Source organism: Zea mays, chromosome 8 (genome assembly GCF_902167145.1).
Source record: "Zea mays cultivar B73 chromosome 8, Zm-B73-REFERENCE-NAM-5.0, whole genome shotgun sequence".
Taxonomy (NCBI): Eukaryota; Viridiplantae; Streptophyta; class Magnoliopsida; order Poales; family Poaceae; genus Zea; species Zea mays.
Window position 1 is genome coordinate 97,694,224 of NC_050103.1, and position 72,089 is coordinate 97,766,312.

The 72,089-nt window shown below is 44.6% G+C and overlaps 1 protein-coding gene across 1 annotated transcript; it reads left to right on the forward strand.

The window, feature by feature from the left end:
• Nucleotides 1–32,214: 32,214 nt before the first annotated feature.
• LOC100192973 (uncharacterized) lies at nucleotides 32,215–35,271 on the forward strand. Its single transcript, NM_001138147.1, is given in 6 exon segments — nucleotides 32,215–32,488; nucleotides 32,747–32,825; nucleotides 32,978–33,138; nucleotides 33,222–33,273; nucleotides 33,354–33,405; nucleotides 34,892–35,271. Coding segments are annotated over 5 exon segments (411 nt in total). The 5' UTR covers nucleotides 32,215–32,386; the 3' UTR covers nucleotides 33,371–33,405; nucleotides 34,892–35,271.
• Nucleotides 35,272–72,089: the final 36,818 nt, after the last annotated feature.

The following is a 72,089-nucleotide window of genomic DNA, read 5'->3' on the forward strand; positions in this document are numbered from 1 at the left end:
AATAAAATAATTGGAACATGGATATAATGAAATATTAACCCGAAACCATATAAAGCAATAGCATAACTACCCAAGTGAATCAGGGGTAAACAAGGTAAACATGATAAACAGACTAGGGTGACCTATTGGGTCCCATCAAAATTAAACCTATGCATTGAATAGTGATAACAAAGAATATTATTGGGTGAAAGGGAATTAGGGTCAAACCTTTTCCTAATTGATTTTGGTGGTTGAATTGCCCAACACAAATAATTGGATTAACTAGTTTGCTCTAGATTATACACTCTACAGGTGTCAAAGGTTCAACACAAACCAATCAAAAAAACAAGTTAGGCTTCAAAAGATAGGAGCAAAAAGGAAACCGAAGGCTGCCCTGGTCTGGCGCACCGGACAGTGTTCGGTGCACCAGGGTGAATCAGCTCAAACTCTTCACCCTCGAATTTCCCAGGCGCACCTCCGCTATAATTCATCGGACTGTCCGGTGTGCCACCGGACTGTCCGGTGCATCAACGGAGCAACGACTATCTGCGCGCAACGGTCGACTCTGACAGGAACAGTGCGGAACAGTGATCGCGGCAGAAGTCAGAGCAGCGGTCAGAGGGGGCACCGAACTGTCCGGTGTGACACTGGACTGTCCGGTGCCACATGAGGACGTAGCCTCCAACGGTCGACCTGCTTCAGGGCCTAACGGCAGGATGACGTGGCGGCGCACCGGACTGTCCGGTGGCGCACCGGACTGTCCGGTGCGCCCATCGCCAGCAGCCCTCTCCAACGGCTACAATTTGGTTGGTGGCTATAAATACCACCCCAACCGACCACTTCAAGGTGTGGGAGCCCAAGCAACATTCCAAGTCATCTAGTTGACATACTCAAGCCCTCCCAATCACATATATTCATTGATCCATCCTATACACAAGATTTAGACCACTACAACCAACACAAGTGCCACAAAAGAGAAAGCAAGCAAGAGAGAGCTACTCATTTGAGTTTAGCACTAGTGCCTTGTGAGATTCATTGAGAGATAGTGTGCTACATCTTTGTGTTCATTTGTGCGTGGAGTTTTGACTCCCATTGAACATCCTCCAAAGTTTTGGAGGCTTGTAAAAGCTAGCAAGAGACACCAAAGAGTGTGGTGGTCCTTGCTGGGTCTTAAGTGATCCTTGAGAAGAAGAAGAGCTCGCCGGTCTTTGGTGATCGGTGGAGAGAGGGAAAGGGTTGAAAAAGACCCGTCCTTAGTGGACTCCTCAACGGGGACTAGGCCTTCGAGGGCCGAACCTCAGTAAAACAAATCACCCGTGTCTCGTGTGCTTATTGCTTGTGATTTGTTTGTTCTTTCCCTTTCCAAGTTTTTCTTGCACTATTCTTTGCTCATACTATTTGGTGTTGTTTTAAGTTAAATTCTCATTTAGTGAAGCAACACCTTGCAAGGAAGAACTTATGCTATTGCTCTTTTTATCTAAACCCTCGTGAGTTATTCTCATAGACTCATTAGTAGTATTGATTTATCAATTCCGCATTATTTGAAAGCAATACTCTTTACAAGCAAGGACTTAGTTTTTATACTCCGATAATTGTATATCTTGTTCTAACCATTAATCAAGGGATCTAGTTGGGGGATAAAGTTTTAATTTTCAGGTTTCGCCTATCCACCCCCCCCTCTAGGCGACTTTCATTGGGTAACAAAAGTGGATCAAGGGCACAACTTGCTTGACACTTGAGATTCCAGGTACCAACTTGCTTTTCAACTGACATGTGTCCTCACACTAGTCATAGCAATACAAACAAATATGGTATATACAAAATTAACATTACACCAAACATGAGAACAAATTGAATAATAATGATCTACGCGAAGCTACGAGATCGCGGGATCGAGAACTACTAAGATCGGAGTCATGGTTAAGGAGTTATGATTTCATAGAGGATTCATGTGATTAAAATATTAAAGTATATCATAAATTGGTTAATATAAATCATATGAGAGGTTATTCCACAAATACTTATCTCAACTTCATTCTAAGTCATTATTTGATTAAAGATCATTTAGTCAAATTATAACCATAAGATCATAGGTTAATCCAATAGACATAGGATAAATAAATATCTAATAAAAGTATGAGACATGGTATAATCAATGTTGTTATTGCGTAGTAAATAGTTATACGAAGCTAACGCGACTTGAACAGATCAAATCGGAGTTACGGATTGTGAGTTATGAATTTCCGAAGGTTTTATGTGTTTGGTACGGAAATAATTAAGGGGTCAAGTTTAATATAGTTTTCATACTAAAACGGAGTCATTAAGTGATTGTTGGGACCATGCTTCGGCGCCGAAGGTCCTACAGGAAGAAGCAGCTTCAGATGAAGTTGTCCGTACGCGTTGCCGAAGGGTGCCGTTCATGAAGCTTCGGAGTTACAAACCGACTTAAAGATAGAATGACCTTGTAGTCCATAAGGGTTTGAGTCGTTGTTGTAAACTTTTATAATGGGCATGAATGTAATTTTACATGGGCTGCGTCCCACGCCTATAAATAGATGAACAGTACTCCCGTACTGTTCACGGGGACTGGATATTTACTTTTGGCGTCACGCTTGTACTTTTGTTGTCCTTCAAGCCGAAGGTACATTTGTAATCTACAATCATTTCTATTTTTCTATATCAATAAAGTAGAAATGATCTAATAATAATGTTGAAAGGGATTTAGGCTTACACCTAGTTCCTATATAATTTTGGTGGTTGAATTGCCCAACACAAATCTTTGGACTAACTTGTTTGCCCAAGTGTATAGATGATACAGGTGTAAAAGGTTCACACTCAGCCAATAAAAAGACCAAGTTTTGGATTCAACAAAGGAGCAAAGGGGCAACCGAGGCACCCCTGGTCTGGCGCACCGGACTGTCCGGTGTGCCACCGGACATGTCCGGTGCACCAGGGGACTCAGACTCGAACTCGCCACCTTCGGGAATTTCCGGAGGCGACTCGGCTATAATTCACCGGACTGTCCGGTGTACACCGGACAGTGTCCGGTGCGCCAAAGGAAGTCGGCCTCAGGAACTCGTCTGCTTCGGGAAAAGCCAACGGCTCGTCCACTATAATTCACCGGACTGTCCGGTGTGCACCGGACTGTCCGGTGCGACTCCAGAGCAACGGCTATCTTCGCGCCAACGGCTCTCTGCCGCGCATTTAATGCGGGCTCTGCGTGCGCAGATGGCAGGCACGCCCATGCTGGCACACCGGACAGCAAACAGTACCTGTCCGGTGTGCACCGGACACCCAGGCGGGCCCACAAGTCAGAAGCTCCAACGGTCAGAATCCAATGGCAGTGTTGACGTGGCAGGGGGCACCGGACTGTCCGGTGCGCCATCGAACAGACAGCCTCCACCAACGGTCAAGTTGGTGGTTGGGGCTATAAATACCCCAACCACCCCACCATTCATTGCATCCAAGTTTCTACACTTCAACACCTTACAAGAGCTCTAGCATTCATTCCATAGCACACAAAAGAGATCAAATCCTCTCCAACTCCACATCAAGCCTTAGTGATTAGAGAGAGTGATTTGCCGTGTTCATTCGAGCTCTTGCGCTTGGATCGCTTTCTTTCTTTCTCATTTGTTCTTGTGATCAACATTCATTCACTTGTAATTGAAGCAAGAGACACCAATTGTGTGGTGGTCCTTGCGGGGACTTTGTGTCCCAAGTGATTGAGAAGAAGAAATCTCACTCGATCGGTGGATCGTTTGAGAGAGGGTAAAGGGTTGAAAGAGACCCGGCCTTTGTGGCCTCCTCAACGGGGAGTAGGTTTGCAAGAACCGAACCTCGGTAAAACAAATCATTGTGTCTCACCTGTTCATTCGCTTGCGATTTGTTTTGCGCCCTCTCTCGCGGACTCGAGTTTATTTCTAACGCTAACCCGGCTTGTAGTTGTGTTGATATTTGTAAAATTTCAGTTTCGCCCTATTCACCCCCCCTCTAGGCGACTATCAATTGGTATCAGAGCCCGGTGCTTCATTAGAGCCTAACCGCTCGAAGTGATGTCGGGAGATCACGCCAAGAGGGAAATGGAGACCGGCGACAAGCCCACTACAAGCCGCGGGTCAACCTCATCGAAAGAGTCCCGCAACAAAGGGAAGGGGAAGGAGAAGAAGTCTTCTTCCCACAAGTCGCATCGGAGTAGCGGCAAACACAAGAAGATGAGGAAGGTCGTCTACTATGAGACCGACACTTCATCACCATCTACCTCCGGCTCCGACGCGCCGTCCGTCACTTCTAAGCGCCATGAGCGCAAGAAGTATAGTAAGATTCCCCTACGCTATCCCCGTATTTCAAGGCATACACCTCTACTTTCCGTCCCACTAGGCAAACCACCAACCTTTGATGGTGAAGATTATGCAAGGTGGAGTGACTTAATGAAATTTCATCTAACCTCACTCCACAAAAGTATATGGGATGTAGTTGAGTTTGGTGTGCAGGTACCATCCGTAGGGGATGCGGATTATGATGCGGACGAAGTGGCCCAAATCGAGCACTTCAACTCCCAAGCATCAACCATCCTCCTCGCCTCTCTAAGTAGAGAGGAATACAACAAGGTGCAAGGGTTGAAGAACGCAAAGGAGATTTGGGATCTACTCAAAACCGCGCACGAAGGAGATGAGCTCACCAAGATCACCAAACGGGAAACGATCGAGGGGGAGCTCGGTCGGTTCCGGCTTCGCAAAGGGGAAGAGCCACAACACATGTACAACCGGCTCAAGACTTTGGTGAACCAAGTACGCAACCTCGGGAGCGTCAAGTGGGACGACCACGAAATGGTTAAGGTTATTCTAAGATCTCTCATTTTCCTTAACCCCACTCAAGTTCAACTAATTCGTGGTAATCCTAGATATACTAAAATGACTCCCGAGGAAGTTATCGGGAATTTTGTGAGCTTTGAATGCATGATTGAAGGATCGAAGAAGATCAATGAGCTTGATGAACCCTCCACATCCGAAGCTCAACCCGTGGCATTCAAGGCAATGGAGGAGAAGAAGGAGGAGTCTACACCAAGTAGACAACCAATTGACGCCTCCAAGCTTGACAACGAGGAGATGGCTTTAATCATCAAAAGCTTTCGCCAAATCCTCAAGCAACGGAAGGGGAAGGATTACAAACCCCGTTCCAAGAAGGTTTGCTACAAGTGTGGTAAGCCCGGTCACTTCATAGCTAAATGTCCATTATCAAGTGACAGTGACAGGGATAACGACAAGAGAGGCAAGAGGAGAGAGAAGAAGAAGTACTACAAGAAGAGGGGCGGCGATGCCCACGTGTGCCGCGAATGGGACTCCGACGAGAGCTCCACCGACTCCTCCGACGACGAGGACGCCGCCAACATCGCCGTCACCAAGGGACTCCTCTTCCCCAACGTCGGCCACAAGTGCCTCATGGCCAAGGACGGCAAAAGGAAGAAGGTAAAATCAAGATCCTCCACCAAATATGAAACATCTAGTGATGAGGATAATGATAGAAATGAGGAAGACAATTTGCGTATTCTTTTTGCCAACCTTAACATGGAACAAAAAGAAAAGCTAAATGAATTAGTTAGTGCTATTCATGAGAAGGATGACCTCTTGGATTCCCAAGAGGACTTCCTAATCAAGGAAAATAAAAAACATGTTAAGGTTAAGAATGCTTACGCTCTAGAGGTTGAAAAATGTGAAAAATTAACTAGTGAGCTAAGCATATGCCATGACACTATTGCCAACCTTAGAAATGATAATGCTAGATTAATTGCTAAGGTTGATTCACATGTTTGTGATGTTTCAATTTCCAATCTTAGAAATGATGATAGTGATTTGCATGCTAAGATTAAGGAATTGAATGATTCTCTTGCTAGCCTTAGGATTGAGAATGAGAAGTTAATTGCTAAGGCTAAAGATTTTGATGTTTGCAATGTTACAATTTCCGATCTTAAAGATAAAAATGATATATTACATGCTAAGATTGTTGAACTTAATTCTTGCAAACCCTCTACATCTACCGTTGAGCATATTTCTATTTGTACTAGATGTAGAGATATTAATGTTGATGCTATCTATGATCACCTAGCCTTAATCAAGAAACAAAATGATCACATAGCTCAACTTAATGCCAAAATTAGTGAGCATAACTTAGAAAACGAAAAGTTTAAATTTGCTAGAAGTATGCTCTATAATGGGAGACGCCCGAGCATTAAGGATGGCATTGGCTTCCAAAGGGGAGACAATATCAAAATTAATGCCCCTCCTAAGAAACTATCTAACTTTGTTAAGGGCAAGGCTCCCATGCCTCAAGATAACGAGGGTTACATTTTATACCCTGCCGGTTATCCTGAGAGCAAGATTAGGAGAATTCATTCCAGGAAGTCTCACTCTGGCCCAAATTATGCTTTTATGTATAAGGGTGAGACATCTAGCTCTAGGCAACCAACCCGTGCTAAGTTGCCTAAGAAGAAAACTCCTAATGCATCAAATGATAATAGCATTTCATTCAAAACTTTTGATGCATCATATGTTTTAACTAACAAATCCGGCAAGGTAGTTGCCAAAATTGTTGGGGGCAAACACAAGGGATCCAAGACTTGTATTTGGGTACCCAAAGTTCTTGTTTCTAATGCCAAAGGACCCAAAACCGTTTGGGTACCTAAAGTCAAGAACTAAAATTGTTTTGTAGGTTTATGCATCCGGGGGCTCAAGTTGGATACTCGACAGCGGGTGCACAAACCACATGACAGGGGAGAAAAAGATGTTCTCCTCCTATGAGAAAAACCAAGATCCCCAACGAGCGATCACATTCGGGGATGGAAACCAAGGTTTGGTCAAAGGTTTGGGTAAAATTGCTATATCCCCTGACCATTCCATTTCTAATGTTTTTCTTGTAGATTCTTTAGATTACAATTTGCTTTCCGTATCTCAATTATGCAAAATGGGCTACAACTGTCTATTCACTGATGTAGGTGTCACTGTCTTTAGAAGACGTGATGATTCAATAGCATTTAAGGGTGTGTTAGAGGGTCAGCTATACTTAGTAGATTTTGATAGAGCTGAACTCGACACATGCTTAATTGCTAAGACTAACATGGGTTGGCTCTGGCATCGCCGACTAGCACATGTTGGGATGAAGAATCTTCACAAGCTTCTAAAGGGAGAACACATTTTAGGACTAACAAATGTTCATTTTGAGAAAGACAGGATTTGTAGCGCATGCCAGGCAGGAAAGCAAGTTGGTGCCCATCATCCACATAAGAACATCATGACGACCGACAGGCCACTTGAGTTACTCCACATGGACCTATTCGGCCCGATCGCTTACATAAGCATCGGCGGGAGTAAGTACTGTCTAGTTATTGTGGATGATTATTCTCGCTTCACTTGGGTATTCTTTTTACAGGAAAAATCTCAAACCCAAGAGACCTTAAAGGGATTCTTGAGACGAGCTCAAAATGAGTTCGGCTTAAGGATCAAGAAAATAAGAAGCGACAACGGGACGGAGTTCAAGAACTCTCAAATCGAAGGTTTCCTTGAGGAGGAGGGCATCAAGCATGAGTTCTCTTCTCCCTACACGCCACAACAAAATGGTGTAGTGGAGAGGAAGAATCGAACTCTATTGGACATGGCTAGAACCATGCTTGATGAATACAAGACTTCGGATCGGTTTTGGGCGGAGGCGGTCAACACCGCTTGCTACGCCATCAACCGGTTATATCTTCACCGAATCCTCAAGAAGACATCCTATGAACTCCTAACCGGTAAAAAGCCCAACATTTCATATTTTAGAGTTTTTGGTAGCAAATGCTTTATTCTTGTTAAAAGAGGTAGAAAATCTAAATTTGCTCCTAAGACTGTAGAAGGCTTTTTACTTGGTTATGACTCAAACACAAGGGCATATAGGGTCTTTAACAAGTCCACTGGACAAGTTGAAGTTTCTTGTGACGTTGTGTTTGATGAGACTAACGGCTCTCAAGTAGAGCAAGTTGATCTTGATGAGATAGGTGAAGAACAGGCTCCATGCATAGCACTAAGGAACATGTCCATTGGGGATGTGTGTCCTAAGGAATCCGAAGAGCCTCCACAAGCACAAGATCAACCATCCTCCTCCACGCAAGCATCTTCACCAACTCAAATTGAGGATGAGGCTCAAGATGTTGAACGAGAAGATCAAAAAGATGAGTCACCTCAAGATGACGGCAATGATCAAGGGGGAGATGGAAATGATGAAGACAAGGAGGATGAACAATCAAGACCGCCACACCCAAGAGTCCACCAAGCAATCCAACGAGATCACCCCGTCGACACCATCCTCGGCGACATTCATAAGGGGGTAACTACTAGGTCTCGGGTTGCACATTTTTGTGAGCATTACTCTTTTGTTTCCTCTATTGAGCCACACAGGGTAGAGGAAGCGCTCCAAGATTCGGATTGGGTGGTGGCGATGCAAGAGGAGCTCAACAACTTCACTAGGAATGAGGTATGGCATTTAGTTCCACGTCCTAATCAAAATGTTGTAGGAACCAAATGGGTCTTCCGCAACAAGCAAGATGAGCATGGTGTGGTGACAAGGAACAAAGCTCGACTTGTGGCCAAGGGATACTCCCAAGTCGAAGGTTTGGATTTCGGTGAAACCTATGCACCCGTAGCTAGGCTTGAGTCAATTCGCATATTATTGGCCTATGCTACTTACCATGGCTTTAAGCTTTATCAAATGGACGTGAAAAGTGCCTTCCTCAATGGACCAATCAAGGAAGAGGTCTATGTTGAGCAACCTCCCGGCTTTGAAGACAGTAAGTATCCTAACCATGTTTATAGGCTCTCTAAGGCGCTTTATGGGCTCAAACAAGCCCCAAGAGCATGGTATGAATGTCTTAGAGATTTCCTTATTGCAAATGGCTTCAAAGTCGGTAAGGCCGATCCTACTTTGTTCACTAAAACTCTTAACAATGATTTGTTCGTATGCCAAATTTATGTTGATGATATTATATTTGGGTCTACTAACGAATCTACATGTGAAGAATTTAGTAGGATCATGACAAAGAAATTCGAGATATCTATGATGGGGGAGTTGAAGTATTTTCTAGGATTCCAAGTCAAGCAACTCCAAGAGGGCACTTTCATTAGCCAAACAAAGTATACTCAAGATATTCTAAGCAAGTTTGGAATGAAGGATGCCAAGCCCATCAAGACACCCATGGGAACAAATGGGCATCTCGACCTCGACACGGGAGGTAAGTCCGTGGATCAAAAGGTATACCGGTCAATGATTGGTTCGTTACTCTATTTATGTGCATCTCGACCAGACATTATGCTTTCCGTTTGCATGTGTGCAAGATTCCAATCCGACCCTAAGGAATCTCACCTTACGGCCGTAAAACGAATCTTGAGATATTTAGCTTATACACCTAAGTTTGGGCTTTGGTATCCTAGGGGATCCACTTTTGATTTAATTGGTTATTCGGATGCCGATTGGGCGGGGTGTAAAATCAATAGGAAGAGCACATCGGGGACTTGCCAGTTCTTGGGAAGGTCCTTGGTGTCTTGGGCTTCAAAGAAGCAAAATTCGGTTGCTCTTTCCACCGCCGAAGCCGAGTACATTGCCGCAGGCCACTGTTGCGCGCAATTGCTGTGGATGAGGCAAACCCTGCGGGACTACGGTTACAAATTAACCAAAGTCCCTTTGCTATGTGATAATGAGAGTGCAATCAAAATGGCCGACAATCCCGTCGAGCATAGCCGCACTAAACACATAGCCATTCGGTATCATTTTCTTAGGGATCACCAACAAAAGGGAGATATCGAGATTTCTTACATTAATACTAAAGATCAATTAGCCGATATCTTTACCAAGCCACTTGATGAACAATCTTTTACCAGACTTAGGCATGAGCTCAATATCCTTGATTCTAGAAATTTCTTTTGCTAGTTTGCACACATAGCACACAAGTATACCTTTGATCGTATCTCTTTTCTATATGCTATGACTAATGTGTTTTCAAGATTATTTCAAACCAAGTCATAGGTATATTGAAAGGGAATTGGAGTCTTCGGCGAAGACAAAGGCTTCCACTCCGTAACTCATACTTCGCCATCACTCCAAGCAACTCTCTACTCTTTGGGGAGAAATGAGCATCAAAGAAAAGGACCGGACTTCGCCTTTGGTATAATCTTAACTCATTTATTTATGACCAAAGGAGAAGAAAGCACTTAGAGGGCTCTAATGATTCCGTTTTTGGCGATTCATGCCAAAAAGGGGGAGAAATGAGCCCAAAGCAAAAGGACCACACCACCACCAATTTCAAAAACTTCGTGTTCTCCAAAGATTTTTATCAAATTGGTATCCTATTGTGTTCAAAAGGGGGGAGAAAAGTACCATTTCAAAAGAATATATCAAAACCCTCTTGAACACTAAGAGGTGGATCTCTTTTAGGAGGAGTTTTGTTTAGTCAAAGGAAAAGCATTTGAAATAGGGGGAGAAAATTTCAAATCTTGAAAATGCTTTGCAAAATCTTATTCATTTACCTTTGACTATTTGCAAAAGAACCTTGAAAAGGATTTACAAAAGAATTTGCAAAAACAAAACATGTGGTGCAAGCGTGGTCCAAAATGTTAAAAACAAAGAAACGATCCATGCATATCTTGTAAGTATTAATATTGGCTCAATTCCAAGCAACCTTTACACTTACATTATGCAAACTAGTTCAATTATGCACTTCTATATTTGCTTTGGTTTGTGTTGGCATCAATCACCAAAAAGGGGGAGATTGAAAGGGATTTAGGCTTACACCTAGTTCCTATATAATTTTGGTGGTTGAATTGCCCAACACAAATCTTTGGACTAACTTGTTTGCCCAAGTGTATAGATGATACAGGTGTAAAAGGTTCACACTCAGCCAATAAAAAGACCAAGTTTTGGATTCAACAAAGGAGCAAAGGGGCAACCGAGGCACCCCTGGTCTGGCGCACCGGACTGTCCGGTGTGCCACCGGACATGTCCGGTGCACCAGGGGGACTCAGACTCGAACTCGCCACCTTCGGGAATTTCCGGAGGCGACTCGGCTATAATTCACCGGACTGTCCGGTGTACACCGGACAGTGTCTGGTGCGCCAAAGGAAGTCGGCCTCAGGAACTCGTCTGCTTCGGGAAAAGCCAACGGCTCGTCCACTATAATTCACCGGACTGTCCGGTGTGCACCGGACTGTCCGGTGCGACTCCAGAGCAACGGCTATCTTCGCGCCAACGGCTCTCTGCCGCGCATTTAATGCGGGCTCTGAGTGCGCAGATGGCAGGCACGCCCATGCTGGCACACCGGACAGCAAACAGTACCTGTCCGGTGTGCACCGGACACCCAGGCGGGCCCACAAGTCAGAAGCTCCAACGGTCAGAATCCAACGGCAGTGTTGACGTGGCAGGGGGCACCGGACTGTCCGGTGTGCACCGGACTGTCCGGTGCGCCATCGAACAGACAGCCTCCACCAACGGTCAAGTTGGTGGTTGGGGCTATAAATACCCCAACCACCCCACCATTCATTGCATCCAAGTTTCTACACTTCAACACCTTACAAGAGCTCTAGCATTCATTCCATAGCACACAAAAGAGATCAAATCCTCTCCAACTCCACATCAAGCCTTAGTGATTAGAGAGAGTGATTTGCCGTGTTCATTCGAGCTCTTGCGCTTGGATCGCTTTCTTTCTTTCTCATTTGTTCTTGTGATCAACATTCATTCACTTGTAATTGAAGCAAGAGACACCAATTGTGTGGTGGTCCTTGCGGGGACTTTGTGTCCCAAGTGATTGAGAAGAAGAAAGCTCACTCGATCGGTGGATCGTTTGAGAGAGGGTAAAGGGTTGAAAGAGACCCGGCCTTTGTGGCCTCCTCAACGGGGAGTAGGTTTGCAAGAACCGAACCTCGGTAAAACAAATCATTGTGTCTCACCTGTTCATTCGCTTGCGATTTGTTTTGCGCCCTCTCTCGCGGACTCGAGTTTATTTCTAACGCTAACCCGGCTTGTAGTTGTGTTGATATTTGTAAAATTTCAGTTTCGCCCTATTCACCCCCCCTCTAGGCGACTATCAAATGTTTGTATTAAGCTTTATATTCTGTATGAATTCTGCATTATTATCTCTTGTGCTTACGAAGGTATGCCCTTCATGACCTTCGTCCGAAGTTCGTTAAATCCTTGAGGAAATAATGCTTCGGCGGACGAAGGGCATTAACATTTAACATTTTATGTTGCCTTGTTCTTAATTCATAGTATTTGAGAACAAGTCCCCAACATTGGCGCCCACCTCCGGTCAACTCACTTCCACTTTTTTGAGCTGATGGCTTCGTTCAACGATCAAGCTGGAGCTGCTTCGTCCCCGAAGCTGGTGCTCCCGATAACAGGTGGTTCATGCTCAGAGCCAGCCAACAAAAAACAGAAGAAAGAAGCGCAGGGAAGGGTACAACATGTTGGAGTGCAAGGGCCCTTCATCAAGTCAAGATGGTCTCACATTCCGATCACCTTCTCCCAAGAGGATCTTCAACTCAAAGATTTCCCTCACAATGATGCTATGGTTATTTCTTGTGTTATCAAAGGGTTTCTGGTCCACAATGTTTTGGTTGATACAGGCAGTGCAGCTGATATTATATTTGCTAAGGCCTTCAGACAAATGCAAGAGCGAGAAGACAAGATTCATGATGCTACACACCCTCTCTGCGGCTTCGGAGGAAGACAGATTGTAGCACTGGGCAAGATCACCATGCCAGTGACCTTCGGATTTATTAACAACACCAGAACTGAGCAAGTTGTGTTTGACATTGTTGACATGGAGTACCCTTACAATGCAATCATTGGTCGTGGTACTCTCAATGCTTTCGAAGCAATTCTTCATCCTGCTTATCTTTGCATGAAGATACCTTCGGATCAAGGACCCATTGCTATTCATGGAAGTCAGGAAGCTGCCAGAAGGACCGAAGGAAACTGGACTAACTCAAAAGCAATCCATAACATAGATGGAGCTGAAGCTTGTGAACAGTACAAATTCAGAAGGGAGAAAGCAGCTTCGGCAGATCAGCCGAAGCCCATGCTCTTATGCGAGGACATAGCAGAGCAGAAGGTGTTGTTGGGCTCCCAACTATCCGAAGAACAGGAGAAAACCTTGATAAGGTTTTTGTTCAACAACAAAGATGTTTTTGCATGGTCAACTAATGATCTCTGCGGAGTTAACAGGGATGTTATTGAACACTCACTTAATGTTGATCCATCCTTCAGACCCAGAAAGCAGAGGCTTCGGAAGATGTCTGATGACAAGGCCGAAGGTGCTCGGAATGAAGTCAAAAGACTCCTCAGTGCAGGAGTTATCAGAGAAGTAAAATACCCAGAATGGCTAGCTAACACTGTTATGGTAAAAAAGGCCAATGGCAAATGGAGAATGTGTATCGATTTTACAGATCTCAACAAGGCATGTCCGAAGGACGAATTTCCATTGCCAAGGATAGATTCCTTAGTTGATGTAGCAGCTTCATCAGAACTTATGAGTCTGCTAGATTGTTATTCAGGCTATCATCAGATTTGGATGAAGAAGGAGGATGAGCCGAAGACCAGCTTCATAACCCCTTGTGGAACATATTGTTACCTTCGGATGCCTGAGGGGCTCAAGAATGCTGGAGGAAGCTTCAGCAGAATGACAGCGAAGGTTCTTCATCTCAGATAGGCAGAAATGTGCTAACTTATGTTGATGACATCATTGTAAAAAGCACGAAGTAAGAAAATCACATTGCTGATCTGCAGGAAACCTTCGCTAATTTTAGACAGGCTGGTCTAAAGCTGAATCCAGAAAAATGTGTCTTCGGAGTAAAGAAGGGGAAATTTCTTGATTGCCTGGTTTCAACAAAGGGAATTGAGGCTAATCCAAGTAAAATTGAAGCCATACTTTGAATGGAACCACCAAGTACAAAAAAGGGGGCCCAAGGATTGACGGGAAGGCTGGCATCTCTCAACAGATTCATATCTAGATCAGCAGAGAGAAATTTACCATTCTTCGAAGTGCTGAAGTCATCCGAAGTCTTTCAATGGGGACCAATTCAACAGAAAGCTTTCGAAGAGTTGAAGCAATATTTGATAGATCTAACAACATTAACTCCACCAACGCCAGGGGCTCCTTTGTTATTATATGTGGCAGCTTCGCACTCAGCGGTAAGTGCAGCACTTGTCCAGGAGAAGCTTGAGGGCCAAGTTAAGAAGCAGACCCCAATATATTTTGTATCCGAAGTTCTTGGTCTATCAAAGAAAAATTACACAGAATTGGAGAAGGTACTGTATGCTGTTTTGATGGCCTCCAGGAAGCTTCGGCATTATTTTCAAGCTTACAACATCATTGTTCCTTCTTCACAACCGCTGAAGGATATTATGAGAAATAGAGAAGCTACTAGACGGATTGGAAAATGGGCTGCGGAGCTCAATGAATTTTGCATTGATTACGTGCATAGATCTTCGATCCAGTCTCAAGCGTTGGCAGACTTCATTGCTGATTGGACGCCAGGGGCTCAGGATGAAGAAACAAATAAAGATGCCGAAGCATGGACAGTGTTTTGCGATGGGTCTTGGGGAACCTTCGGAGCAGGAGCAACTGCTGTGTTGGTTTCACCTTCCAAAGTTAAAACTTGTTATGCGGCAAGACTCGATTTCAGTTACACAAACAATATTACTGAGTACGAAGCTCTGCTTTTGGGTCTTCGGAAGTTAAAAGCAATGGGAATCAGAAGGGCCATTCTTAAAACTGATTCCCAGGTTGTTTCGGGTCATATCGACAAGAGTTGTAAGGCTAGAGACCCGAAGCTTGAAAAATATCTAGACACGGTCCGAAGGATTGAAGCTTCCTTCGAAGGATTTTCTGTCAAGAATATTCCTCGAGGAGAAAATGAGCATGCTGATTTGCTAGCCAAGTCAGCAGCACAGGGGCTGTCCCTACCTTCGGATGTATTTTTCGAAACAATAAAAGCACCTTCGGTGGAACTTCTTGAAAGAGCAGTCCTCAATATATCTCCTGTTTATAGTGAAGACTGGAGAACTGAGATTATCTCTTACCTTCAAGGTAACTTTCTTTTAGATGACGAAACTTATAACAGGAGGATAGAGGCAAGAGCTCGTCCATATGTCATAATAGAAGGGGAGCTGTACAAGCATGGAGTCTGTGCTCCATTACTCAAGTGTTTATCCAGAGCCGAAGGCATAGAATTAATGAAGGAAATACATGCAGGCATGCGTGGATCTCATATTGGATCTAGGCCGTTGCTTGGAAAAGTTTTTCGTCAAGGGTTTTATTGGCCGAAGGCGGCTTCGGATGCAGCGGAATTAGTTCAAAAGTGCGAAGGTTGTCAGAAATGTGCAAGAGATCAAAAACAACCTTTGTCTTTGACTCAGCTGATACAACCCACTTGGCCATTGCAAAGGTGGGGCCTTGATTTGTTAGGTCCGTTACCACCAGCCCAAGGAAACTTAAGATATGTTGTAGTGGCAGTGGAATATTTTTCTAAATGGATTGAGGCAAAGCCTTTAGCCACAATAACTTCGGCCACCATTCAAAAGTTTTTCTGGCAGAACATTGTTTGTCGTTTCGGAGTGCCAAAGGCTATCACTGTAGATAATGGGACACAGTTCGACTCCGAAGCTTTCAGAGAATTTTGTGATCAAATTGGCACGAGGATCCATTTTGCATCAGTTAGACATCCGGAGTCAAATGGACTTGTTGAAAGAGCCAATGGCATCATAATGACAGGAATAATGAAGTTAATCTTCAATCAACCCAGGGGAAAGTGGCCAGATCAATTAATCAAAGTGGTGTTGAGCCACAACACAACAACATCAAGGTCAACAGGCTTTACCCCATTCAAATTATTATTTGGTGACGAAGCAATAACTCCAGAAGAAGCTAAAACTGGGTCAATAAGAGTAGTAGCTTCGGCAGAATCAGAATCTGAAGCTGATTACTCTGTGGAAAAAGATGCTATAGAAGGGATCAGGCTTCAAGCCGTGGAAAACATCAATAAATATCAAGCCGAAACAATAAAATGGCGTGATAGAAAGGTCCAGCTAAAGAATATTGAGCCAGGACATTTGGTGCTTCGGAGAGTGGCTAATCTAGATATAGTGGGCAAATTGCAGCTGAAATGGGAGGGACCTTTTTTGGTAGTATCTTCGTCAAGACCCGGTTCATACAGATTGAAGGATATGGACGGCAACGACATTCCTAGATCTTGGAATGCGGATGAGCTTCGGCGATATTATGTATAGCTTGATGTAATTTTTTCATATTTTATTTTATTTTATTTTTATGGCACCCTTTTCCTTTCTGAAGGGGCAGAAAGGTTTTTAATGGGGCCATAGCATGTAATTTCTCTTTTTTATTTCAGCTCTATAAGAGCGAAATCCCCAAAGATGTAAATGTAAAAAACTGAGAATGCACCATCGAGTGCCAAAAGAAAAAGAAAACAGGGGAGAAGCTCGAAAGCCGTCCTTAAGGGGATGCAGAGCACGACGAAGCTACCAAAGAAGTCGTTCCAAAGGGAGCGCAGTGTAAGTTTTCTGCTCAAAAGTCGTTCCAAAGGGAATGCAGAGCTTACAGCGAAAAATTAACGCTGATACCACCGAAAGTAAAAGGCGAAGAAGCTCCTAAGGGAGGCTTACAGCGAAAAATAAACGCTGATACCGCCGAAAGTAAAAGGCGAAGAAGCTCCTAAGGGAGGCTTACAGCGAAAAGTCAGCGCTGATATGTGATTATTTCTAAGGAACTAACAGTTGTGGTTATGGCTTCGGATATGTGTTTGGTCATTCATTCGCACACCACATTACATCATAACATTTGCATTCATAAACATTCATTCAGGCATATGTAGGATAACCATCATCATAGCATAAATGGTTGCTTCGGTATGAAAAGAAAGGCTTCGGCAAAAAGAAAAAGTTGTCTTTTATGCTTCGTTGTGTACGAAAAGAAGGGAAGGTGTTTTTTCGCCTTCGGCTCAAAATGCTAATTTCGTCCACACCAAAGCACCTCATACATTGATGGAAGGGTAAGAATATATTACAAGGTATGAGCAAAATTCATTAAGAGCAGTTTAGCTATATTTACAAAACTTATTACAAAAGTCTCTTGAGTTTTTCTACAGTCTACCCCTACTGATCTTCATGGGGCCTCAGCTTCGGCGTCATACTCCTTAAGCATCGGTCTCGGCTTCGTCATCCTATACGAATTAAGGTGTTGTGAGTAAAAATCAAGTTTGAAGGAAAAGGTAAGCACAAGGTATGATTCCTTACTGGTTCAAGATGACTTCGAGCTTCGTCTCCAACTTTTTCTCGCCCGCCTTTTGTCCATATCATCTTTATAAATCTATTAGAAATGCTTCGGGCGAGGTCAGGAATATCATCTAAAATTGATGGTGATAGAGTGAAATTGGGCCTATTAATAATTCTTCCATGGTCGCAGCCAGCTTTCAGAAATGCTGCAGCAGTGCCCCGAGAAGCTACCCAGGCACAGAAGTCACCATGCCCGGCTATAACTTCGTCAAGCTCATCAATTTCACCTTCAATATGTTCGAAGGTCTTTGGTAAATCTTCAGCTGACGGGGTGAATTTCCCACTGCTGGCCCCGACCGAGTGGAAGATCTTTTTTAGTCGTTGAATACATTTATTGCTAAACTCCAAGCATTTGTCTTGAAGGCTTGCCAATAATCTTTTCAAATCTGAATTTTGTTGGACTTCGGCCTCAAGTTTTGCATTAAGTTCTTGCTTTTCTTGTTCAAAGTATTCTGATTGGCAGAGAAGCTTCGTATTCAATTCTGCAATTTTAGCTTCGGCTTCTGCCAATAAGCCTTCAGTTGTCTGAAGCTCGAAGTCTTTCTTTTCAATAGTAGCTGATTGCTCTTTTATTTTGCTCTCTAAATTTTCAATTATAACCTCGTGTTTTTTATCTTCCAGATCCTGCTGCATTTTCAAAGCTTTACTCAACAGCATACTCTGCACATAAACAACATTCGTTAGAAATATCTTCATTATTAAAGGCAATAAAAGTCAAGGAAAAGTTGTTCACCTTGAAATTGGAATAAAATAAACTACCAACGATATGTTGTCGTCGGTAGCGGCTGATATCCGTTTCCAGCTTCGGAAAACCGATACTCTTTGATAGAGTACCGATAATCTTAGCTCCAGTTTGATCCCGGATACAGTCTAATTTTTCATCGTCAATACCCCCGAAGAGGAGTGCTCCTGGCTTATATCCGCAAGATTGGCATATTCTTTAAGCTCTTCTATTTCGGTTCTTGTCAGTTCTTGTCCAATTAAATTTTGAAATATGAAAGCTTCGTCTTCCGAAGTATCCTCGGCTATTTCCTTTCCTTTTCCCGGCACTGTGGCCATGGTCTCTTCGGCAGCTGTAGTAGCTTCTTCTGAGGTCATGTCTTGTAGTATTTTGTCAATGTGTTCAATTGTGGTTTCCATGTTGAAATCTTCAGCCAACGTAGCTTCGGTAGCCGCGACCTCCGAAGGTGCGACTTCAACATTTGTTATTTCCTCAGCCGCTGGTGTCTTCCGAGCTGAAGCTCTCGGTGGTGTCTTGTCAATGACTTCTGTCACTGCGATGATTCTTTGTCTCTTTGTTTTAGTTGTTTTCTTCGTTTTTTCGGACTTCTCTTCCTTCTGAAAAAACTTCGTCAGTTGAGGCCCTAATGGACTTAGCTTCACGGGCAGGGATTCAGTCATTACCTTTAAGATCTCTTCCACGTCAGTGGCAGAGGGTGATGCAGGAGCCCCCTCTTCGTCGGATAGTTTTCGCTTCGGAGATGATATTCTTCTCTTCTTTGGAATACTCTTCTTTTTTGGTTGTTCTTTGTCATCTTTATTCAAAGCTTCGGCCACCCTTTTCTTTTTCTGGCCCTCAGCACCCTTATTCAACTGTTCATAGTCAGGGTATTCAAAACCCAAGGCGTCCAGCACTCGATTCAGTCTTCGCTTCGGACGGGTGCCGAAGGCTGCAGTCATCAACTGATCTTCTTTTTTGGAGTAATTACCGAGTATTTCATTGCACATTACTTCAATTGTATCCAGCCACTCTTGACAAGGTGTTTTAAAGTATTTCTTAAACTTGTAATAGTAAGGTAACCGCACAAGTTCCCCTTCTTTCTTCTCCCCCTCTAGCTTCGGCATTTCCCATTCTTTCAGAGTAGGGAAAACCCTGAAGGCCAAGAACTCTTGCACCAGGTCCCTAGTGTCGATATGTTCTGAAATAATTTTAAACTCAGCCAATGCGGCCCAAGTTGGACCTTCTACTGCCATTTGGCATCGCGGTCTTGTTTCTCCGAAGATCAATTCAAGAGGGCTCTGTACCAGCTTCTCTTTGTCTTCGTCAACTTTGACATAAAACCATTCTGACTTCCAGCCTGCCGGCCATTTGCTTCGGTAGCTGATTACAGGAAACTTAGTGGTTTTCCGATAGGCAAAATTATAGCAACCAAAATTTTCATGCAATCCATCTTTTCTGGCCTTCGTCTGGTAGTGCAGCTCATGAACTCGACAAAAGCTGTTGGCAAACGGCTCCACCGCCTGGCTTCGGAGGGCCCAGATGTACACACTAAGCCTGACAATGGCGTTGGGCGTCAGTTGATGAAAGTAGATCCCAAATTTTTGCAGCACATCAGAAATTATCCCATTCAAAGGAAATCTCAACCCAGCTTTCAGAAAACTCTTGAAAATAACTATTTCATCCTTTTCTGGCTTCGGGGTAGTTTCCTCCCCCCCGAAGCGAAGCAGCTTCTTCTCATTTTCACTGAAATAGCCTAACTTCACCATTTTGGAGAAATCGGCCTTGGTGACAGTCGACTTTCCGAAGTCCAGATGGCTGGGCTTGCTTGGTACGGCGATATGGTAATCATCATCAGAATCAGTTTCCTCAATATCTCCTTCTTCACCTTCGGCAACAGTCTGTTCCATATCGACAGTGGGGATTTCCTCCGAGGTCACCAATCCGGATCGTTGCATTGCTTCGGAGATGGGAACAGTCTCCGCTCCTTCAGCTTCGTCTCCCTCACGCTCAACTCTAGCGGTAGAGCGCACTCTGGCCATTTAATTTTGAATTCTTTAAAAGATTTCTTGACAGCTAAACGAATTCCTCTCCCGAAGCTTTTCTTCTGACGAAGTAGGCACTAAGCAGGAGCTTCGTCTGAATGCGAGAGTCAAGCTTCGGCTATGGTTAAAAATTTTGGCAGCGAAAAAGTGCAATAGCAATGAATGCTGTGGTAACTTCACACCTACTCGTGTGTTTATATAGTGCTGCAGGTAAGAAGGTGAATCGTCAGGATTTTTACACCAGGCAAGTAGTTGCTCGCACCCGCTGCGCGGTGGGCCGCAAAGACCAAAATAGCGAACCTGCATGGTGGGACCGCTACGCGCACGGAAGCTGTATCGTTTCTCGACAACGAGCTCAGGGAAGGTGTTTTTTGGACCTTCGGCTTCCTGAAGCCTAAGAGACTTTTTTCACGGATCAAGCTCGTTACGAAAAACGATCTAGCACCGTGAAGGGGCTACTGTTGGGACCATGCTTCGGCGCCGAAGGTCCTACAGGAAGAAGCAGCTTCAGATGAAGCTGTCCGTACGCGTTGCCGAAGGGTGCCGTTCATGAAGCTTCGGAGTTACAAACCGACTTAAAGATAGAATGACCTTGTAGTCCATAAGGGTTTGAGTCGTTGTTGTAAACTTTTATAATGGGCATGAATGTAATTTTACATGGGCTGCGTCCCACGCCTATAAATAGATGAACAGTACTCCCGTACTGTTCACGGGGACTCGATATTTACTTTTGGCGTCACGCTTGTACTTTTGCTATCCTTCAAGCCGAAGGTACATTTGTAATCTACAATCATTTCTATTTTTCTATATCAATAAAGTAGAAATGATCTAATAATAATGTTTGTATTAAGCTTTATATTCTGTATGAATTCTGCATTATTATCTCTTGTGCTTCCGAAGGTATGCACTTCATGACCTTCGTCCGAAGTTCGTTAAATCCTTGAGGAAATAATGCTTCGGCGGACGAAGGGCATTAACATTTAACATTTTATGTTGCCTTGTTCTTAATTCATAGTATTTGAGAACAAGTCCCCAACAGTGATAAACAGTATTAATAAAAAAATTATAAAAATTGGAACGGGTAAAAAATGAGTTAAAATGAATTTTCTATGATTTAAACAAGATTCTGGAATTAATTTTATAGTAAAAATCATTTTCTATCTCTTTTTCTTTCATTTTCTCAGTGTCTGTACTGTGCGTCAATGCAGGGAAGCGCAGGGGTACGGCGCAAATATTCCAAGACTCGGTGAATACCCGCATAGGACGGCGGGTTGATTCCTAAACAGTCCAGGGCTTTTTAACAAAAGGTCCGGATGAAGGGTTACTGTGTGATATGAGCCGTCCATTCAATTTCGGACGCTCCTGATTACAACACCAGGGCACGAAACGGTACGCGCCTGCAACCGTTGGATCCACGATCTAAGGTTCAGGTCCCAATTACGCGTGATCTAATATGATGCGTACGCTTTAGCACCAACGTCCAGGATCTAATCCTACGCGAAGGGGTATATTCTTATAATCTTAACCGTCCGCAGAGGATCGGATGGTGGTGGTTTCGTCCCCCCCTCCGTCCTAGGCTTAAGCACGGCGACGCTATGTGCTACGGCGGAGCTCCCGCCGACGAACAGCGATTGGGCATTCCCGAGCCCCAATTACACAGCCGATTGGATCTACTCGATGCGGGGATGGTAGCGAACTCAGAGAGAAGAGTTTTACTCACAGCACCGATGGTCGTGACGTAGTCCTCGGCGTTGTGTGGCGCGGTGTCCTCTCCGATGACCGGCGATCAATTACTTGAGTCCAGGTGGTGCACTGCTCAAATTGATGGCGCGGGCAGTTACCCAAGGATCGAGCGCACCCTCACAGCCGCGCACCAGGAGTGGATTACCGAAGAACCAGCGAATTCGCCAGCGGCGCGGCGACGGATTCCCCCGTGATTTCTCTCTCTCCTCAGCTCAATTCTTGGCAATTGGGTTTGGCATCGCAGCGAAAGGAGAAAAGGTTTCGGGTCGCCAGGGTTATATGGCCAGGTGAGGACATGTGGTTGGTGTGCGGCCGGGATCTCGGGCGCGCGGCAATGGCGGCATGGCCGCGGCTTTGGCGGAAATCACGACCGAGCTGACCGGTCCACAACCCGGGTTCCCGGAGGGTACGACGAAGTAATCATGATCAGCCGCGTTGGGGTGTACTGCTGATGAGGTCACGCTATGCTTTGGGGTTCGCCGCGTACTTCATCCATGGTCGGTACTCTGTTGAGGCGAACGACGACTGGGTGTGATTGGGGATGACATGGCTGGCCCACCAGTCAGTGAGAAGATTCTAGTACTGGCGCGGCATCCGGCTGATGCGTGGGCCCAATCTTTAGTGAGACCAACCCAAGGGGCCCGCCATCCAGTGACGCGCGCACGGTGGGTGAGGCTGGGCTGCGCGATTTCTATGGTAACCTGGGCCGAATAAGGATTACGACCCAAACCGAATTTGCTTCCTCTTTTCTATTTCCCTCTTTTATTCTCTATTTTATTTTTATTCCAGATTTGAATCCAAAGTTTTATGGCAAATTTGCACTAAATTTTGAATGTATAATTTGAGTCATACCATTATGGAATAAATTTATTTATTTACAAATATATCTTGTATTTTATAGTGTTTCTCTGTCTATTCTCTTTTCTCCATTCAAATCAAATTCAAATTCAAACTCCCATTTTGAACTTCAAATTTCCAAGTATCAAAGTTAATCACCAATGTGATTATAACATCTATGGTTTACCATATTATTATTTGCTCTTCTCCTTGTTATTTAATTATGGAAAAAAATAAGTAGTTCCATTAAATCCCCTTTCTTATTTTCTATCTTATTTTCATTTATACTTTGAGGTTCCAAGTTTAAATTATGACTCTTTATTACGTGTATCCCCACACATTCTTAGGTATAAAATACCTATAGTGCATTATTTAATGAAATGACTAATCATTTAGTTGAACGGAAAACCTTTCTATTACTTCTTTTCTAAAATAATTCTTGATTTCAAAAATTCAGTTCTCAATTTGCAACTCTCAAGTATAATTTGAGATATCAGAATTTACTATTTTATTCTTTCATGTATTTATTTTATTATTATTAAAAAAAATTTCTTATACAGATTTTGGTCATTACAAACAATTGGTAGTTTTCCTTCAGTCTTTCGATATTGCCACTTGCTTCAATCAGTCCTAGGGACTTAGGGACTTTCTCTCTCCCGTCGTGTTTGTAATCCCTACTGCAGACACCTAGGTGTGAGTAATATAAGCTTTATCCCCATATACTGGAAGTAAGTCCTTACATTATCCGAACTAGAATAAATCGCTTGTGTCAACTCACACACCATCTAGATTCTAGGCACGTGGTATCATTTCACTAATTTGTTAGGACCGTTAGTCTAAACACCGACATACGCCAATAGTTACGAAGTTTAAAACTACATTTCTGGCTCTCTATATTTGTTAAATGGTACACCGTAACTTTACACCACATGCGTAGGTATAAATGATATGCAATATGGGTACTCGGTCGACCTTACTAAAGAAGAATCCAAATAGTTGGGTCCATGAGTCCGGGGAGAAAATAGTTTTTAAAAATTTAACCACAAAACTTTATGCCACTTTCGCTCTTGAGGCTCTAAACATAAGAACTAAATTATTATCTAAAATTTAGTTAACGTTACGAAAACTTTAGACCACACAAATGAGATAAAATAGTCTAAAATTTAAATGCTTAGGGTTAACCAATTAAATTTTAGATTATAGGATAGAAACATGCCCTAACTTAAGCAGCCCATGATTACATAACTTAAGTAGAAATGGCAACGGATATATCCGTCGGGTAGCACCATTCTATACCCGCATCGGGTTACCTATATCTGCTCGTGGATCAGATATAAAATCTTACCCATAACCGTAGTCGTGCGGGTAATTTTATCTCTCGGATAACCTATACCCAACTCAAATTCTAATATCCCAATCACTTAAAAATGACAAATAAACACATAAAAAAGTTGACATAAAATAAAGCCTATGATTACGTAACTTGATAGTTAAATAAATAATAATCGGTGATGTATTTTCTTTTAGGTAAGATGTGCTTTATTATTGATAATAGTGGTATGATGTGGGTATCTTTTACCCACGGGTACTAGGGCTGGGCATTCGGGTTTTTTTTTTGAAATTTCGGTTCGGTTTTTCGGTTTTAAAAAACTTCGGTTTTCTAGACATTAGAAACCAATCGGTTTTCTAGAAAATGAAAACCGAGAACTTCGGTTTCAGTTTTTTACTTCGGGTTTTCGGTAAAAACCGAATACCAAACTTATACTCAAAACAACACATACAACAAGTTTATATGATAGATTACATATAATTTTAAAAAGTAAAAATTATATAGGTACAAATATTTAGAGATACATCATACATCACATATAAATAAGTGAATAACAATTTAATTGCTTCACACATTTAGTTCACATAATCAAAAAATCAAGTTTTAGAATTGATAAAGTTTGGTATTCGGTTTTTTTGGTATTTCGGTTCGGTATACGGTGAAAACCGATTACGATACCGAAAACCGAACTTCTGAGGTATAAAAACCGAAACCGAACCGAACTACCGAAAAAACCGAAATTTCGGTTCGGTTCGGTACGGTTCGGTTCTGTTTTCGGTTTATGGTAAAAAAGTGCCCACCCCTAACGGGTACACGGGTATGGGTAATACCCACCCGTACCCGTCTAACCAATGGGTAGAGATTTTTGCCGATTAACATAGGGCCTATTTGTTTCGGATTTTTTGTTGATTCTAGCTACCAGAAGCTGTTGTGGACTGTCAAACACTAAACTTTTCAATCCGCTTCTATAAAAATCGCTTTGATGAACATCTTCTAAAATCAAGGTGAACACCCAATCAGTCGAGTCGTCGCGATAGGAGGAATCCATCACTTTCTAGATCCTAAACTATATGGATCCCTTCATCTTCCTCCCAATGTAATCCTCATAATACTCAGATTCTCACCACAGCCAGATTTTCAGAAAACCTCGTAAGAGAAAAGCTAAAACAAACAGGTCCTTACCACGGTAGATAAACCATTCGATACCCGACTTCATATCGGGTAAAACCCGTGAGATTTTCGTGTTTCGAGTATCCATTATCATCTCTACTGGTAGGCCGCTCTAAACAAGACCTTGGTGTGGTTAATTGGAAGGTTCTCTCATTGATGATATTATTCTTTTTATATGGGTCAATGCATTTAGATAATTTGCAAAAATAAGTCAAACCGGAATCTAATTATTTTGCAGCTTGTGATATGCGTTCTCCATCGAGGTGATTCTAGATGACAAGGAATATAATGTGCATCTTGTGCTGATGTGCTGGTGGCAAATAGCATGTGTGCGGCGATGCTCCTTGGATCGAGCACTTCCTTTTGGATACGTTCAGAAGGATGTGAAAAGATATGTATAGTTGGAAGATATGCTACTCACGAACATGTTCAGTCAACACGTATGGCGACTCGTCAGTGCATTTTTTGATACGTAAAAAGGATGTGAAAAGATCTGTAGAGTTCGAAGGTACGGTGCTAGCTAGTGTTGTGTTTCACTCAACACGTGCATTGGCAAGTTTGCAAACGTTGGTGTTCGCGGTGAAGCCGTGGAAGGGATTCGAGTAATCTACAGCAATGCATGCAAGTAAATGTGAATGCTTTCTCTTTATCTTGAAAACAAACCTTTTACATTAATTAATAATGTATAAAATTTATACAGACCACCTGTATATATATAAAGTTTAAAATACTCTCTCATAATATATAATTCTTTATTTTGGATAATACATCTCTAGAAATGCTTGACGTCTACTAGATTTTGTGGCCATTGCTGAAACGCCACCATGGCCACAGGTGGGGCGAGCTTGATTCAGAGTTCACTGTCCACGGCTAGCATGCGCATCACTTCCACGAGACCATGGCGATGCTCTCACCCCCGTCGCAACTTTGGTGAGGTTAGAAGCCACAGGGTTGTCTCCCTCAATAGCGAGTTCGGCTATGGCCTCCACCGCTCACCCATGTGACCACCACCATCGCACTACGAAGTCCAACAAGAAGCATCACAGTCGACATGGAAGGTCAAGGCAAAGCTACTGGTGTGGTCCTTGTTGTCGGTGACCCTACTATCAACGAGATTCACCATTGAACCTGTCAGCAGCTTTGTTTGTTCCCGCAACTGGCTCATGTATGCCAGGGGCATATGGTTTTAGGCTCACGATCACGAAGGGTGATGGATGGAGATATGGTAGGTAAGAGTAACTCCAAAAGAACGTTTAAACTAACCCAAAATAGATACTTCCTCCGTTTCTTTTTAGTTGTCGCTGGATAATTTAATTTTACACTATCCAGCGACAACTAAAACGAAACGGAGAAAATATTAGTCAAGAATAGTGGTTTTTCTTACTCCAACAGCTCCATCATTCTTCCCCTAAAAAATTTGTGTCCTGCATTCACAGCCTCCTCTTTCTCATATTTTGGTGTCTTCCATATCTCCTCAATTCATTCCTCAACGTATTGGATCATCCACAGTCTCCCGACGACTGTACAGATTACGCCACATGTCACATTTAGAGAGATTGTTGGAGTGCACATCATGATTCACTCTTATAACTTTTTAGCCTACTCTTAATAATCAGTTTTTAAGGAAAAATTTTAACTTCCTTTTGGAGTTGCTCTAATAATACCATAATATGTTATATGGCAACAATTTTATAGCATATATATATGATATATATCAAACACAACTAAGTTTTAGTTGAGCATATAATTAATTATAAAGTAAATTTGTTTAAATACTAGTGATAAGACAATTGGACGTGGACAAAAGGAGACATGTGGCCAGGTGGGCGACACCGGTGGCAGGCATCAGGTGGTGCCAAGCCGCAGACACGCGTAGGATAATACCATAATATGTTACATGGCAACAATTTTATAGTATATACATGATATATATCAAACAAAACTAAGTTTTATTTTTTATGTAAAAAATAAGTTTAAGTTGAGCATATAATTGACCATAAAGTAAAATTGTTCAAATACTAATGACAAAAGACAATCGGATGAGGACAAAAGGCGGCAGGTGGTCGGGTGGGCGACACCGGTGCCAGGCACCTGCTGGTCCGAGCCACAGATACGCGTCGGACAATACCGCAAGCGCAACGTGCGGCCACCGCTAGGCGGGCACATGACGGGCAACGCCATGGGCCCATGGAGACACGATCGAGCGATGGGCGGCAAGAGGCCGTCGAGCAGGTGTTAAGTGATGATGCGTCGTACAACTGTCGGGCGAGCGACGATCGGCTCTTGACTGCACCATGCATGTGCTAGGGTGACTGGGCGAGAGGGCATGTGGGTGATGTGTCGAGGCGTGCGACGAGCTTAGAAGGATGACGCGTAGGCGCGATTGGTGAGCCATCGAATGTAGTTGGGTCACCAACTCCCTGAGCGTCCAACCTTTTTTATTGCAGCACAAATATTATTTTGTTTCTACATATAAATATGTATTTTACACTATATATATTAATTGTTTTGATAAAAATCTTGGATATTCATTTGAATACCCTTTAATTACACTGTTCCCAAACCAGGTAGAAGGCGGCGTGTGGGCCTCAGGGCAAATGCTTGTGAAGGACACCGAACGAGCGAGCGAGAGAGGGAAACATAGGGTGAGGGCGATCAAAGGCAAAGGGGCACCAAGAGACGTTTTGGATTTCCTCTATGTCATCGTGAGACAGAAATAAAAAAATTTGTGGACGTGATGTCTTCCAGCAAATTTGACAGAGACCACAATGTTCACCAATCGAATAGACTTCCTTCGTTATTCACTACCAAAGGTATCATTTTTAATATGTCCGCTAGTTTCCCTTTTTCAAATAAAAGAAAGATTCTCTCTTCAAGACATTATATTCCTGCAAAATAAGGCATTAAAAGTGAGATATGAAAAGCTCTTGGCTCTTAGTTGAGTCTAACAATTAATAACAACATAAGATTATTTTGACTTGCGTGTGTTTTGTATAAACGATGTGAGCTAGGTTACACAATGGTTGTTGGGGTTATATGGTGGTCGTGCCGTACTGATGGAAATAAACTGACAATTTTTATAGGATAAACGAGAAGGTTAAGAATTAACTAGTTCTAAATTTTAATGTTGTTGTTGTTGTACACTTAGAGTAGTGATATAACCCTTTTTTTCTTTGGTCGTACTATTAAGGGGACATGAATATGTAGTTTGACATAGGCAACTCTAGTATGGAGTGGTGATGTACACTTGTAAAAACTAGTGCTAAATAAACCCATGAGGGCCCATACAAAGATTGAAACATAACCAAACTCAAAAACTAATTGAAACAAGTGAGTTAGCAGAGTTGTGGTGGCACCAAATGTGTCTGGTGTGTACCATACATCGAGCCCAAACATAAGCATCCATCAAGGAAATCACCAAATCGAAGTATAAAAGAGTACTACATACCATTACAAATGAGGGGAGCTGAGGAGGGAGTGGATGGCGGCGGAGGTAGGCGAGTTGCCGAAATCATAGGTGACACTACCATCTCCAACCCTACTTTCCTCACACTAGCGGAAGCTGGAAGATGGAGGGAGAGAGATAGAGGAAGAAAATAGGTTGGGCCCATGACATCTTTATGACCTTGTCGTGCCGGTCTGCATGGCATGATAGCTCTATCACACTCGAATGGATGGTGTGACAAGGTGGGCCCTACCTTCGATCGCAGGAACATATCAATGTTTCACGCCACTGTGGCACCTTCTATCGTATAAGTGCATGTGGCACGACAAAGGTAAATTGTCACTCCAACACCATTGTCGCAACCAAAAGAATCAAATATGTATACTATTTCTTAGGTTAGGATTAAAATAATGATTATAAACTATTGATATTTTTTTTAAAAGTCCCCACCATGACCACACACTCCCCCAACACGACTGATAAGCTCAACGAGAAGGAAGAAGGTCATACATTTTTTGCATTTTTTATTCTGTCGGCGATGTGTGGGCTCAAGTGTTATTGAGATACAGATAAGTGTTGGATCTTGTAAGGAAAATGGACCCCGGCCATTTGGCTAATTGAGTTTTGGTGTTTGATGAACAACACAATCCGTGAACTAATAAGTTTTCTAGTGTTTATGATTGTAGTTCATAGGATGCAAGAATTACTTGGACTAAGGAATTGAGGAAAGCAACACCTCAAAAGAAGACATTAAGAAGATCCAAGAAAAGTCCAAGTGTGCTGCTGCGGACTGTCTGTGCGATGGCGCACCGGACTGTCCGGTGGCACACCGGACTGTCCGGTGCCCACACGCCGGACTGTCCGGTGCACCAAGGAACAGCAGCCCAACGGCTAGTTCCAGGTGGCACTCGGAGAAAAGACCACCGGACTGTCCGGTGGCACACCGGACATGTCCGGTGTGAAAAGCCTGCGCGCCCAACGGTCGACTGCTCTGTCAGAGCAACGGATAGGCGCACCGGACATGCTACAGTGCAGTGTCCGGTGGTGCACCGGACTGTCCGGTGCACCCGACGACAGAAAGCTGCTGCTTTCTGTCCAACGGCTAGTTTGGGGTGTGGAGGCTATAAATACCACCCCAACCGGCCATTCTTGTGTGTGAGAGCCCAAGCAACATACCAAGGCACATAGTGCATATTTCCAAGAGCTCAAACACCCAAGTGCTTAATAGAATCACTCGGTGATTAGCGTAGGTGCTTTGCGAAGTGCTTAAGTTAGTTAGACCGCTCTAGCGCTTGCTCTAGGTGAACCCTAGTTAGTTGAGTGAGTTTAGACAAACCACACAACCCCTCGGCTCTTGCGTGAGTCGTTGTAATTGTACCGAGTGGGGCGAGAGTCTTGCGAGACCGTGACAACCGTGTTTGTGTCACGGCCGCCACCGTGTACCGGAGGGAACGAGGCCCGCGGCGTTTCGGCCGGAAGCTCGATAGTGGAGACGGCGGGGAGCGTCTGAGAGGAGCCGGAAGCGGAGCACCACTTGCGTGTGGAGAAGGCCCGCGGCTCTCTACGGAGTTACTCGACCGAAGGTGCTTGGCCCTCGCGTGGGCTTCCCTTTGCGTAGGGGCACCAACGAGGATTAGTCGGGACCTTGCGTGGTTCCGGATACCTCGGTAAAAATACCGGCGTCATCCACGAGAGTTTGCTTCTCTACTTTGCTCTTTAAGTTTCCGCATTTACATTAAGCATTTAAGTTTCAATCGTGTATTCATACTTATCTAGTGTAGATTGAAACTTAGCCTTTGCGGTAGAGATAGCAACACTTAGACAAAACCTAGTTGCTCATTCTAGTTTGTCTATTTGCATAGGTTTTGCTCTAGGGATTTAATTGTGGCCTAGTTTAGAGAAAGTTTTAGAAGTCCTAATTCACCCCCCCCTCTTAGGTGTCACCCGTTTCCTACAGATCTATATCAAATGTTTGAACAAAATCTATATCCACGATAAAGTTGATTCGTGGTACATCTAGGTGGATTTAATTGGATTTGGAGCTGATGGATCTCTATTAAGGTAGTGTTTGGGAATGCTCCACTCCAAAAAATCTAGCTTCAATATAACTCCTTCCAACCAAACACCTCCTGTTCAATCAACTCCGGCTCCATAAAAAATTCGGATCTAGGCCCCCAACTCCAAGTTTTTTGTGAAGCTTCAAATAGGTGCTTCGGAAATCATTGTTTTGTACCTCCTCATAGAATTGTGGGGGTAATTACTCGTATTGCCACCCAAGACCTCGTGGATAGTCGGGTGGTTCTCCTCGTCGTGCCTCCTCTTCCGCGCCGATGAGCGACTCCCCCGGCATGCCTCCTCCACATCGGCAGGTGGCTTGCCAACATCGCTCCTCCTCAACGTCGGCCGATGGGCTCACCGCAACTGCACATCGGTTTGCGTCAACGTTTGGGGTTGCACCAGCGAGGATGGAGACAGTCGCCTCATGCCTCACATCATTCCATCAAGAGAGGTGACCGAGTTAGTGGGGATGGGAGCGAGAAACAGTGGAGTTGGATCACCTACATGTGGATCGTTTAAAACAAGGATATAATAGACATTTACCCTAAAATCTATCATTCACTGAACTAGAATAAGATGTTAAGCCAAACATTTTTTCTATTCCAACTCCATGGTGGAGCTGCTAAAAGATAGAGTTCGTAGAGTAGAGTGGAGCTGAATTTCTTGGAGTTGAGTAGTCCAAAACGCCTTTTACATAGATCCTTAGAAAAATTTAGCTCACTACGAAATCAAACTAAACAATAGTTTGGAAGAAATGTTGTAGTGGTTTTCTTATAAATAATTTCTCTTTATGTATTTATATTTTATCGATGATTAAGGGTCTCTTTGGAACCACCACAATTTCTAAGAAACTGGTTTCCGTCATCAGTTGCTAGAAACTGGTTTATAAAAAAAATAGGTGTGCGTGTTTAGAGGCTAGTTTCTTGGAAACCAACTTCTAGCTTTGTTATACACAAAGACAATTCAATCCTTACTCTATTTCAAAAGTAATTGATTCTATTATTCTCTTTGTTTTTCTTTGTTGCCAATTTTAAATATAGATTGAATTAATATTTTTAATCTAAAATTTTTAAATAATAATTAAATATTCAAATGGGATAAAGACATCGAGGGAATCACATGCATAGACCTAAGAGCGGTTACAATCACTAATTTCTACCAAGTTAAAAACTAATTTTAGTTATGGAAGAGGCAGTCCGATTTTTAAGAACCGAAGCATAATCTGATATGTTTGGAAGCACTTGACTTTTTATAAATCAGATTGCTAAAAAACTGGATGATTCCAAACGTGTCTAAATAATTCGTATACTAACATCGTTGAATCTCTGAAATAAAACTACTAACTTATTCAGGACCGTCCCTGTAATACGGGAGTCTGCACTCTGCAAGTCTCACTGCAGGTTGGATGGATGTGGATGAAAGCTAAACACAATTTTCTCCATTCAGCCCCTTAAGATCTCCGAAATAGCGAAACCGAGTCGCTCCGTCGAGGCCTTTAAATGCCGGCACAGATGTTGGCCGAAGCAGGACGCCACGAGGCGAACAACCAACTGCTTCCTTCCCCGCCGGCCGCCGCCGCCTACAACTAACACTTCACGTGCCCCCATCCTTTTCCGCCTCAAGTCAAGTGTTCACGGTCCATCCTCTCGAGAGTCTAGGCCCTTCTCCCGAAGCCGCAGACGCAGAAAACGGCTCTGCATATGGAGGCGAAGAAGAAGCCGTCGGCCCCCGCCGCCGTCGGAGCCGCGCCGCCGCCGCCGGGTAACGGGTACTTCAGCACCGTCTTCTCCGCGCCGACTGCGGTACGGGCCGTCTCTTCACGCCATCGTTCTGATATTTTGCTCTCAGATTCCTGGGGTCTTAGTAATTTTTTTGCATGATTAGTGAGCTGGTGCGATTTGATGAAAGAGTCCGTTACTATGTTGCGATTTGTGGAGGGACTTCAACGGTTTCCCAATTTAATTCTGATGAGGGGTGATTTTGATAATAGAGGACCTATAGGATTATGCAAAATCTATTTGGATATGACGTTGACATTTTGACTTTGTTTTGCATTCAAGGGAAGCGCAAGTGACGCAAAGCATGCGGACTTGTACACGATGCTGAACAAGCAGAGCTCCAGAGGGCAGAATGGCAGAGGTAGTTCTGGGTACTCTTGTCAATTTGACGTTTCTCTTCGATTTAGGTCGCGTTCATAAGCACAACGATACTTAAAACCTTTTCTCACCATCTTAGCTTAGAATTAATCTGGAGCACTGATTTTAACTATGGAAGTTTAAATTCGTGCTCAGATGGCAAATCCCACAGCCGCCCTACTTACAAGGATGGCAAACATGCTCATCCAAATGAGCCATCAGAATCTCCTTACTTTGGCTCATCCGTGCATTACGGTGGTCGGGAGTTCTACAGCAGCGTTTTACGGAAGCAACCAGCCAATGAACCCCATACGGATGTACGTAGAACCTTTTTATATATACGTAGTACAGATCATTTGGAGCGCTTAAGTCTAATGTTTATTTTGAATTTTAAATCCAGTACAAGGGGGACAACCCGGATGGCTCTGCTACCAGAGGTGATTGGTGGCAAGGTATCATTGCATCAATTTGTGTATTATCTTCAGTATATACATGGACGCTCATACACTGACTTGCTAGACTTCACTTTCAGGTTCACTTTATTACTGAATAATCTGCTGGGACCTCTCCCTTTTGTGAACAAGGTATACCATATATGGGACACTTTCATAGTTTCCAATTCGCGTTTTCCATTAGTTGTGTTTAGGTTATGCTTGCATCACCGGTGCCAGTCACTTTGTTGGTGCTCCCATTTTGAGTTATGTCTTGTTGTCAACAACATCATACAGTTGTATTTAGTTTGTTACCAGCAGCACTTTAACCCATACTTACATTTTAATCAGCCTAGACTATATACTTCGAGACTTCAGCAGTCGTTCGAATTTTGTATAACAAATGATAGGTTGGTCGTCTTAATACAAGGAACCTAATTATGAGACATACAAAACAGGATATGATGTAGAAAGCTAAGTCTTATAAGTTTTTCTGTCTCCAGGGGTAAAACTGTCCTTGATCATCTGTCCAGCTTAGGTATCATGTTCCAGTCTTAGGAAGTTCAAAATATATATTTAATTTTTTTTATTCCAGAAAACATACCTTTCTTTTGTGTCATTATCCTGGCTCCATTTTTTTGTTTTCCATAAACATAACTTTCTTTTAGGTCTTGTCATTATCCCTCCTCCATTCTGGAAAAATAATCTCTATAGCCTGTACAAGACTTAGGAAGTGTTTGTTTGGGATTATAATCTGCCTAGATTATATAATCCAACAATTCTTGAACTAAGTGTTAGTTCAAAAGTTGTTAGATTATATAATCCAGACAGATTATAAACCCAAACAAACATCCCCTTACTTGCTAGTTGAATCCCAAACGGATTGCATGGTAGTTGAGGTTGACAACGATGGCTGTAAGATAAAACTATGAATCTCTTATGAAGTGTAAGCTTTAACTAGTAGAAAGTTTATCTTAGCAGCTTAGAACAGGGTAAATCACCATCAGTCTTTATCTCCTGGCCTAAAGTATACCATCTCGTACAGCCCACTAGCTTTGGAGAGGCAAACATACTTTTTTGTGCTTTGTGATGCTTGAAGTTAACTGCAGAGCTTGGTGGATTATTGTTCTAACCAGGTCTCGCAAATGTTAGCTTGTAATTAAGACGCTGGCAAGTGGCACTTAAGAAAAACGGTAGCAGAGTAGAGTTTGAACTTCCTTTTTTTCCAGAACAAATTAAAATTTTCTTAAACCACTTAGTGCCAGTGGTATTGATTCTAATAAGAAGTCATAATGCGATGTTATGCCATTTTACCTTGTCGTGATGATGATATGAGATTGTGACGATGGTTAGTGCCCAAAGCCTTTGAAGTAGCACAGTTTATCAGATGTTTCATTGCTAGAAAATGGAAAGACTAAAGTATAGCGGAATATTGTAGCGTATGTGAAGAGCGCATACATTACCTAGGTATGTAACGCATTAAGGGTAACGGTGGCACATAGGACATCATCTGTTCAGAACAGCTAACCATGACAGTTGGCACTCTTGAATCCTAGCATCCCGCTACCCCTGTAACCTGCAATGCTTTCTCGATGGCTTCATCATTTTATTCAAGTCCTATTCTCCTTTTGCTTTTCAGGAATAAAAGGGGTAGAGCTGAGAATGGTTTGTTGTAGTGTTGGAAGTGTTGACGCGAGCCGTCAAGCATCGATCAATAGTAATAGTTGTAATAGTTGAAAGCTGCGTCGTGACTACAAGCATCCTGTTGGTGGAGGCAGTATTTTAGATCCATCATCACGCCTGGACAGATGTGGGTGTCCTTTTGTATTCCTGTTTCCCTGGTTTAGGTGCAGGTGCTGTACTAAAATGATGAAACTCGCAGTTCGATAAAAGCAGTTGCCAAAGAGTCGCAGCTGGCAGGATTACTTGTCTACAAGCCAGCTATATGGCATGGTTTGGCAGCCACCGTATCTGAATAAAATCATAGTACAAAATCTCTGAATATATATGTCATACGCATACGTCGATGCATGCGGGTCGTCTGTTGGGCCCAGTGGCTGGCCCGGTGGGTTTCATATGCTGCTGGGCTATTAGCAAACCGAACGGACCAGTATAACATATCCCTATCCCGTTCGTTTCCTTTCTAATGGGCCTGATCGATCGACTGCTTCAAGCCTTCGTCTGTTCGTACTCTAGGACTCCAGAAATATAGAACCCTGGTGCCATGCAGCGGCCGTAGCGCGAGTACAGACGACGGAGCTGTTAGTAAACAATGTAATATGGATTAAGCATGAGACACAAAATTTTAGATGAAAAACTCTTATAAAAACATCATAGACACCAACAGGCGATCTCTACAATCCGAGGAGAGTTTACATTAGCGCAGAGAAGCTAAAGTGTTATCAATCTTCCTGTGCGATCATAGGCATCAACAGGCAATCTTTACTATATGAGCAAAGTTAGAGTTTACAGAATGCAACGAATATAATAAATCATCTGTCTTCTCGTGCGACTTAAAAGATGTATATATACGGTGGACAGATTGTGGTTGACTTACAAGATGTATATATACGGTGGACAAATCGTGGTTTGATACGGAAACAAATTTGCTAATTGACACAACCTGAATTGCGGTCCCTACAAATGTACCCGCAAGACTCGCATTAGAGCTTGGATCATATTCAAAAAAAAAAAAACAAGTTCACCTTAAAGACAAATCCTATCTTGTACTAGTAAATGAAAGCATCATCAATCAACTCAATCTATACTACTTATTAAGAAGGTAAGAGTAGTCTGCCGTTCTGTCCTCCCCGTGTTCTGCCGTTCTGCCCTCCCCCGTTCCGCGCGTGGCTGCTCAGGGATCGAACCTTGGATCTATTGAATAGAATGACTAGCCTTCCACCCTCTAGCCAACGTGACTCATGTTAAATTGTGTACAACTTCAACTAAGACTTTTTTTGTGTTTAACCCGCCGTCCACTCTGTATGCTCACTGAGTCTAGAAAAACATTTATAGCTTGGCCCCTGATCTTTCTGGAATTTGGGACGCAATCCAGGAAATAAAGAAAATAGGGAAAATGAGTTTAGAAATTAATTTTTAGTTTAAAAATAATTGCAGAAACCCATTTAATTCATGGAAACTTCATATTAAATCCAAATGAATTCATTCCAATTTCTATAATTCTATAATATTATTTTTTATCATATAATACCTCTGTTTTGTCATGAAAACAACAATAAAATTGATTTCCTAATTAATCCTATATCAAATACATAGAAACTTTGGAAATTCGTAACTTCCCCATTTTAATTCTAAATTGAACCGTTCCAGTTGTGTTAGTCTCGTATGAATATTTACTATGCAGTAACAACATTGATTATACCATGTTTCATACTTTTATAATTATACCTATACTACTTATTAAGAAGGTAAGAGTAGTCTGTCGTTCTGCCCTCCCCGTGTTCTGCCGTTCTGCCCTCCCCCGTTCCGCGCGCAGAAAAAAAATCAAACCATGGCTGCTTAGGGATCGAACCTTGGATCTATTGAGTACAATGTCTAGCCTTCCACCCTCTAGCCAACGTGACTCATGTTGAATTGTGTACAACTTCATCTAAGACTTCTTTTGTGTTTAACCTGTCGTCCACTCTGTATGCTCACTGAGTCTAGAAAAACATTTATAGCTTGGCCCCTGATCTTCTGGAATTTGGGACGCAATCCAGGAAATAAAGAAAATAGGGAAAATGAGTTTAGAAATTGATTTTTAGTTTAAAAATAATTGCAGAAACCCATTTAATTCATGGAAATTTCATATTAAATCCAAATGAATTCATTCCAATTTCTATAATTCTATAATATTATCTTTTATCACATAATACCTCTGTTTTGTCATGAAAACAACAATAAAATTGATTTCCTAATTAATCATATATCAAATACATAGAAACTTTGGAAATTCGTAACTTCCCCATTTTAATTCTAAATTGAACCGTTCCAGTTGTGTTAGTCTCGTATGAATATTTACTACACAGTAACAACATTGATTATACCATGTTTTATACTTTTATAATTAGATCTATACTACTTATTAAGAAGGTTCTGTCGTTCTGCCCTCTCCCGTTCCGGGCGCAGAAAAAAAACCGTGGTTGCTCAGGGATCGAACCTTGGAATTAATCATATATCAAATACATAGAAACTTTGGAAATTCGTAACTTCCCCATTTTAATTCTATCGAACCTTGGATCTATTGAGTATAATGTCTAGCCTTCCACTCTCTAGCCAACGTGAATCATGTTGAATTGTGTACAATTTCAACTAAGACTTCTTTTGTGTTTAACCCGCCGTCCACTATGTATGCTCACTGAGTCTAGAAAAACATTTATAGCTTAGCCCCTGATCTTTCTGGAATTTGGGACGCAGTCCAGGAAATAAAGAAAATAGGGAAAAGAAGTTTAGAAATTGATTTTTAGTTTAAAAATAATTGCAGAAACCCATTTAATTCATGGAAATTTCATATTAAATCCAAATGAGTTCATTCTAATATCTATAATTCTATAATATTATTTTTTATCACATAATACCTCTGTTTTGTCATGAAAACAACAATAAAATTGATTTCCTAATTAATCCTATATCAAATACATAGAAACTTTGGAAATTCGTAACTTCCCCATTTTAATTCTAAATTGAACCGTTCCAGTTGTGTTAGTCTCGTATGAATATTTACTACGCAGTAACAACATTGATTATACCATGTTTCATACTTTTATAATTAGATATTTATTTATCCTAAGTTAATTGGGTTAATCTATGTCTATTGGATTAATTTATTTAATATATTAATATAGTATTCTAACTTTATGGTTATACGATGTTTGACCATTAGTCTTGCAGACACACACACTTACCTTTTTGTTTAAGCAAAAGCGTATGGTGGTACGTGTCCGATGACTAACGATGTACGAGAGAATTTCTTCTGGTATGTGTGAAACGTGCTCTCCAATAATGAGACCATGCAAATTGTGACATATATCGAAGTCTGCATGATACTGATGGTTGCAATGTAGTGGTGAAACAGATAGATTATAAATAACAAAATTTATGTATGGCCAGAATCACAAATTGATTATGAAACATTTTCTCATAACGGTATAACACATATTTTGTATATAAGTTATCGTAGTATACTGGTATTATATATTCCCGTTGCAACGCACGGGCATTCAGCTAGTTTGATAATAAATCTCTACTACTCCTTAAGACCCTATCGTAGACGTCCACAGTATATGGCGCACGGTTCTGCCTCGGCGCCCATCAACGCTCGCGGCCCCCGCCATCCTCCCCACCGCCCGTTAAGGAAGGCGCCTCGGATCCACCGTGCCCCCGCCCTGGCGCCTCTGGCCTCCACCCGCGCGTCCGCGCCCCTGCGCCCCAAATCTCGCATCCGCATCCTACACCATGGCTCCGCCCCGATGCCCCCTCCGCGCACGCCCCAGCCTCCGTGACCCTCGCGCCGCCGGCAATCTCGCTCCATGATCCCCGCCCCCACTCCTCCAGCAATCCCGAGGTCCTCGAGGTGTCCACTTGCAATGGTCCCTTTCCTCCGTCCCCACTCCTCCGGCAGTCCCAGATGGAGGCGCCGACGGCCTCCGACGAAACCCTAGCCGACGTGCTCGACCACCTCAAGCCCCACACTATCGCTCTCCTCCACCTTCTCTACAGCCGCTGCCCACCTCTAGATCCGCCTCCTCCCTACGCGAAATGGCCCCTTTCCTCCGCGCCGCCCCAGCCCCAGAGGTTGTGCCCCCGCACCCGCCCCCTAGCCCGAGACAGTCGCCTCCCCGAGCATCGGCCCGGAGACACCGTCGTCCTACCCCTCGTATGTCGTGCTCGCCTCTCGAGCCCTGAGACAGCCCGCTGCCTCGCACATTCCTCCCCCCGCGTGCGTGAGACAACGACGAGCGAAAGCCTCCAAGCACTGCTTCAACGACGGCAACTGTGACCCAGCACGCAAGGACCGGGTGGTGGTCGAATCGAGAGAGGCCATACCCCTGTCCTTCGGCAACTCCACCACCAAGGATTTAGCGGCTGCCATGAAGCCTAAGCCCAAGGCCAAGGTCAGGAAGAACCCCATGAAGCAGTCGCGCTTCGACTTCACCAAGGTGGACGTCGTGCTTCTCCCCATCGTCTTCCTCGTCGTCTGCCCCAATGTTGGCAAGTCAACCCTCTTCAACAGGTGAGAGGCACCTTAGGAAGGCATCGGTCATTGCCTCTCGCCTGTAGTTTCTATGCCGCTATGAGGGGTGGTGGCATTTCCTCAAATACGTTGCATGTATCACTGTAACTGTTCTTCCCTTTCTGTCTATTTCTAATTACTTGTATATTTTACGTGCTAAATGGCCTGATGCTCCACAACAGTATCCTGGAAACACCCTTCTATGATGAGTGGAAGAATAATTTCCCAGACCAAGAAACAGAGGAAGATCAACCCATCATAGGCCACTCTATCATCCATGGTGTGGTATGTATTTGGATATCTAATTTAGCAGCTGCATCCATTTTTCGTGTCTTAATTTTCTGTTCGCTTGCTCTGGAGAGCTGCACAAATTATTCCATTTATTTTAAGGAATTTAGCAGCTACTTATACTCTGTACCTGTGCATCTGAATCTAAGAAATAGACAGCTGACCAACAATTCCTAACCCCAGCACAAGGATATCCGTGTATCAGCACGCCGCTATGCTCACCACCACACACGAAGCCATTAGTCATGAAGGTCCTCACCGTTCCTCCGCACCGCCGGCCAGGTACATCACCGTGCGCTGTGTGTTATCCTGTCTGGACCCTGGTCTGACAGACGCCACACATTATGTCTGGTTTTATAAATTTTGCATTATGAAAGAAAACTTGATATTGGGAACAAATTCAATATTCACGTAATACTTGAATGTTTGATGGTGTCTCTGTCTTTTGATGTTTTCACTATCGTCGTGAACTTGACCCTCATGACCTTGTCATACTTATTTGCTAGGTACAAACTGTAATCTTGTTCTCTCTTTTTGTGCCACTGGATCGAGCTTGTATAAAGGTTGATTTTGGATTTAGATTCTAGAGTTGCATGCTTAGCCAAGTTTATAGTCTGAATCTTAATGTAATCTCATGTTCTGGAATCATGGTCCAACATGCCATATATCTAAATCTATGCTACGAGTTAGTTTTATAAATGAAATTTAATTTGTGAGGATTGTCCTGCTCTACTCAAATATTAAATATCCCATGTTGTGCAATACCAACCAAAACTCTTTCATATATGCTACTTTAGAAACTAAGGTACAAAATTAAATTAGCTAACACAATGGAACTCAGATGGTATGATCTACCAGATAGTTTAACAAATCTAAATATGAAATTATGATAGATCAACATACTACCTTGTACCTTACATGGACAGATGGGCTGGACATTGAGTTGTACATAGTCAAATGAGTGATAGGAAACTTTGGAACTCACATATTTTGTTTGATGCAGGTGCATGACAACCCACCTATTTAGTAACTACTAATGATGTGGACTCTACTAGCGTTTGGGTCCAGCCTCTGGATGACAAAAAAGAAAGGCATATGTAGCGCTTTTAGTTAGAATTCATACCACGACTCATTAGATATATGATGGTAGGGTGCTAACACATAGTTAATGGTTTGAAATCTTTTCTCTTGTTGTTGGGTGAGATTATGAAGGTTCATGCCAATGATCAAATAAAAACATGTGTTGAGTTTCCATTTTCTTTTCATTTTTTGGACCTTGTATGTTTTAAAAAATGATTGGGTATCTGAGCTCCATACCTTTATAGAGGATTGCTGGTCAAACATGAACTGTCAGTGAGAGGAAAGAATCATGTTATGTTGAAGGGTTTATTTTGGCATATCATATATATCTAAGTATTTGAGTCACTCTTATTTCTGCAGATCCTTAAACCAAGGAGCATATTAAGAAATTTCTCTCAATGGGGCATGTGTCTTATGAAGTTCTATTACATGTACGTCTCTTATTCTTAAATGGTCTTCCAAGAGCAATCTTTCTGTCTTTTCATTGTTATATGACCCTGCGAACACCAAACTATTCTGCAGGTAAGATTTTTAGATATATGGGAACTAGCTGGCTTGCCCACGCTGCGACGACATGTTATGCGCTTTCTCCAATGGCTATAGGTATGCACCCTCCTCCCTTTGGATCATATATGTGGTGTTTCTACCTATGCGGTGTCTCCCCTTTGATGCGAATTTAATGCCTACTTTAGACCAGCATGACTATTGGTTTGATAAAAGCTTGCAATCATCAAGTTTTGAAATACATTTTTTGTTTTAGTAGTACTAATTGATAAATTATAATTTTCAGAAGTAACGTTTCTTCCTTACATATGTTGCTCCGGTCAGTGATGGCCAGGGACATACATGTGTATTCTTGCTGCAAAAAATGCAGGTATGTTTGGATTTTTGTTGTCCACAAATAGCAGCAATTCTATGCTTTCTTGCTTGATACAGTGTGGCGGATGACGGCTTGCTTCTACTTGTACGGTAAATGCAAATCTTTTTCAAATGATTGTTTATTATCCTCCAATCATGATCTCCTCTATGTGCTGCGAAAGTTGGAGCGGTTGATGCATGTTTTGATTCAAATATTCAAAACTACTTGTATGCCATGCTCCTTAAACTGTTTTGCAAAATTCAGTTGCAATATCTTCCTCAATTTCAACTTCAACCATGTGTCTTGCTGTGTTAGGATCTGATTCAGTTCTACTTACTCCATATAAAACTGAATAGAAATCTACACATTTTGCAAACAGCAAAATGCCCCAGTTGTAGGAATAAGCTGGCCATATAAGGTCTGATTCAGTTGTACTTCCTCCTGATAAAACTGAATAGACTAGAGAATATCTGAGAACATGGACTAATTTGATTAGCTTGATGCGTGTGTCAATGTTTGGTGTCAAACAATGTAATCCACTTTCTGAACCATAGCAGCAGTGGCCTGAAGTACTATGTAATTAAGTTTTAGTGCAACAACTATGGATAAGTACTATGTGATTTTGTGAAATTAAAAATGAATAATAGTTTTGTTTTCTAAAATGAGCTAAAAGAAAGGACAATAATTTGTTTGTCTAGGCACTGGTCAACGTTTAAGATCTATAGAAATTGAAAGTCACCTAGAGGGGGGTGAATAGGCAAATCTAAAATTTATAAACTCTAAGCACAACTACAAGCCGGGTTAGCGTGAGAAATAAAACCAAGTCCGAAAGAGAAGGTGAAAACAAATCAACCAAGAAATAAGCGAGTGACATGGTGATTTGTTTTACCGAGGTTCGGTTCTTGCAAACCTACTCCTCGTTGAGGTGGTCACAAAGACCGGGTCTCTTTCAACCCTTTCCCTCTCTCAAACGGTCACCTAGACCGAGTGAGCTTTTCTCCTCAATCAAATGGGTCACTTAGACCCCACAAGGACCACCACACAATTGGTGTCTCTTACTTTGATTACAAGTGTCTTGGGAACAAGAATGGGGAAGAAGAAAAGCGATCCAAGCGACAAGAACTCAAATGAACACGAAAATCTCTCTCTCACTAGTCACTAAGAGTTTGGAGTGATTTTGGACTAGAGAGGATTTGATCTCTTGTTTGTGTCTTGGAGTGAAGTCTAGAGCTCTTGTATTGAATGCAATGGCTGAAAACTTGGATGCCTTGAATGGTGGTGGTTGGGGGTATTTATAGCCCCAACCACCAAACAACCGTTGGGGTTGGGCTGCTGTCGATGGGCGCACTGGACATTCCGGTACGCCACCGGACACTGTCCGGTGCGCCAGCCATGTCACCCAACCGTTAGGGTTCTGACGGTTTTGACCGTTGGAGCTCTGACGGCCTGGGGCACCAGACATTCCGGTGCTGCACTGGACAGGTACTGTTCACTGTCCGGTGCGCCTTCTGGCGCTGCTCTGACTCTGCGCGAACTGTCCGCGCACTGTGCCGTTGTCAGTCGACCGTTGGAGTCGACCGTTGCACTTGTGAGTCGTTGCTCCGCTGGCACACCGGACAGTCCGGTGACCCACCGGACAGCCCGGTGAATTATAGCGGAGCGCGGACTCAGAAACCTGAAGGTGAAGAGTTTGAGGTCGATCCTCTCTGGTGCACCAGACACTGTCCGGTGCGCCAAACCAAGGTTCTCTTCGGTTTCTTTTGCTCCTTTCTTTTGAACCCTAACTCAGATCTTTGTATTGGTTTGTGTTGAACCTTTGGCACCTGTAGAACATATAATCTAGAGCAAACTAGTTAGTCCAATTTTTTGTGTTGGGCAATTCAACCACCAAAATCATTTAGGAAAAGGTTTGACCCTATTTCCCTTTCAATATCCCCCTTTTTAGTGATTGATGCCAACACAAACCAAAGCAAATATATAAGTGCAGAATTGAACTAGTTTGCATAAGGTTGCTTGGAAATGAACCAATTTATACTTTTATAAGATATGCATGGATTGCTTTCTTTCTTTTAACATTTTGGACCACATTTGCACCACGTGTTTTGTTTTTGCAAATTCTTTTGGAAAATATTTTCAAGTCTATTTGCAAATAGTCAAAGGTATATGAATAAGATTTCGAGAAGCATTTTCAAGATTTGAAATTTTCTCCCCCTGTTTCAAATGTTTTTCCTTTGACTAAACAAAACTCCCCCTTGATGAAATTCTCCTCTTAGTGATCAAGAGGGTTTTACTAGTTGAAGGAAGATCAATGTATTTTAGATACCAATTTTTGAAAAAATCCTCTTTTAAACATTTCAATACCAATTGAGATAGAATTTCTTAGAGGAATATTAATTTGAAAGATACCAATCGAAAACATTAAAAACTTTATCTCGAAATTTTTTGAAATTGGCGCGGTGGTGCGGTCCTTTTTCTTTGGGCTAATACTCTCTCCCCCTTTGGCATTAATCGCCGAAAACGGAGTCTTTAGAGCCCTTTTACTTTCTCCACAATGGTATGAGTAATGAATATGAGTGAAGATTATACCAAAGTGGAGAGCGGGTCGAAGAGACGACGAAGGGTAAATAATACGATGAAGTGGAGTGGAAGCCTTGTCTTCGCCGAGTACTCCATTTCCCTTTCAATCTATGACTTAGCATAGGAATACACTTGAAAATACATTAGTCATAGACATAAGAGAGATATGATCAAAGGAATATAAATGAGCTATGTGTGCAAAGTATCAATCAAAATTCCTAGAATCAAGAATGTTTAGCTCATTCCTAAGTTTGGTAAAGGTTTTCTCATCTAATGGTTTGGTAAAGATATCGGCTAGTTGTTCTTTGGTGCTAACATAAGCAATCTCGATATCCCCCTTTGTTGGTGATCCCTCAAAAAGTGATACCGAATGGCTATGTGCTTAGTGCGGTTGTGTTCAACGGGATTATCTGCCATGCAGATTGCACTCTCATTATCACATAGGAGAGGGACTTTGGTTAATTTGTAGCCATAGTCCCTAAGGGTTTGCCTCATCCAAAGCAATTGCGCGCAACAATGGCCTGCGACAATGTACTCGGCTTCGGCGGTAGAAAGAGCTACTGAATTTTGTTTCTTTGAAGCCCAAGACACCAGAGATCTTCCCAAGATCTGACAAGTCCCTGATGTGCTCTTTCTATCAATTTTACACCCTGCCCAATCAGCATCTGAATAACCTATTAAATCAAAAGTGGATCCCTTGGGGTACCAAAGACCAAACTTGGGTGTATGAACTAAATATCTCAAGATTCTTTTCACGGCCCTAAGGTGAACTTCCTTAGGATCTGTTGGGGACTTGTTCTCAAATGCTATGAGTTAAGAACAAGGAAACACAAAGAATGTTAAACGTTAATGTCCTTCGTCCTTCGAGGCATTACTTCCCTTAAGATATAATGATCTTCGGACGAAGGTTATGAAGGACATACCTTCATCAGTACAGCGTATGATAACGAAAAAAGAATCACATGAAATGTAAAAGATAACATGAATAATTAAGTATTATTATCGACTCATTTCTATTTTATTATAATAGAAAAATAGAAATGATATCAAGTTACAAATGTACCTTCGGCTTAAAAGAAGGTAAGGGTACAAGCGTGATGCAAAAGCAAATGCCCAGTCAGCGTGAACAGTACGGGAGCACTGTTCATCTATTTATAGGCACGTGACGCAGCCCATGTAAAATTACATCCATGCCCTTTACATTTGCTAATGACTCTATAGTGATTCATCGAGGTCTAAATAGCCTTTTCCCTTTTAAGTCGGTTCCCTTTTCTGCTATCATGCTGAAGCTCCCCTGCGCATAGCTTCGGCTCTGCACCAACCTTCGTATTCTCTGTACTTCTTCATGCTATGGTTCTGATCCGAGTCCAAAGGTACCTGTTCATGTATTATACTCCAGAAACATTGTTAAATCATGTTTTTGAGGACCTTTGGAAGACGAAGGCCCCCAACAGTAGCCCCTCGCAAGGTTAATTTGTTAGAATAACGAATTCAGATTGCGATATGGACGAAGGCCCTAAGCCGAAGGTCCAAAAAAACACCTTCCCATTGCTAGAATAGCAACAGCCAATGAAAGGCGGGGCCCTCCAACTTGGAGCTCGTTGGGCGTATAAATAAGAACTCACCCCGAGCACATTTGGTATGCCTGCTTTGTTTTGCTTGATTTCTTAGCTCTTGCTTTCCAACATTTGCTTAGTTTCTTAAATTTTCTGAGCTTCAGATTTAAGGACATATTTTCGTCAGCTCCGAAGATAAGATGTCTCAAGACAAGAAGACAGTTGCTGAAACGAAGCTAACCGAAGAGGAGAAGCTTCTTGAGGAAAAGACTGCTGGATTCATTGAGTCAATTGCAAAGACAAATACAGAAAAGATTACAAAAGAAATTCTAGAAGGCTTATCTGAAGATACCGATGACAGTGATAGTTATGATGCAGAAAGTGGGGGCGAAGACTCCGAAGATCGGCCCTGGCGGCCAAGTCACTCAGTCTTCGGAAAATCGACTATCAGATAGAGCCATCTTGATAATATGAGAGGAAGATATTTTCGAGATATGTCTATTGTAAGGGCTGACAACGGAGACATGACTGTTCCTATTCCCGAAGAAAATGAAGTCCTAATCTACCAAAGCTTTTTCAAGGTTGGGCTTCGGTTCCCCTTAAGCAGATTTGTGGTTGAAGTTCTAAAGATATATGAGATTTTCCTTCACTAGATTACCCCCGAAGCAATTATCAGAATGGGGATCTTCGTATGGGCCGTGAGGAGTCAAGGTTTGGAACCAAGTGCAAAATGTTTCTGCAGTATGCACAAACTTTTATATGAGACAAAGCCCTGGGGTAAGGAACAGTATCATAACAATTTTGGTTGCTACAGCTTCGTTGCTCGTTCAGGCTCAAGCTGCCCAGTGCCAACATTTCGGAAGAGATGGCCTGGAGACTGGATGAAAGAATGGTTCTATGTGAAAAATGATTTAAAGGCGAGGAAAGACATTACAGAGATCATCATGCGCCCCATTTGGTCCCGCTTCGGCCTTCGGAAACCGAAGGTAGAAATTGATGAAGCAGCCGAAGGATGTCGAAGGGCCTTCAGAATAGTTTGCTCTTTCATCGGGACAAGGGACTTAGTCCAAGAACATGTGGCCTACAGGATATGACCATTGGTAGACAACTGGGAGATGCCAAAAGAGACCATTAGCAATCATAACGAAGGTGGTTTGGTTCGTTTGAAATATACCTTCAGGTTTAGAGACCAATTTATCGAACCAGACAATGACTGGCTGAAATGTGTTGAAAATACCAGTGATGAACTACTTGGGGCCTACTCCAAGGCTGAAGATAACACACTATCTACGGCCTTCGGGAGCCGAAAAAAGAAGAGGCCAAATAGAGTTTTTGATGCTATTGGATTTATGTATCCTGACTATCACTACCCGCCACGGGGGCAGAAGAGAAAGAGTGGAACTTCTGGGAAGGATGTTGCTTCAGCCGCCTCGAGCGAGCCCGCGCCGAAGAAGAAAAAGGTGAAGGTTCTTACTCACCGACCGCGCTACATTGAACCGGCCATAGTGCCTGACTTTGGCGGTGAGACCTCTTCGGCTACTGAAGCCGAAAGACCTGCCCTTACGCAGAGGATTGAAGAGCCGGCTGCAATGCCGAAGGCTGACAAAGTTGAAGAACCAAGACCCGAAGAAACAAAAGCATCAGAAATTTAAAGCCCTACGGTAGGAGTGGAGGCGCCGAAGATACAAAAAGATCTGGTGTCAACCCCAAAGAGAAAAAGGATGGATAGTGTGTTAGATGTGCTGGAGACGATTAAAACTTCAAGTTCTACTCCAGGAAAAATTGCCAAGACTTCAGAGGCACAGGTTGAAAACGAAACAAAGTTGACCGAAGCCGAAGCTACAATGAGCCGGGCCGATGCTGAAACTGGGCCTTCAGAGCCCATCAAAGAGAAATCCTCGGAAATTGGAGAAAAGGCAGCGGAGGAAGAAGCTATAAAACAAATTTTGCCTGAAAAATCAGCCACTCCTACTCCCGAAGCTTTGAAAGAGAATACTGAGTATATTATCCGTCATGCTTCGAGAAAAAATATCTCTAACGAAGAAAAGCAAGAAGCTCAATACTATGCCCAGAAACTGAAATATCCAAAGGGGGCATTGGTATTCAACGGCAGCGGAGAAGAAGATTTCTTGTATTGTCTCCCAGACAGCAAGGAGATTTCTGTCTGCCGTGAGATGAGCAGAAGCTTCGGATTCCCGACACTAGAAGATGGGCTTTCGGTGCTATCGAAAGATGAGTTGGCCGACAGTTTAGCATATAATAGTTTAAAGGTGTGAGAATGAATTTTTTGTACTTAAAAACGGATTTTTTTTATTTTCTTATACTTAATACTGCACTTCTTTTGCAGGGCCTGATTCTTAGCAATGCCCTCAGGGCGCAGAAAAACGCTGAAGACGAAGGATGCACTATAGCTCTGAACAACCTTCGTTCCGAAGTAATTGAACTAAGGAACAAAGGTCTTGAAAAAGATAAAATATTAAATTTATTGGTGAACAAAATAAAAGAAGACGAAGCTACTTCCAAAGCCCAAGCTGAAGCCCAGAAATGTGAAATTGAAGACCTTCAGAAACAGCTGGCTGAAGCAAAATTGAAATGCACTGTTGCTAAAGCTGAACGAGATGCCAGTGATTACTGGAAAAATTACTGGGAAAAACAGTTGTAGAACTTTGCGCATCAAAAGAAAAATGTTTTGAAAAATCTATAGAATGTGTGAAAAAGATAAAAACTAGCTTCGCCAACGTTGGCGCATATTCAAGTGAAGACAACTTCGTACGGGGCAATCCCGAAGGCCCAATTGAATGGATCAGCAGCGAGGCCGAAGCCTTTGAGGAGATTTTAAATGACCGTGGGGACGTCTGTGCCTTCTCTGGCGCGAGAGGAATTGCAGCTATTTTGGAGAAAGCAAGTTGCGAACATGTGAAAAATTTGGCGCAAGCCGAAGCTGCTTTATCTATTGATGATACGAAGGACCCCTCGACCGAAGCAAGCCTAGTTGGTGGAAAATTCTTCACTGACATCTGGGAAAATGGCATCCAAGGGATGGCCCACGAAATAATAAAGAAGAGCGAAAAAGATACTCATGATGCTAGGGAAACAACGAAGGCAGCTGAAAAAGCTGCGGAACTCGAAAGGCGGATAGGTAGTGCTTAATAGCTTTTAACTTTATTGTTTGTTTTTGTGACTTCGAACTTATTTACGTTTTCTACCACAGCCAAACTATCTCCTCCGCCAGAGCCCTTCGAGCCATTGGCCGACCCAGAGACAAAGGAATCAGCAGAAATCATTAACATGGCCGAAAGCATTATGGACGAAGTCGTTACTCAACTGCTGACCGAAGCTGCAGACAAAGTTTTGAAAGAAGAAGAATAGATATTGTAAAAATATTGCTTGGAATATTAATGTAACATTTGTTGGACTATGCTTGTAATATTTGGTGCTCATGGGTTCTTAATGTAATGTATAAATGGCTTTGTAATTCATTTCTTTGCGATGCATGAAACTTTTATATACATACCGTTTTTGAGCCTTCGGCGAAAAAACACCTTCCCTTCTTTTCATGCTTTGTAAAGAAGAGCTTTTATGCTTCGTGAAAAATCCTCCAATCGTCGCCAAAACATTAATGCTTCGTCGGTAATAGACTTTCTTCCTCCATATCAGAGTTCTTCATAAAAAATGCTCCAAGCGTCGCCAAAACACTGATGCTTCGTCAACAATAGACTTTTTCCTCCACATCAGAGTTGATAAAACTGTATTTCTTCAAAACTTATTTTGTGCCTTAGCACAATTTCACTTTTTCGAAGCATTCTCCGAAGGTCAACATTGTATACCCTTCTTGTGCCGTTGGTGCAATATGATGTATGATGTTATGTTATGCAAAATGATGTGATGATGTTATGCTATGCAAAATGATACTTTCTGCCGAAGACACACACTCACATCCCCATATTGGAATACACAATCTCTTTGCCGTTTATTTTTCGGCTTCACCGCTTATTTTTTGGTGTATCAGCGCTGACTTTTCGCTGTAAGTTCTGCATTCCCTTAGGAACGTCTTTTGAACTTCTTCTCCTTCTATTTCGGCGGTATTCTCGTTGACTTTTCACGCTTCGCCTTATATTTCAGCGGTATTTGGCTCTGTATTCCCTTTGGAACAACTTTTCAGCAGAAAACTTACACTGCGCTCCCTTAGGAACGACTTTCTGTAGCTTCAGCAAACTTACGCTGCATTCCGTAGAATGACTTTTTGTAACTTCGGAGATACTTGTGATGTACTTTTTAGCCGCGCGTTCTCTTAGGAACAACTTTTTGTGCTTCGGCGACTTTTTGGACTCCGTAAGTCTGTGGAGAAGATATATTTTCACTATGGCAAAAACGAAGCTATTACAAGGAATTGAAAACGACAAGAAAACTAGGTTTTCAATAATTGTTCCTTAGTAAGAAAGAAAATGACAATGAATGTAAAAACTGTTTTAGGGGTAGGATATCTCCTAATAGATATGCTTCGATTCTGGCACAGTACTGTTGACTGTGCGAGCTTCGGACTCCTCCCTGAAATCTCGCTGTTGGTGGGTCTGTTGGCTCCCTTCTGGCTGCTAGCCCCGTGGATATGCAGGTTGTAATGGTGGCGGAGGTGGAGGTTGTTGCCATGATGCCTGTGGCTGGCTAGCCGAAGCAACAAAAGCTGTAGGATGGTTACCCACATACTCTGGTATGTAGGGTGAGTGATACGAAGCAGTGTGCATGACCTGCTTCGGCTAGTTCTGTTGGGCTGCAGCTTCTGCTATTTCCTTTTGTTTCTGGATAGTGACATGGCACATCCTTGTAGTATGGCCCTTGTCCTCACCACAGAATAGACAGTAAATTTTTCTAGGCTGATCCCCAAACCTTCCTCTGAAACCCCTAGCGCCTCTGCCTCTTGAAGCTGGCGGCCGAAGATAGCTTTGTTGCTGCCCCAAAGCTTGCGGGGAATATTGTGGCCTCTGTTGCTGACTTCCTCTGTCATCATTCTGGGTGGAGTGGATTGATCTGACGTGCCTTGGGTGTATTCTCCCTCCGAAGCCCCTAGTCATCTTAGAGAACCTGTAGGCTTCCTCCCTTCTTTGACGAAAGTCATTGTCAGCGCGGATGTATTCATCCATTTTTTGAAGCAGCTTCTCCAAAGTCTATGGAGGCTTTCTAGCAAAATACTGGGCAGTAGGTCCTGGACGAAACCCCTTGATCATGGCCTCAATGACAATTTCATTGGGCACTGTAGGCGGTTGTGCTCTCAGACGCAAGAACCTTCGGACGTATGCCTGGAGATACTCCTCGTGATCTTGCGTGCATTGAAACAAAGCCTGAGCTGTGACTGGCTTCGTCTGGAAGCCCTGGAAGCTTGTCACCAGCATGTCTTTGAGCTTCTACCATGAAGTGATAGTTCCTGGCCGAAGAGAAGAATACCATGTCTGGGCCACATTCTTAACTGCCATGACGAAGGATTTGGCCATGACAGCTGCATTGCCTCCATATGAAGATATGGTTGCTTCATAACTCATCAAAAACTGCTTCGGGTCTGAATGCCCATCATACATTGGAAGTTGAGGTGGCTTGTATGATGGGGGCCACAGGATAGCTTGTAGTTCTGCTGCCAAGGGAGAAGCATCATCAAAAGTAAAGGTATCATGATTAAAATCATCATACCATCCATCATCGTTGAACAAGCCCTCTTGATGAAGCTCCCTGTGCTGGGGCCTTCGGTCTTGCTCGTCTTGACCAAGTGACGTACTTCTTCAGTAGCTTCGTCAATCTGCCTTTGAAGGTCAGCTAGTCGAGCCATCTTCTCCTTCTTCTTTTGCACTTGCTGATGAAGCATCTCCATATTTCTGATTTCTTGGTCCAACTCGTCCTCCTGAGGTGTTGGACTAGTGGCCTTCCTCTGTGGGGGATAGATATCCCCCGGGTCCACTAAAGAGTAAAAGACCTCACGAAAGGCCCAAGGGCCCAATAAATCATAAGGTCATTCTTTCGTGGGCCTGGGGAGAGACAACCAGCAGAGCAGATCGACATAAGGCCGGATTGATGTAAACCCGGACGACCCACGACGTCGAGCGAGTGACCACAACAGAGATCCGACTTTCCCGTGCTGGAGCCCCCATGCAACGGAGCCATGCGAGGATAAGTCGGCAAGGGTTACGCAGGGATAAACTCAAGAGGTTCACTATCTTTCAGCTACTTGTTGTTATCATATCCACATGTATTGCCCCACGGTCGAGTATATAAGGCCTAGGGGGCACCCCTTCAGAACGATCGACCCTATTACTTAGCCACCCACATCAACTCTCCGCATTCTCAATCCAGAGAGCTCTCTTGTAACCACATTCACCAAGCATACTCACCAGGACGTAGGGTGTTACGCATCTCTAAGCGGCCCGAACCTGTAAACCTTGTCCACTGTTCCTCGTGCAATCGGCACGAACCATTTTGCTACAGTTGTCGACACCGTCCTACTCCTAAAAACACCTTGAGGGGCAACCCCGGGTGTGCGGTCGGACCCAAAACACCGACAGCTGGCGCGCCAGGTAGGGGGTGTGTCGACGATCCAAGCTAGCTCAATGGCCGTCACCTTCTACAGCAAGATCACCCTGCGCCCCGGATCCGTATTCCGCTTCGGAACAATCTCATCTGTAGCAGATGAAGAGGGAATTCTACACCGTATCGCGGATCCGCCGGAAAAGAAGTCTCCTCCAACGAACTCCGAAAATGCCGGAGAAGCGCAACCTCCAGCTCTTCGGAAAAAGATCGTCTCCGGAAAGTCGGGGGCCGAGGGCTCGCTGACCCGGAAAACTCCATTGTCTACTTCCCCGACAAAAGAATGGACACGGATCGCGAGGAAGAAGGAGACCAGGGAGAAGCAAGTTGTTCTTTCCGTTCCTTCGGCCTCAAAGGAGAACGGAAAGAAAATCACCACGACAACAGCACCATTCTACCCCGACGTCCTCTTCATCGGGAGAGTGGAGTCGCCTACCGTCTCCGACGACGAGCCGACCGCACCCGGAGAAGAACCGCCTCAACGAGAATCCCACCGACGGAGGAATCGGCGCAGGAACGTTCGACGACATCACGCGGCCGGAGAACGGGATCCGGAGCAGCCTGTCTCGCGAGACGAGGTCTCGGAGATAGGAGAAACTCCGGAAGAACGCGTCTTCAGAGAACGAAGGAACTCCCGACGACGTGATCGCCGACGGGCTCAGGAACAAGCCGAGCAAGATGCAAGGCAACGCCGGGAGAATCCATTCTTCGGGCGCAACCTGAATCCCGACTTCGCCCGAGCTATGAACACGCCGAGCGAAGTCGGAGGGGTACTAGCTCGGATAGCTGATGGACTTCCTCGGACTCCCGACGCTGAGGGCTACCGACGCATGTTCACCCAGGCAGCCAACCATCTTCTACCGCTTGCTCACCCGCCGAACAATCTACGACACGCCATCAACAGTCGCCGAGATGCGCGAAGCTCCATCAATGCTTCGCGCGAACGGCGGCATGAGAACGAGATTCGACGTCGAGAGGAGTACAACAGGGATCATGGCATCCTGGCTCAGAGCCAGGCCACCAGAACTGAGTCGGCGACGGCCTCAACTGGAGGTACCACCCGGGGACGGTCGCGGAACCACAATCACAACTCCCCTCCCCGGGACAGACATCGTCCCCGACGACAGGAGGACACGTGCGGAGTATCCGCTCTTACTCCGCGCCTTAGGGCCATCCAATGGCCTCCCAACTTCAAGGTATCCAATGTCGACAAATATGAACCTAAACAGGATCCAGGGGGTTGGCTAGCCGTCTACACCACCACTGCTCGAGCTGCCGGGGCGTCCGAAGACGTGATGACCGCGTATTTACCCATCGTCCTTGGGCAAGACGCGCTGCAATGGCTGCGACATCTACCCCGACACTGCATCGACGACTAGGGGCACTTCAGTCGACGCTTCACCGCCAACTTCCAGTCCCTCTCCGACAAGCCGGCGCAACCGTGGGACCTCAAATCCATCAAGCGCCGGGGGGATGAGACTCTCCGGTCGTACCTCAAAAGGTTCCAGACCATGAGAAATCGTATCCCCGAGGTCACGGAGGCAACCATGATCGAGGACTTCTACAGAGGATCCAACGACTCGGCTTTCGTCCAAGCCATACTACAGAAGGCGCCGACTACCTCCGAGGAGCTATTCCGGGAAACCGACCTCTACATCACCGCCGATGAGCGAGCTCAGGACCTCATCGGAGGAGCAAAGCCCGCACCGGCAGCACCACGACGCGACGCGAACCAGCAACCCGACAAACGCTGGGAGAAGAGGCCACGCGAAGAAGTACACGCCGCTGGACCACCTGCCTCTCGCGCTCGAGGAGGACCCCGCGGAGGCGAGCGCACGCTGGACGACATCCTCGACGCCCAGTGCCCGTATCACAAGGACATGCGCCACACTTTTCGTAACTGCCGGGACTTCAAGCACTCCGTCGGGCACGGTCGACCCTTCCAACCTCTACCTCCTCCTCCGCCGAGGGGAGGGCCAGATGAACCACGACAACCCCATCAGCAGGAGGAGGGAGGAGGAGGAGCCTTCCCGCGCATGGACAGAGAGGTCAACGTCATCTTCGGCGGACACGGATCGCAGGAGAACAAACAACAACAAAAGCTCAACGACCGCCAAATACTGGTGGCGACCACCGGTCCTCCCGCCCCATACCGGTGGTCGGAACACCCGATCACTTTCACTCGGGAGGATCAATGGCTTAACTTCGACCATCCAGGCAAATACCCGCTCCTCGTCGATCCGGTGATCCGAGAGAGCCGGGTGAAGAAGGTGCTAGTGGACGGGGGGAGCAGCATCAACGTCACCTTCCCCCGAACACTCCAAGGCTTGGGAGTTCACCTCAAAGAGCTCCACGAGTCGGACACTCCTTTCTTCGGCATCGTGCCGACGGAAGGGGAATACCCGCTGGGCCACATCTACATGCCAGTCACCTTCGGAACTCCGGAGAACTACAGAACCGAGTTCCTGAGGTTCGAAGTGGCGAATTTCGACTGCGGGTACAACGCCATCATCGGGAGGCCGGGACTGGCCAAATTCATGGCCATCCCCCATTACACATACATGATACTAAAGATGCCAGGACCGCAAGGAATCATAACTGTGCGCGTCGACTTCCAAGGCGCCGCAGAATGTTTCCGAGTGGCCATCCAAGCAGCCCTCACCACCAAGCCGCCGGCGGTTTCCTCGACACTGGCGAACTCTAAGCCTGGAGAGAACCTCGTGGTACCGGCAAACGAAGCTCAGGCCGCGACCTCTATGCGGCCGACTGAAGAAACTAAGAGGATCAACCTGGGGTTCGCTGATGAACGCAAGACTGCCATCATCAGCTCCAGCTTGGACGACAAATAGGAAAGCGCGCTCGTCCAGTTTCTGCAAGATAACCGAGATGTATTCGCATGGCAACCTGCGGATATGCCGGGAGTCCCAAGAGAACTGGCCGAGCACAAATTGAAGGTCTATCCCCAGGCGAGGCCGATTCGGCAAAAGCTACGTCACTACTTTGATGACCACAAAGTCATAGTAGTCACTGGTTTTCCGATAGGTGATATTCTTCACAACAAGGAGGCCATTGGCCGAATAGCCAAGTGGGCTTGCGAGCTGGGATCTCATGACATCGAGTTCCGACCTCGCACTGCTATCAAAACTCAAGCGCTGGTTGATTTCGTATCAGAGTGGACTGAACAGCAAGTACCAGATAACCCAGAGACTGCAGAAGTATGGCGAATGTATTTCGATGGCTCGCTGAAACTGCAAGGAGCGGGAGCAGGGATTCTCTTCATCGCACCTGGAGGCGAACACCTCAAGTATGCCCTCCAGTTGTTGTTCCCAGCCTCCAACAATGCAGCCGAGTATGAAGCTCTGATCCATGGATTGAACATTGTCATATCGTTGGGCGTCAAGAGATTGATGGTATATGGAGACTCTCTGGTAGTCATCAGCCAGATAAACAAGGAGTGGGATTGTTCAAGCGATTCGATGGGAAAATACTGCGCTGTCGTCCGAAAGCTGGAAGATAAATTCGAGGGTCTAGAATTCCATCATGTAGAAAGAGATCGGAACACAGCAGACGATGCACTGTCCAAGCTAGGATCCAGTCGAACTCAGGTCCCATCCGGAGTCTTCGTGCAAGGAATTCTACAGTCGAGTATCTCAATGGATCAAACAGAAGAGTGCAACATCATAGATCAACTCGAGTCAAACTCTGATGACTGGAGAAGGCCGATCATTAAGTATATAAAGAATGAAGAAGAACCAGATGACAAGAACTCGTCAGAGCGCATCGCCAGACAGTCGGCTCACTATACACTCATTGGGGAGATATTATACAGAAGGGGTGCATCAGGCGTCCTCATGAAATGCATTCTCCCATCCACTGGAAAGCAACTTCTGGAAGAGATCCATGCTGGGCAATGTGGAATACATGCAGCCTCCAGAACACTAGTCGGGAAGGTCTTCAGGTCAGGATTCTATTGGCCAACAGCAAAGAATGATGCAGCCGAGTTAGTCCAGAGGTGCGAAGCTTGCCAATACTTGTCAAAGCAACAACATCTGCCAGCACAGCAACTGCAGACCATACCAGTAACTTGGCCTTTCGCATGCTGGGGACTGGATATGATTGGACCTTTCATGAAAGCGCAAGGGGGATACACTCATGTATTGGTGGCGATTGACAAATTCACTAAATGGATAGAGTTCAAGCCCATTGCTTCTTTAACCTCTGCTAAGGCCATGGAATTCATACAAGACATAATATTCAGATTCGGGATACCAAACAGCATCATAACTGACTTAGGATCCAACTTCACAAGTTCAGAATTCTTCGACTTCTGCGAGCAAAAGAGCATTCAGATCAAGTATGCATCTGTAGCACATCCAAGAGCCAACGGGCAGGTTGAGCGAGCCAACGGAATGATATTGGAGGCACTCAGAAAAAAGGTCTTCGATAAGAACGAAAAATTCGTAGGAAAGTGGATAAGGGAATTGCCTTATGTCGTTTGGAGCCTAAGAACCCAACCTAGCCGAGCCCTGCATGGAAACACTCCTTTCTTCATGGTCTATGGGTCGGAGGCAGTGCTACCCGCCGATCTCAAGTTTGGGGCGCCAAGGTTGATCTTCGAAAGCATAGCAGAAGCTGAGGCCACCAGGCTGGAGGACATTGATGTACTTGAAGAGGAACGGCTAAACGCGGTAATCCAATCAGCACGGTATCAGCAGACTCTAAGGCGCTATCACGACAAGGCTGTGCGACAACGATTCTTCTCAGTAGGAGATCTTGTCCTCCGCCGAATTCTAACGGGGGAGGGACGGCACAAGTTATCACCCTTATGGGAAGGACCCTTCATGGTAGCAGAAGTCACTCGGCCCGGATCGTATCGCCTCACTCAGATAGATGGCACAGAAGTTGGGAACTCCTGGAACATATAACACCTCAGAAAGTTTTATCCCTAGCTGTATTTCAAAACTGCTGGGACGATGATGTATTCTGTAAAGTGGAAATACGTCATCAATAAAAAAGAGGTTTCAAAGATACTTAGTTCGTTCATGATTGACTTGCATTCTTACTTAACTCGGGGTGACCACTATGCCCTATTAACGGAGCAATCGACTTAAGTCGGCAACGACTTAAGGCGGTGCAACATGCTCACGCTTACTTAACTCGGGGTGACCACTATGCCCTACTAACGGAGCAATCGACTTAAGTCGGCAACGACTTAAGGCGGTGCAACATGCTCACGCTTACTTAACTCGGGGTGACCACTATGCCCTACTAACGGAGCAATCGACTTAAGTCGGCAACGACTTAAGGCGGTGCAACATGCTCACGCTTACTTAACTCAGGGTGACCACTATGCCCTACTAACGGAGCAATCGACTTAAGTCGGCAACGACTTAAGGCGGTGCAACATGCTCACGCTTACTTAACTCAGGGTGACCACTATGCCCTACTAACAGAGCAATCGACTTAAGTCGGCAGCGACTTAAGGCGGTGCAACATGCTCGCGCTTACTTAACTCGGGGTGACTACTATGCCCTACTAATGGAGCGATCAGCTAAAGTCAGTGGCGACTTAAGCCGGTGCAACATGCTCATGCCTATGCAATTCAGGGGATGACTTCTATATCCCGCAAACAAATTTCATAATCATCGTGCGTCATTTCATTACTGCAAATTTATGAACTGATGAATTCTGATACAATAAGAGAGTAATTATATCATTCAAATGCTGAACTGACGTCCTCTAACAAATACTCGATCATGCTAACCGCGCGCTCAAAGCACGCAAAAGTGTTTTTCTATTTCGCAATGTCTTTCTCAGGAGCAACCGACGAAGAAGGGCGACTCGAGGAATCAGGGGCAGCATTCACATCAGCCCTTATGTCTTCAGGAATAACCACGCCGGGTCTCCTCATCAAGATTCGTCCCACCCGAATAGCCTTGTCCATGGCTCTGTCGCGCTGGGCTTTGAGAGTAAAAGAAGTTTCTTCGGCAACTTTAGCAGCCAGTCGAGCAGTCTCTAACTCCTGGGCAATGGATTTCTTGGAAGCTCAGAGTTCTTTGATGGTGGCGTCCTTTGCTGATATCAACTGCTTGAGGCGGGTCATTTCGTCCGCGGATTCCTGCAGCTTACAACGTTGATTGTCCAATTCCTCCATTGTAAAGCGGTGACTCCTCTCCAAGATGGTCAGCGAGTTGCTAGAATCACGATACAATCTGTCAAGATTGTCACGAGAAGCAGCAAGGATACGCTTTTCTTCCTGCGAGCAAAAGTCAACTCATTCAAGAACCGAGCAAATAATAGGAACACAGCAAGGCAAGGCACAGTTTTGTAAATTACCTTTTCAGAATCGAGCTGAGCATGAAGAGAAGAACTCAAGGCATTGGCGTCATCCAAGGCAGCGGAGACCTGACCCAGTTTAGTTTGGCTCTGAGAGTACTTCTCCTCAAAGTCAGCGCACCGCTGAGCCAATTCAGCCTGATCTCGGGAATGTTTCTCCTCAAGAATTGAAATCTGCCGAGTCATTCCTAGCAAGAGATAATCAAACAAAACGGGGTCAGAAGGTAAGGCGGTCCACAGCGAAGGCAAAGAGAAGCAAAAAAGCACTAACCAGCGTTGGTTGCCTCCAATTCAGAGATACGATGTTGAAGTGACACTGGATTCCAACACGCAAGAGACGAAGCCACCTCTAGGACGGTAGCACCCTGCAATCTCAGCTGGCTGGACATCCCATCCACCAAAGCCTAATGAGGAGAACAGATGAGCATAATGACAGCAGTTCATGCAATGTAAAGATCAAGCTAAAATATCACAGTACCTGGAGGTTGGAAAAGAACGAAGGGATCCCCAAATCAGGAGAAATCAGTTGATAACCAGGCGTAAGGACACCACCCGAAGCAGCTTGCAACGAACCAGTAGGAATCAACTCGGTGCTTTCAACAGAGCCAAACACCTGATCAGCGGGGACGCTGCCCTCTAAAGCGACTCCCTGGTCCAAGGTTTGAGCTACCACCATACAGCCAGAGTGTGGAGGAGATCCCGCATGAACGTCCATGGAAGCACAGGAAGGAGACCCTGCTCGGGCACCCTCGGGGGCTGGGTCATAGTTGGCACTACCCGCTTGAGCCGGATCACCCCCGGCAGCACCCTCGGGGGCTGGGCAGTGGCTTACACTCTTCCCCTAAGCTAAGTCATCCCCGACGATACCCTCGGGGGCTGGGCATGTGTCAGCATCATTCTTGAAGACCAAGCTCTCTGCAGTAACCACCTCTAAGGTTGACGGGCCCTCAGCTACTTCCATAGGACCAGGATGATCCAAGTCAGTCTCCCGGCCCTCGAGATCGCGCTCTAAGGTCGACGAGGCACGGGATGACCTCAACCCAGCATCGGGCACGTCAGCGCAAGCCTCCATTGCACCATCATCCACTGGCTCCGATAACAAGTCCTCTGGGACCATATCCTCCAGAGTCTGATCAAAATTGGCCAGGGACAGTTCTTGCAGACCAATGAGGGCAGATAAAGCAGGAGAGGGAACTCCACTACTTTCACCACTGGCGATGAACTGCCGACTGTTTTTCCGAGTCAAAGGAATCTCATTTTCCTCTTCCTCATCATCCACATTGGCAACACAAGCAGCACCCCCATTGGGATCAGCAACAGATGAGGCATACACTATGGGATCAACAGCGGATTGGGTACACCCATTGGGGTCAGCATCAGTAAACCCAGTCGCAGGCACTTCTTCAATAGCAGGAACTGAGGTACCAGCGTCCTGATCAAAACTGGATACTCGCCGAAGGCGTCTTCTTTTCTTCTTCTGCTCATCAGCAGAAGGATCAGGCTGATTGGTGCGGCAAGGGCGCCTCGGACGAGTACTGACAGGTTTCTGAGCATCCAAAGTCGTATCAACCTCTGGGAGGGGCACCACTGCCAACGCCCCAGCAGGAGCAGCATCGGAAGAATCCTCAGCTAGCAAATCGAGCATAGCGTTTATATCTGCATCACTAGGGTTCAGGGGCACCTCAAAATGGACCTGCCGTTCGTCATCAGGAATCTCCCCAAGCGAAGCAACCAAAGCACTGACTTCTTCAGCAGAGGGTCGCACTCTAAGGCCCAAACTGCCATCAGTAATGGGTGGATTCGACACGAAAAGGGTGAAGGCTTTGGGAGGAGGCAAGTTCCAGGCCGAGTACGCCACTGGAGCACCAACATTTGACACCTTGCCCCTGAGGATCATTTCAAGTCGGCTCACCAAATCTGCAGAAGGAATTCTCCTATTGGTAACCCGAGTTGAGTCGGCTAGCCCTCGATATAGATAAGCTGGATAGGCCCTGTCTTTCAGTGGCTAAATATTCTTGAAAACAAAGTCAGTAACCACAGCTTCAGCAGTCAGACCCCTTTCTTTCAACAGTCCAACTTCAGCTAGCAACACACTTGCCTCAGCTACCTCCTGATATGTGGGAGACTCGGTCCAGCTTGGGGTGCGAACATCCGGCTGTCTTCCCGACCGGGAGGGGAGAGAATTCCCATAATTCTCAACTATGAACCACTCCAGGCGCCATCCTTTAATGCTGTCCTTGAGGGGGATCTCGAGATATTCAGTTTTCCTCCCGCGGCGCATCTCCAAGCTGGCACCCCCGACCAACTGATGTTGTCCCCCGGCCATCCCAGGGCGACAATGATACAAATATTTCCATAAACCGAAATGTGGCAGGACGCCAAGAAAGGCCTCACATAAGTGAACGAAAATAGAGATTTGCAGAATTGAATTGGGGTTCAGATGGGTCAAGTTAATATGATAGAAATCAAGGAGGCCGCGGAAAAAGGGAGAAATGGGAAGGCCGAGGCCGCGGAGAAGGAAAGGGGCGTAAACAACAGACTCATGGGTATCCTCTGTCGGAACAGTAAACCCATGGCAAATCCGCCAAGAACAGAGTTCCCGTGGAGGAAGAACCCCGATGGATACGAGGTGGAGAAGTTCAGTTTCAGAAATGATGGACATATGGTTACCTGCGAAAGGCAACTGGCTGTTGGGGTCGATTGGAGGAATCACCACAGCAGACGAGCTCGCGGTCTTCCTCTTGGGTGCCATCTCAATTCTACCAGCGAGCAGAGCGGGAGGCGAATGGCAGAGAGGATTCGGAAGCGGGAAAGCAAGAACTAGGGCACGGAAAGCAAAGGCGGCTAAAAGTGCAGCTCTTATGGGATATTCTCGAGCCAGATACCGTTTCAAGAAGTGCCCAGTCATCACCCGGCGGTTATTTCCAAAACCCCAGCATGCCACGTGGAAACCCGGCAGTTATCTCCAGAACACCGGTGCGCCACCTCATCACTCGGCCACCGTCTTCAAATTGGCTCGCGCGGCCTGCTATCACTCGGCGTTGCCTCCAAAATGCCGATTTAGTGTTCAGTCGATCGGCGTTGCCTCTAAAACGCCGACATCGCCTCTCAGTCGCCCGGCATTACCTCTAAAAATGCCAACGTCACCCTCCAGTCAGTCGGCGTTGCCTCCAAAACGCCGACTTCGCGTTCAGTCGTTCGGCATTACCTATAAAATGCTGACGTCGCTTTCCAATCACTCGGCGTTGCCTCTAAAACGCTGATATAGTGTTCAGTCGCTCGACGTTGCCTCTAAAACACCGACATCGCCTTTCAGTCGCTCGGTATTACCTCTAAAACGCTGACGTCGCCCTCTGGCATCGTCTAAAGTCGCTCGACATTACTTCTAAAATGCCGACGTCGCTTTCCAATCACTCGGTGTTGCCTCTAAAACGCTGATATAGTGTTCAGTTGCTCGGGGTTACCTCTAAAACGCCGACACCGTCTACAAGTTACTCGGCAGCTACTTCCGGAAGCATCAGTTTGATCCCCAAGTTATTCATCTACTGTCTCAAAGGAATCAGTTTTACGGGCAAGCAAGACGAGTCATCAAGTAGAAGCCAAAGTCATTCTTTCATTAAAAGGGAAGATAACAAACTTACAAATCAACTCTTTGCGAGTTGATACTTCCCTACTATTACTACATTACATTACCACTACTACTACACTACGCTATACTACTCTACATTACTACTACATTATTCTAACTATACTATACTAATATCTAAAAGACCAGTGGCATCTAGCCACTGGCCCTGTTGCTGCCGCCGCCGCTGTCGCCCTTGGTGCTGCCCTGCTGCTGCCGCTCCGGTTGCTGCCCCTGCTGCCGCCGCCGTCACCGTCCTTGCTGCCGCCGCCGTTGCCCCTGCCGCTGCCGTCACCGTCGCCATCGTCGTCGTCGCCGCCGCCGTCGTCGTCTTCGTCCTCGCCGCCGCCGTCCGAGTCCTCCTCATCCGAGGAGTACTCCGACTCATCCGAGCCCTCGAGCCCGGAGCGCTCGACGGCCCGGATGTAAGTCCAAACCTCCGCGGCAATCCCCTGAGAGTCGTCCGAGTCATCGGACGACGCTGGGGGAGAGACGGGAGCCGGAGACCCCTCGGACTCAGAGGAGAACTCCTCCTCTGAGTATTCCGAGTCGCCAAAGTCCTCTGACGGAGGAGTCGGCTCGCGCTTGCGTTTGTTGTTCTTGCCCATGGTGGAAATGCAAGGAGAGGAAGAAAGCAAGCAGCGGAGAACAGCAAGAGATGTGAAATAACCAGAGAGGCAAAGGCATTATTTATAGAAGAAGAAGGCAACCGCTCACCTCCAACCGCGGTCACTGAACAGTCGCAAAGCATTCAATAAGCACTTCAACCCGTCTGAAGACGCTTCAGGCGGCTGACGCCGTTTCGCGCAACACAACACCCATTGGGACTCCAGTCAACAGCGCGGAGGATATGATTACACCCGCCGTCACATCACATTACTACTCAGAAGCAGCCGGCTAAAATACTCAGCGTACCAAGCCGTCCCTTGCCCACACCCATTGGGGGGACGCCCAGGAATTATCAGTATATTTTTCAAAACGGTCACATCTGTGCAGGGCGCGCAGTGAATACCTCAAGACAAAAATGAGATATCAGTAAGGATCAGAGGAAAGCCAAATATAGCCAGTGAAGTACAAAATATGACCGACAGAAGCGATGTGAAGACTAGACAGAGAACGTCCATCAAACGTCCAATCAGTCGCAGAGCAAATAAATTGCATTACCTAGCAAGATATGGATGGATTGCGAACTCGGCTGCTAAAGACAAAATATATGCTGACCTCCGAAGCAAAATATTGATGACATAATGCTGACCTCCAAAGCATAATGCGAATAGCTTTATGCCGATTTCTACAAGCGGAAAGGATAATTTTCAGCGAAGAGGCACGAAAGGAAGACCTTCGAATGGATTATTCTTAAAAATCCATTTGAAGGTCGGGGGCTACACCCATTGGGTGCACCTTCGGTGCACCCCATGGACTATCATTCCAAGCCAAGATAGTGCCGACTTCTAAGGCGTGGGGCAAGATTAAAAGGCCAGCCCTCAACCAAAACGCAGGAGCACAAATGGATATAATCTCTGGGGAAGACCTTCGAGTAGATTATTTTCTAAAAATCTACTCGAAGCTCAGGGGGCTACACCCATTGGGTGCACCTCCGGTGCACCCAATGAAGTTCAGAATCCTACAAATTGAAATGCCGACCTCTAAGGCACAAGCACGAAACTAAGCTTCGGTCAACGAGCGATCGGAGCAGCAGAAGACAACAGGAAGTCATTTTCTTCAAATCACCTGCAAGCTGGACCTGGGATCTTTGGGCTGATTACCTCTAAATTAACCCAAAGATCGGGGGCTTGTGGGGGATAGATATCCCCCGGGTCCACTAAAGAGTAAAAGACCTCACGAAAGGCCCAAGGGCCCAATAAATCATAAGGTCATTCTTTCGTGGGCCTGGGGAGAGACAACCAGCAGAGCAGATTGACATAAGGCCGGATTGATGTAAACCCGGACGACCCACGACGTCGAGCGAGTGACCACAACAGAGATCCGACTTTCCCGCACTGGAGCCCCCATGCAACGGAGCCATGCGAGGATAAGTCGGCAAGGGTTACGCAGGGATAAACTCAAGAGGTTCACTATCTTTCAGCTACTTGTTGTTATCATATCCACATGTATTGCCCCACGGTCGAGTATATAAGGCCTAGGGGGCACCCCTTCAGAACGATCGACCCTATTACTTAGCCACCCACATCAACTCTCCGCATTCTCAATCCAGAGAGCTCTCTTGTAACCACATTCACCAAGCATACTCACCAGGACGTAGGGTGTTATGCATCTCTAAGCGGCCCGAACCTATAAACCTTGTCCACTGTTCCTCGTGCAATCGACACGAACCATTTTGCTACAGTTGTCGACGCCGTCCTACTCCTAAAAACACCTTGAGGGGCAACCCCGGGTGTGCGGTCGGACCCAAAACACCGACATCCTCTTCTGGCTTCGGGCCTCTCGAAGAGAAAGGGTCTCCTGGTTCGGGTCTAGCGGCTGCAGAGCGGCAGCCCCTGTTGCTGTAGCTTTCTTCGGTGGCATGACGAAGGTCAGTGCTTGCCGAAGGTGGTCAAAAAAGGATTCACCGGAGGTGGACGCCAATGTTGGGGACTTGTTGTCAAATGCTATGAGTTAAGAACAAGGCAACACAAAGAATGTTAAACGTTAATGTCCTTCGTCCTTCGAGGCATTACTTCCCTTAGGATATAATGATCTTCGGACGAAGGTTATGAAGGACATACCTTCATCAGTACAACGTATGAAAACGAAAAAAGAATCATATGAAATGTAAAAGATAACATGAATAATTAAGTATTATTATCGACTCATTTCTATTTTATTATCATAGAAAAATAGAAATGATATCAAGTTACAAATGTACCTTCGGCTTAAAAGAAGGTAAGGGTACAAGCGTGATGCAAAAGCAAATGCCCAGTCAGCGTGAACAGTACGGGAGCATTGTTCATCTATTTATAGGCACGGGACGCAGCCCATGTAAAATTACATACATGCCCTTTACATTTGCTAATGACTCTATAGTGATCCATCGAGGTCTAAATAGCCTTTTCCCTTTTAAGTCGGTTCCTTTTTCTGCTATCATGTCGAAGCTCCCTTGTGCATAGCTTCGGCTCTGCACCAACCTTCGTATTCTCTGTGCTTCTTCATGCTATGGTTCTGATCCGAGTCCAAAGGTACCTGTTCATGTATTATACTCCAGAAACATTGTTAAATCATGTTTTTGAGGACCTTTGGAAGACGAAGGCCCTCAACAGGATCGGCTTGGAATCTTGCACACATGCATACGGAAAGCATAATATCCGGTCGAGATGCACATAAATAGAGTAAAGATCCTATCATCGATCGATATACCTTTTGATCTACGGATTTACCTCCCGTGTCGACGTCGAGATGCCCATTGGTTCCCATGGGTGTCTTGACGGGTTTGGCATCCTTCATTCCAAACTTGGTGAGTATATCTTGAATGTACTTAGTTTGGCTGATGAAGGTGCCCTCTTGGAGTTGCTTCACTTGAAATCCTAAGAAATACTTCAACTCCCCCATCATAGACATCTCGAATTTTTGAATCATTATCCTACTAAACTCTTCACAAGTAGATTTGTTAGTAGACCCAGATATGATATCATCAACATAAATTTGGCATACAAACAAATCATTTGCAATGGTTTTAGTAAAGAGTGTAGGATCGGCTTTACCGACTTTGAAGCCATTAGTGATAAGGAAATCTCTTAGGCATTCATACCATGCTCTTGGGGCTTGCTTGAGCCCATAAAGCGCCTTAGAGAGTTTATACACATGGTTAGGGTACTCACTGTCTTCAAAGCCGGGAGGTTGCTCAACATAGACATCTTCCTTGATTGGTCCATTGAGGAAGGCACTTTTCACGTCCTTTTGATAGAGCTTAAAGCCATGGTAAGTAGCATAGGCAAGTAATATATGAATTGACTCTAGCCTAGCTACGGGTGCAAAGGTTTCACCGAAATTCAAACCTTCGACTTGTGAATATCCTTTGGCTACAAGTCAGGCTTTGTTCCTTGTCACCACACCATGCTCATCTTGCTTGTTGCGGAATACCCACTTGGTTCCTACAACATTTTGATTAGGACGTGGAACAAGATGCCATACCTCATTCCTTGTGAAGTTGTTGAGCTTCTCTTGCATTGCCAACACCTAATTCGAATCTCTTAATGCATCCTCTACCCTGTATGGCTCAATAGAAGACACAAAAGAGTAATGTTCACAAAAATGAGCGACACGAGATCGAGTGGTTACCCCCTTATGAATATCGCCGAGGATGGAGTTCACGAGGTGATCTCTTTGAATCGCTTGATGGACTCTTGGGTGAGGCGGTCTTTGACCCTGATCATCTTCCTTGTCTTGATCAACTCTATCTCCCTCTTGATCATTGTCCTCCTCTTGAGTTGGCTCATCCTCTTGATCTTGATTTTCATCATCTTGAGCTTGATCCTCATCTTGGGTTGGTAGAGATGCTTCCATGGAAGATGATGGTTGATCTTGTGTTTGTGTGGGCTCTTCGGATTCCTTAGGACACACATCCCCAATGGACATGTTCCTTAGCGCGACGCATGGAGCCTCTTCATCATCTAGCTCATCAAGATCAACATGCTCTACTTGAAAGCCATTAGTCTCATCAAACACAATGTCACACGAGACTTCAACTAGTCCAGTGGACTTGTTAAAGACTCTATATGCCCTTGTGTTTGAGTCATAACCAAGTAAAAAGCCTTCTACAGCCATAAGAGCAAATTTAGATTTTCTACCTCTTTTAACAAGAATAAAACATTTCCTACCAAAGACTCTAAAATATGAAACATTGGGCTTTTTACCAGTTAGGAGTTCATATGATGTCTTCTTGAGGATTCGGTGAAGGTAGAGTCGGTTGATGGCGTAGCAAGCGGTGTTGATTGCTTCCACCCAAGGCCGGTCCAAAGTCTTGTATTCATCAAGCATGGTCCTCGCCATGTCAAGTAGAGTTATATTCTTCCTCTCCACTACACCATTTTGTTGTGGTGTGTAGGGAGAAGAGAACTCATGCTTGATGCCCTCATCCTCAAGAAAGCCTTCTATTTGTGAGTTCTTGAACTTCGTCCCGTTGTCGCTTCTTATCTTCTTGATCCTTAATCCGAACTCATTTTGAGCTCGTCTTAAGAATTCCTTTAAGGTCTCTTGGGTTTGAGATTTTTCCTGCAAAAAGAATACCCAAGTGAAGCGAGAATAATCATCCACAATAACTAGACAATACTTACTCCCGCCGATGCTTATGTAAGCTATCGGGCCGAATAGATCCATGTGGAGTAGCTCAAGTGGCCTGTCAGTCGTCATGATGTTCTTGTGTGGATGATGAACACCAACTTGCTTTCCTGCTTGACATGCGCTACAAACCCTGTCTTTCTCAAAATGAACATTTGTTAGTCCCAAAATGTGTTCTCCCTTTAGAAGCTTGTGAAGATTCTTCATCCCAACGTGGGCTAGTCGACGATGCCAGAGCCAACCCATATTAGTCTTAGCAATTAAGCAAGTATCGAGTTCAGCTCTATTAAAATTAACTAAGTATATCTGACCCTCTAATACTCCCTTAAATGCTACTGAATCATCACTTCTTCTAAAGACAGTAACACCTATATCCGTAAAAAGACAGTTGTAACCCATTTTGCATAATTGAGAAACTGAAAGCAAGTTGTAATCTAAAGAACCTACAAGAAAAACATTGGAAATAGAATGGTCAGGTGATATAGCAATTTTACCAAGTCCTTTGACCAAACCTTGATTTCCATCCCCGAATGTGATAGCTCTTTGGGGATCACCGTTTTTCTCGTAGGAGGAGAACATCCTTGTCTCCCCTGTCATGTGGTTTGTGCATCCGCTATCAATGATCCAACTTGAGCCCCCAGATGCATAAACCTACAAAACAAGTTTAGGCCTTGTTCTTAGGTACCCAAATGGTCATGGGTCCTTTGACATTAGAAACAAGCACCTTGGGTACCCAAACACAAGTCTTTGATCCCTTGTGTTTGCCCCCAACATATTTGGCAACTACTTTGTCTGATTTGTTAGTAAGCACATAAGAAGTATCAAAAGTCTTAAATGAAGCTGTGGCGGAACTACCCGAATTATTCCAACTTAAGTGCCTAAGCCCCGCCTTAGAGGCTGGACCACACTTAGTCCGACACGGCCACTGACAGGATCAAGTACCACAATCTCACTCGAAGGTGAGTCACAGAGCAAATACCATAAAGCATAAAACCATACATGTCAGAGTATTAGATTATTACATCACCATCATCATCATCGGAGTTTTTGCAAAAGTAACCATCATTGTTCGAAGTGCAGCGGAATAAAACTAACGGTAATTAAACTGAGAGATGGGGAAGCCTGTCCCATCACTCCTCATGCTCCTCCTCAGCCGAGGCAGGGTCCCACTCGACAGTCCAACCCGGTGGCAAGGTGGACGGCCAAGTTATTCCAGCAACCATTTCCTCCAGAGAACCTGTAAAAATTATGCCACAAGCAAGGCTGAGTATACTAATACTCAGCTAGACTTACCCGGTGTGAGGAGTCTACTCCTCTACCTCTAGACATGCAGCTGTTTGGTTGTGGGGTTTGGTTGCCAAAAGCACTAGTTGAGTTTCTAAATCAAGATTTTAACTTAGTCAAAATTAAGTGTGACTCTCTTAAGGCTAAAGTGGACTATCTACTCATACATGGTAGCAAGCATTATTAACAATCAACATCTTATCTCAACTCATCATACTTCCACTTGTTACTCAATGCAGTACAATGGATCAAGCAGTCTCATTAGCTGCGAGAAGCAGACGATTCGAATCGAGTTTTTATCCTTGCAAGGTAAACCTAAACACACGACATGCAGGGGCACTCCGTCCCCACACATATCAACCGTCCCCATCGATTCCCTGGCAACAGAAAGGGGCTCACCGCCTTGGCGTACAATGCCTCACTGACCCCGACTGGCCGTCGTGCAGTGACCGCACTTGTACCCACCATAACCGGAATGGGAGACCTCGTCTCAGGTCGCGTGAGGAGGGCAATCTGCGGGCAGGTTCACTCAGGTACTAGGCTTACTGATTTACCATATTTCTCGGTATGTGTTTAGTACGTTCAAACGCTTGACACAGGTATCCGCACGTTAATCCTTATTCCATTTTCCATCTCGTAGACAACCAATCCCCATGGATTGTTGTCCACAACTAGAATCATGATGATATAAAAGTGGGTACAACCAATTCCTGATCTCGCGCGAGTGCTAGAAAAATCACTCGTCTTCTACCGAGATCCTAATTAAATAAAGCAACTACTCGACTTATCATACTAGTATTCATCTCAAAAGGATTCCTGAGATCATGCAACTAGGGTTTCAATCAATTCCTACACCTAAGTGCACAATCAATCCTACAATCATTAAGTGAAGTATAATAGCATAATTAACAGGTTATGCATAAAACCGGGGCTTGCCTTCCAAAGCAGTGGCAGGCAGGTCCTCTGGTGCAGGCTCGGGTGCTGGATCCGGGGCTACCTCCTGAGCAGCTCCTTGCTCCGGCACGAGGATGTACTCTCCGTCAGCAAGATTACAGTCTATCAAAATGCAATGAACATGTATGTCATGATTATGCAAGATTTAAGAACATTAAGCTAAAAGAAACTAAGTCAAGAATTAACTTAGGGTTTTCCTGGTTATGTGGGGCTTCTAGTGGTATATATATACATAGACTTATTACCTTTTAAGCTTAGGTTTTCTTTTAGGATAACATAGTGGATTTGTATTGTCTTTATAGATTTCAGTGGACAATTTTATAAAGGTTTTAGGATGACATTAATTTTCATTATTCATTTTCCTTTCTTTAAATTCCATTTAGGGTTTCTAGTGTAGGTTTGAACTACGACAGTGTTTTAAAAATTTCCAAAAATTCTGCAAAAATTACAGTGGGTTGTCATTTGCTATTCTAGCTTGTTTTAAGAATTTGAGGCTTAAAGTATAAAGGCTAGGCTTTAAACAAAAATGACAAGAGTTATGCAAAATGGGCCACTTTACACTACATCTCTTAGTTAGGGGTAGGTTCGGTCTTAAAGGTTATTTTTGCTGGCATCCATAGTAATAATGGGTCTCTGTGCTAAAAATCACAGAAAACTAAGGGGTGGTTATTTAGTTATGATTTTCTTAAGTTTAAGGTCAAAAAGGCACTTTCTACTACATTATTATTTGAAAAATGTCAAACAGCAGATTTCATATTTTTCCTAAATTCTCCTCAATAAAACATTAGTTATCCCAAGGGTGGGGGTGTTTTTACCTTGGGGTTATTTTTGTAGAGTTTTTCTAAGTTTCACTTGTTTTATTAAAACAAAAGGGATCCTACTTATTTCATACTAAAACAGGGCATGATATATTTTTCCAGTGAACTACATTAAATAAGTATCCTAACAAAAATAGAGGTACTCTCTGGTTCTTTGTTTAAAGTACATTTTCTATTTTTCTTACCCTTAAGCATATTAGGAAATAAGGGGTAAAAACTAACTTAATGGAGTGGACAGAGAGGTTTAACATTTTTATTTGATTTAGTGGGTAGATACAAACTTCTCAAAATTTTCCTAACCCTGGTCAAACAATATTCCTATTTTTCCTCCTAATATTGAGTTTTGAGTAGTTTTCTTATTTAATTTAAAACTTCAGAAAGAAATACAGAAACCATGGGTTTTATTATTTTTATCTGATAGTTCCTAATCTCCAGAATCTAGCAAAATTGGTTTGAACATTTTTGGATGATTATTCTTCAAGTTATGCATTTAATTAGTTATCTGTCCTAACAAAAGAAAATAAATTCGAAAATGGAAAAGAAAACAGGTTTACGCTGAGGCCCCTGGGGTTTATCTCTTTCTTTTCTCACAAAACAGCCCTCGGTCTACTATTGACATGGGTCACTGACATTGCACAAAACCCCCTGGACCTAACCGAAATCTAACCCGCGCTCCCTGACTGACTTAAACAGTACCCGCGGCATAGATTACGGCGGTGGGGCTTACCGGCGGCAGTAGAGCTCCGACGGGGTGGTCAGTGACGTCCGGGAGGTCGCGACGGTCACGTCGGTGTGCGGGTCGGCGTTGGAGGTGGTCGGAGCTACCCTGGCCACGAGCACAGGCGGCGGGGGTCGTCGGCGGCTCCTGCTCCGGCCAAACCACGGCGGTATAGATCAATTAAGGTGCACGAGGAGCTCCACGGGGTGATGTAGAGGCCATGCACGCAACGAATTGGAAATCGGTGCAGAGGCTTACCCGGTCCACGTGCGCCGGCGGGTTCTTGAACTCCGGTGAGCACGATTGAGCTATTCTGGTGACGCGGGTCCCCGGTTCAAGCTTGAGCAAGCCTCACGGCCTCACCAGGAAGCTATCTGAGGGCTTGGATCAAACGGAGGAGGACGGGAAAGGGGCTGGCCACGGTAGTTGCTCTCGGGCGGCACTGGCGGGTCGCGGGGAGGTCGCCGGAGCTAATGACTGGCTCGGGTAAGTCAGGCGAGGTACGGAGGAGGCAACGGGGAAGGCAGCCGAGCACTGGGGCGGGCTTTATAGCCGTGGCGCGGGCGTGGTCACGGGCGGCCGCGGGCGCGCGGGGGTTCGCGCACGGGCGTGCTCTGAGCGCGCCCCCGGATGTCAGCTCGCGTCGAACACGTGGAAGCTTGCTTCTGC